Below are 72089 nucleotides of genomic sequence, written 5' to 3'. Positions count from 1 at the left end.
AGGAATTTTCTATAGAAGTTTCTGCTATCTGTCTAGCTTAAGGGAACACTTATTTTAGAAGAAAAAAGGTTAAGCACACAGTCAGCTAATTACTATGCTGTACTCCACACAACTGTGGGCAGAAATATCTACATAATCTTTCCCTGTCGCTGCCAAGAGAAAGAACTGTAGATCTGATATTGTCATCCTTTAATATGCTCCAAACCACTAAATTCCTATTGTAGCAGATCTTTTCTTTTTTTTGCCTACACTTTTGACTTCTCTTCAGTACAACTACTAATAAAAAATAATTTCAGATAAAAGACACTTATTCATAATGTATAATGAAAATATGAAATTATATGGGACAACAAAAAAATCCTTTCTAAAATTGAGAAAAGCCAACTTAATATTTTTTCTCATTTCTAGGAAGTTTTATTAATATTTAAACTAACTGTAAACTGTTTTTTAAAACAAAATATTTGCAAGGATGTTTTATTTCAGTATTTCAATTTGTTTGAGAAAACTAAAACTTATAATTGGATAGGTCTAGAGTACATTCTTTTTGGTTCGGCATTAAGCTGAAAATTCAGTCATTTCCATAACTCTGTCTCAATGGTGTGTGATTATTTTCTTTCGGTTTAATCTTTATTGTTCAAGGTACAGTATTTGCCATGCCTAATGGAATGATTTAAACTACCACGGTCCTCATTCAGTCACCACTACTACGTGGCTCAAGCTCTTTCAATGAAACTTGGGGGAAAAGTATGGATTTTCTTGTTTTACAGGTAATTTACACTGTAGTCGTTTCATTTAGCTGAAACTCTTTAAAACTCTATACATCTTTCCTAATACAAGAAATGATCCAGGAATGTTATGGAAGTACAAGAGCAGCTTTAGTGGAAATATTTTTTTAGCTGCTTCAGCCTGGAACATACAGAAATATTTAGCCTCCAGTATTTCAGTTTGAGAGGAATGTAATGATACTTTTATACATACATGGCATAAAACCAGTTCTACATAGTAGGAAAAAAGCTTGTTCAATGTTACTGCAGAATAATCATGTCTTTGCTAGACCAAAACTGTTTTGCATTACTGTGAGACTGTCATTAGAGATTTGTATGTGTATTCAACATATATTTTTAATTCAGTTCAGTTACCGCACTGTAAATACTGATATAAAAAGAGAGAAAAAAACCCACAAAACCACAAGAGAAATGTGTATCTAGTCACTCATTAATGCCAAGAGGAAGAATAAATGGAAAAAAATAATCATTAAAGACAGAATATTTTGAGACATTTTAGAGGACATAAAAAGACAGTATGAACAGTACTTAATGCAAGAAACAGACTGTGCAATGTTAGTGTTTAAAGCTATTATTTAGTGTATAGACAACTGAAGGTGGATAAGATTTTTCTAAAAATAGCTCCGTTCTATGAGCTTCAAATGAGAACCTTCTCTGTCTCAAACTCTGCCTTCCAGATGCTTTCTGCTTGAGGGCAAGGACCTACTGCATTTTTGTGTCTTGTATGCTGATCCTTAAAATATAGTAGTGAGCAATAGTAAGAAAAACTAAATAAGCTAAGATCACAACATGAATTATCAGATATGTTTTGTGGCATAGGGCTATGAAGTGTTATCTGCTTTTTTAACATATTCTATAATTGTCTATTACCTTGAAGCAGACATGGTCCCCTCACAGAGCAGAAGACCAGATAAGAGCTTGAATTAAGGAATTCTTGCCTTTCTTCATATACTGAATATTGCAATAGAATGTTTTGTGTTAAAGGTGTTCCACACTGTTTCACTTAGCCCTCTTTGCAGAATGAGATATCTGACGAATTTATGGTCTTCTATGTAAAATACAATATCGGACTTAATTAGTTCAGATGTGATACAGCCATCTGGGAAACTCAAAGGTTGTTTTCAATAACAAAAATCCAGCAAAAATACTGAATAGTCAATAAATTTTGTGCTGTGTCATTGCTCTCTGAATCTGTAATCCAAAGTCCATTAAGGAAATAAAAAATGTTCTCAATCAGTAAGCTCTGCTGCAGAGAATAAAGAAGAATAAAAAAATCCTAGCCACTTTCCTATTTTTTGTATATATTTGAAATACTTCTGAAAGAATAATCCTTTTAAACATGCCTTTTTCCTAGTGTTTACACACACATATATTTTTATACAAAAAAGAGAAAAACAAGCCAAAGGAATACATGCAGTCCTGCAAATGTAATAAATAAGAAAAAAACCCCACACTTTGAACATGCTTGAATACCCATATCTGCCCTGGGACTGACACAGAATTACAGTGATATTCCCAGAAAGGCAAAGGACAAATATGGACCAGATCCTCAGCTAGTATATTCACATGTATGACAGTACACTGGCTGAGAATATTTAGAAATGTTTATAGCAAACTGTTGAATCTCAGGTAAGCTATGCAATGATAATGTCTTCATGCTTCAGGACACTGAATTAAACTAAATTAAGATGCTATCATAGTTGCACAGGTATGTATAACAATAAATGATCTGTATTACCCTTTGAATTATTTAATGACTTTGCACCTTATGTTGTAAAGCTTTTTAGATTTTATTGCTGCTTGAAGATCCTCCATTCTGTTTTGTGCATTAGTGGACTACAAAACAATACTCATGAAGGCATGACAGTAATTTATATTTCCTTCAAGTATAATATTCTAAACAATAAAAATCTTTAATTTTTGACTTTCAGAAACTGCTGATCTTATGATTACAGATTATTTTGTGACCACATTGTATGAAATTCCTTTCCCAGATCCATGAAGAAAAGTTTCTTCTAAGAGCTAGCAATTTTACTTCTTGAATATAGATAACAACATTTTAAATCATTTTTCTTCTATTTTTTTGTAAATTACTTTTCAGAGAGCATATTTAAAATCTGTTGTTTGTCATAATTTTTACTCAATGCTGATAACCTCCAGGTATGTAGAAGTAATTTATGATAAGAATTTATTAAAAAATCATTATAAGGCACAATAAACACTTACGTCACTTTTGCATTTTCATAGTTTAACCCTGGTAGGTAGCTAAGCACCACACAGGCACTCACTCCCTCCCCCCCCGGTGGGATAGGGGAGAGAATTGGAAGGGTAAATATGCAAAATCTCATAAGTTGAGATAAAAACAGTTTAGTAGATAAAGCAAAAGCTGTGCACACAAGCAAAAAAAATAAGGAATTCATTCACTACTTCCCATCAGCAGGCAGGTGCTTAGCCATCTCCAGGAAAGCAGGGCTCCATCACGCATAACCCTTGCTTGGGTAGACACACCACATCACTCTGAATGTCCTCCCTTTCATCCTTCTTCCTTCCAGCTTTTATCACTAAGCACATCATATGGTATGGGATATCCCTTTGATCAGTTGGGATCAGCTGTTCCAGCTGTGTCCCCTCCGAATTTCTTGTGCACCCCCAGCCTACTTGCTGGTGGGGGAATGTCAGAAGCTGTCATGGTTTAACCTCAGCCAGCAACTAAGCACCACGCAGCCGCTCACTCACTCTCCCCCCAACCCAGTGGGATGGGGGAGAGAATCAGGAAAAAAAAAAAGTAAAACTCATGGGTTGAGGAAAAAACAGGTTAATAGAACACAAAGGAAGAAACTAATAATGATAATAATGATAATGATAATAATAATAATATGACAATAATAATAATAATAGGATTGGAATATACAAAACAAGTGATGCACAATGCAATTGCTCACCACTCGCTGACCAATGCCCGGTTAGTTCCCGAGCAGTGATCTGCTACCCGCCCAGACCCACTCCCCCCAGCTTATATATTGGGCATGATGTCTCATGGTCTGGAATAACCTGTTGGCCACTTTGGGTGAGCTGTCTTGGCTGTGTCCCCTCCCAGCTTCTTGTGCCCCTCCAGCCTTTTTGCTGGCTGGGCATCAGAAGCTGAAAAACCCTTGACTTAGTCTAAGCACTACTTGGCAACAACTGAAAACATCAGTGTGTTTTCAACATTCTTCTCATAAGGAACCCAAAACATAGTACTATACCAGCTACTAGAAAGAAAATTAACTCTATCCCAGCTGAAACCAGGACAATTGCATATATAGCCTTGTAATTTATCTCCTGCTACAGAATAAATACACACAGAAACTGAAATTGCATAAAATGCAGAAGCCTACTTACTTCCCCTTGGTCAGAATATGCACAGTCTTTGTTAACTAGATTATATGCTTTCTGGGTTGCTTATAGATTTTGAGATGATACTTTATTTTAGATTTTGCTAGATGGATTAAAAATCAACAACTTTAGAAGTTTAAACAAGAATTCAGTTTGTGATATTCCCCATACTTCAGCTAACTTTAGCAATGAGAGTGAAGCTAGATATTCCTTGTTTTAGAAGGCAGATATGGGGCAGGGTCCCATTCAAGACACACCCATAAAACTTTCATAACCTTCCTCACCCAATATTAATTATTTCAAAGTATTCAGAACCCGTTAAAAACCAATGCTTATGACTATTTACGGAGATGATTTTTTGGTTGGAAAATATGTAGTCAGCTCCAATATTTGTAAGTAAATATATTTTTTTCTGAATTTGGCCTTTATATTTATTTCTTTACAGTGAATGCTGATGCAGAAGGACTTGTGGCTTTATCTTGCACGATTATATTCCAAATTAATATTGATTAGAAACTGGAATACAACCTATTTTTATATTTCAGAAATAAATGATGATCAACTTCTAATACAAGCACTTTTACATTGCATAAATAGCAGAAACTATTTATTAGTAAAATATTGCTTTATATTCCTCTCTATATAAATTAATACTAGTGAAGAAGAGACTTACAGTCTTATGGAGAGTTGATCTTAGGTTTAACTGTTTGTTATGAATAATCCTACTGCTTTCTTTATGATTACCCACAGTGTACACCCCTAAGCATCTTAGCAAAGGTGAGAAAGACTCAGAGTCAGAGGGGTATACTATTAGCTTACATGATTCCTAAAATTTTATAGTGAGATGGCAGGGCAAAATTAGCTAGCAACTAAAATATCATTTGTAACACTACTTTGTAATGAATCATACCAAAGATGTGCATAATGAAGTGGTTGCTACCTACACAAATGCAGGAGAGTGTGTGAATTTGTACGCACAAACAGACACAGAAGTGTACCTCTGATTATTACAGTCTTTTTTGGACATCCCTTTTGAACATGTGGGTCATCAGTTCATATTTGATTTTCTTTAGGAGAGAAGAAAGGAAAAAAGCACTAGAAAGTAGATGGAAGAAGCTAGCTATGCTAGCAACAGCATCTCTACAGTACCCTGGCTTTTCTTCACCTTCCATGTCTCATTTAGTTTGATTTTGATTTCCAATATAACTAATTTCATAAGAAGCAGTCTGGGACTGTGTACCTCAACATTTCACTATGAATTAGCTACTGCCCCTGCAAAATATCTATTCCTTTTGTCAAACACATGTAGAGCTTTTTTGTATAGAGACAGCAATTTCGTGTAGAATTCAGATGCATACTCACAGACACACCACAAAAAAGTAATAGTTTTTCCCTTTTGTCCTACTTTTTTCTGGTGTGTGCTTTTGGGTTGGTTTTGTACTTTTATTTCCTTTTTTTTTTTTTTTTTTTTCCTAAGGTACTATAAGATTTTTTGGAACTAATAGTCACACAAAGTATGTAGGATCCTTCTGTTCATACACATCTGTTCTCCACCAAGACAATATTAACATCAGAAATAAAAGGAAATTCCAGTTGGTGATCGTCAGAAAACACAGTTGATTTGCACAGGTTATCTATTATCTCATGGGAGCTGTACAGAAAGTAATGATCTATTCTGAGAAAACTTTAATCTGTCATAACCAAACACATTCTTTTTTTTTTTTTTTTTTCCTCTTTTATAGTGTCCTGGTTTCAGCTGGGATAGAGTTAATTGTCTTCCTAGTAGCTAGTACTATGTTTTGAGTTCAGTATGAGAAGAATGTTGATAACACTGATGTTTTCAGCTGTTGCTCAGTAGTGTTTAGACTAATGTCAAGTATTTTTCAGCTTCTCAAGCCCAGCCAGCAAGAAAGCTGGAGGGGCACAAGAAGTTGGGAGGGGACACAGCCAGGGCACCTGACCCAAACTGGCCAACGGCGTATTCCATACCCTGTGACGTCCCATCTAGTATAGGAACTGGGGGGAGTGGGGGTGGGGAGATTGCCGCTCAGGGACTAACTGGGTGTTCATCGACGGGTGGTGAGCAACTGCACTGTGCATCATTTGTATATTCCAATCCTTTTATTATTACTGCTGTCCTTTTATTAGTGTTATCATTATCACTATTAGTTTCTTCTTTTCTGTTCTATTAAACCATTCTTATCTCAACCCACAAGTTTTACTTCTTTTCCCGATTTTCTCCCCCATCCCACTGGGTGGAGGGGAGTGAATGAGCGACTGTGTGGTGCTTAGTTGCTGGCTGGGGTTAAACCACGACATATAGACATGTCCTTCAATCATTCTGATTCTTCCTTTGTCTGCAATGAATTGATGGGCAACAACATCTATTGCTGGACAATTCAGATTTATTCCGACATTGGGTCATTTTTTCACAATGTCCTGCGGGAAAAAAATGGGGTGTGACTGTGTAATGAAAAACACATAAAGCATATCAACAAAAGGACAAAGTTAAGGTTTCCCCCAACCATGTAACTTTTCAGAGTATGGAATAACAATTTTGTGTGGGTTTTTGGCATTTAGTTTCTAGGTATTGTAAAACAAATGAATTGGATCTATAGCAATTTCAGCAAAAGTGCATCCACTTGAATTATCTACCAATAATACTGAAGGCTTTTAACTCATTGCATAAACCTCTGACATGTAACTTATCTTCTTTTAATGGCTGAGCACTAGGAGACGGGTGATTGGAGGATGTAAAAGTAGATTTCACAGATGTTTCCTGATAGAAAGAAAGAAGATGAGACTCAAAAACACATCTCAAAAGGTCTCATGTTCACTTCTGTCAAACTCATCATCTAAGCTGTTACCAGTTCAATCTTCCCTCTTCCCTTTTGTTGCATCTTGCCCCAAAACTATTCTCACAAATTTATGTCCACCATTGTCCTTATCCAAGGTCTGTTGCCCAGAGAATGCTACTTTCCTTTCTCCCCTTCTCTCACCAGAACTCCATTATTTTTTATCGAATCCTACTCCTCCCACTCAACTATCTGTTTCTCTGTCTCCCGTACCAAGGGACCTCACTCACACTATCAATGGAAACGTGTTTTTGTTAAGCTGAGATCATTATCATAATGAATTATGAAGGTAGTGTAACCATCTCTAAAATATTAATCCACTTTCAATTACTCCTTTTTTATTTGTTTTGTTTTGTTCATGGTCTTTTTGAGGGTTTTCTTTCTTTTTCTTTTTTTTTTTTTTTTTTTGCTTTTCTTTGTTATTACCTCACAGCCTAATAATTAATTTAATAGAATTGGGTTATTTTCAATGATATCATCTCATACTGAAATTCCCATTTCTACAGAAAGCTTCTATATAAAATAAGTAAGTATCATGGTTTAAGCCCAGCCAGCAAAACAACACCACTAGGCTGTTCACTCACTCCTCCCCCCCTGGTGGAATGGGGAGGAGAAAATATAAAGAAATGCTCATGGGTCGAGACAAGGACAGGGAGGATCACTCACCAATTATAGTCACAGACAAAAGACAGACTCAACTTGGGGAAGAAACAAAATTTTACCACCAATCAAATCAAAACAAGGATAATGAGAAGTAAACCCAAATCTTAGAACACCTTCCCCCCACCCTTCCCTCCTTCCCAAGCTTAACTTTAGTCCCCATTTTCTCCACCCCTTCCCACCCAGCAGTGCAGGGGGACGGGGAATGGGGGTCGGGGTCTGTTCATCACACATTGTCTCTGCCGCTCCTTCCTCCTCAGGGGGAGGACTCCTCACTTGTCCCCTGCTCCACCATGGGGTCACTCCCACAGGAGACAGTCCTTCACGAACTGCTCCAGTGTGGGTCCTTTCTGCGGGCTGCAGTCCTTCAGTCACAGACTGCTCCAGCGCAGGTTTTCCCATGGAGTCACGGCCATCTTCAGGGGCATCCAATTCCACAGGCTGCAGGTGGACATCTGCTGCCCCGCTCCCCTCCATGGGCTGGGGCGGGACAGCCTGCCGCCTCACCATGGGCTGCGGGGGCATCAACCTCCTCCGGTGCACCTCCTCCCCTCCTTCCTCACTGACCTTGCTGTCTGCACAGGGGTTTCTCTCACTTTCCAATCCCACTACTCACTGCCCGTTCACTTCTTAAATACATTCTCCCAGAGGCGTGACCACCGTCACTGATGGGCTCAGCTTTTGCCAGCAGTGGATCCGACTGGGAGCCAGGTAAGCTTCTAACGGCTTCTCACAGGAGCCACTCCTGCAGCCCCTCCCTGCCCCTGCTACCAAAACCCCGCCACACAAACCCAAAACAGCAACTTGCATTGACTTATAGTGCTACCTGCAATACTGTTTTCAGGCTGGCTTTGCAACCCTTTTTCACAACTTGCAAGAAAATTGAGATAACTTTCTGTTTTTCACAGAATTGGTAAGGAAGCTCCAAAGATGACATTGTGAAAAAAAGGCAGTTTTGTTTTCCAAGGACTGAAAAGACCTGTACTTCATCTTCATACAACTGTAATTACCTACTGAGTTTGCAGTTCTGTGCATTTTAAAATAGATTGGAATTCTGAGAACTTAGAAAATAAACTACCTTTTCATAGCTTTCACAATACTTAAAAGAACTAAAGACTTTAAACACTGCAGAAAGACTCTTATCTAATCTAAATGGTAGCCAATAGGTGTTTTGCTTTGAAAGCCACTATTTTGAACAATTGGCCAGAATCAGAACTCTGTGAAAGCTAAAACAGACTTAAAAGTACAAAGACTTTGACGTGACATAATTGGCTTTATGTTTCTCTGTGTTGAATAGTTGAATCATTATTTAAATCAAAATTATTAATCAAATAAGAGCTTACAACATCATATTAAAGTGCATCTCTCTCCCCCCTCCCCCCCCCCCAGGATTGAAACTTCTGATTTATGGTCACTGTTACCTATATCATTCCCTCAGAAATAGCTAAGACTGTCTCCCTCACTTCATATATGATGCTCCTTTGAAAAGTTTAGACAGACTAAATTATTTTTTTCAGACTTAAGTGGTTTTCAGATACTTGTGCCCAAACTGATATAGGTTACATCCCAACCATGGTTTTCAGGAAATGTGACTAAAATAGGTTATTTTACACATCAGGATACTTATGACAGAGCTGTCAAATTATAGAAAATATACCAGATCCTGATGTCCTCTCTGTTCTTCAGAAAATTCGTCCTGTGATGCATTTGCATTTTCTGTCACAGCTGTTGGCTGCCACTGCATAAAAACAGCACTTGCAGATCAAATTTCTCTGCACTCACTCACAGTGAATTTCTAACACTTGCACTATGATAGGAAAAGACTGGGAAAAATACAGAGATATCAGTTGAAACAAAAATCAGTGATTCAAGACATAATACAAGGAAAGTGCCTGATCATAATCTTATTCCAAGCACTTGTATCCATGACGCTAACACAATACCTGATCTTTTATCTGTATTTTAATATACTACTATCTTTATTAGATGAATCTTAACTTGTTTCCATAAAGATAAAAGCAATCCTTCTGGTCAGATCAAAGGTCCATTTCCTTACTATCCTGCCTCTGTAGGTGGTCAGAAGGGGCAGAAGACATGAAGCTGCCCACATCTGGGTTCCCCTGTGTGTGCTGGCTGGAGACATCACATTCACTATGATCACCTTCACTCCCTGCTGCCAAACTTCTGCCATCATTCCTGCTGCTGTTGTCTCAGACACGGCTGCACAAGATCGCCCTACTAGTAGCACTAGATTGCTGTCACCTCTTACAGTTTTGTTACTAAAATCAACATGTAATGGATGGACCTTTCTCCACAAGAAAGGCCTGATGCTCCCTCCACCAAAACAAAGGACCCATTTGGAGAGCTAGTCTCTCAGCCTACAGAAGGAGTCTTTTCACACGTGGTGTTAAATGTGGTTCCTTTTTCACCCAGATGCACCAACATAGTTGCTTGGGTCAGACAACCTTGCCTACCCACCAAGTGGGCAGCATCTCCACAGCTCCTAATGGTGGCAAAAGCTATTCCTTGGTGGGACAAAGACCTTGGTGCAAATGTGCACACAGTGATCCAAGCTGCAAAAAATTAGCATAGAATAGAATATTTTCTGTTGCAAGGGACCTACAATGATCATCTAGACCAACTTCCAGAACCTCTCATTGAGGTTCTACTTCTTTTTTCCCTTTCCTTTTTTATTTTTCATGTCCCCATACAAGTCCTCAGCATAAACAGGAACTTCTTATGAGTCTGCTTTCAGCCCTGGCCAGGCATCTGTCTATCGCATCTGTGGCAGGAAGATTGACTAGGAGATATTGGTAATTTGGAGCCTATTTGCTTTCCCTTCTCTTGACTGCTCCAAGGTAATGATGTAAATGAAATTAAAACTTTGGACTGCATGTTAAATGTAATGTAATGATTTCATCTTTGAGTGTTTTGTCTGTGTGAGTGGGACAAATGGCCTTCTCTCAAAATGTGTCAGATAAATCTCGGTAAAAAGCAGTCTTTCTGTTTCTATTGCTAATTTGCTAAAGCAATTTAAAATTGTAAGGCAGCAACTAAAATATGCTTATTTTTCATTTTAATTATAAGGTGATGGATATAAATTTAAAAAGACATCACTGTGGTGAGTGTATGTTCTTGGGACATAGAGGATATCTAGCTACAAAGGGAAGATGCAATGCATCAGATTAGTAATTTCATATATTTAAAAGAACTTTGTACCTGATTTACCTATTCTTAATGTACTGACATAGGGCTCTTCGAAGGAAGCTGAACTTCTGCCAGTCTTCACAGTCTCTTGAAAATCAGATTCTAACAGATTGAGTGTACTCTTCAATATGAAAAAATACATAACTGAAAATTTGATATTGATCTTTTTAGCTTTTACATTTTTGAGGCCAGAGGGAAGTGATCTTGGGAATAGAGGTAGATTTATTTTAGAGCTCAGGTGGCATCCATTTTATTCTGGCATATCAACAAACATTTTCAGTCTGCCCAGCTGCTTCTTTAATCCACTGGATGCTTAAATCAGAAACATGTTAAGAATGACCTTTTCTGCTTAGATTTATAGTTAATTTTAGATGCTTCTCAGTAATGAAAAATGTTGAGCTGTTTTTTAGATTAGATGAAACCAGATCAGATATTTCAAAATCTGCATAGTTACAACACAACAGAAAATTTCAGTGCATCTAGGCTGGAATAAGTCAGATCAGAATCCAACCTGCACTTAGATAAGTGTTGCTTATTATACAGTGAAAACAATGGCATAATTTCTTTTCTAATTCAATGCAGTCTGACATCTGCAATAACACCTTGGGCTCAAGAGTAAGACAGTGGTACAGCAAATAATGATTATCTGGGTCAAACTGATATTTTAGAGGGATGTTTTCATGTTGTTGGGGTTTGGGGTTTGGGGTTTGTTTTGTTGTTTTTTTGTTTGTTTGGTTTTTTACTGGAGTATTGAAGCAAGAATGGCAAATAAGTACAAGTATTTCCCCCCCCTTGGGGGTTGCTTTAATTTTTAAATTGGACATAAAAGACATTTATTTTGTGGAAAAAAACATTCACAATGCTGAGAAGGGAAAAGAGAGACTACAAGCATGTGTAATGAAAGAAAAAAAGACAGAAAACCCATACATTGTGTAAAGTGGCAAACCTCTCTGTGAAATGCACTTTAATGGCCTGGTCCTTCACCCACTAAATTCAGTGAAATTTCACAGCTATCCTCAGTTTAGAAGGCTTTTAAAGTGTTTGGCTTAGGGAATAGTTGGAGTTAGGGCTTGTAAAGGTGCTGGGCTCTGGGTATTCTCTGCTATCATATACTACTTCTGTGGCTCTAAGTAGACAGAGGCACATTGGAATTGCCCAAAGACATGTCGTTCTTCACTTTTTTCTTTTTTTAAACACTCAGTAGATTACAATAGCAGCTGGACAGATGATGGAACAGTATAAAATTTGGCAGAAGTCATAGCAATTGCTGTACAGATGGACAGCTACAGAATGCAAGAAGCATAAGAGTATCAAAAACCTTAGTTTCCTAAGAGTTTTAGGAATTGATGCAATATTTCTGTGATCCTGAAGAAATCTAGTACAAGGTTAACCTCCCATTCTCGAGCTCAGTTGATCACACTGAGTCACTTCTGAAGCTATTCATGCCTAATAACAGAAAGAATCTACAATCAAAACTGGACTAACAGCTATGATTATGATGGGGAGACTGCTTAGATTTCATGTTCTTCATCTTGACAGTATTGATCCTAGAAAAATAGCAATAAATAATTTAGCTACCAAAAAAAAAAAAAAGTCACCACACAGTTCAGACAGGGTTTCTAATAAGAAAATGTATCTTGGGTGAATATCTCTGATGGCTTGAAGGTTACCTCTTCCAGAAAAAGCTGTCATAATGTATTAGATTTTTTTCTGACAACCACTGCATTCTTAGAGGATCTTATCTTTCTAAAATACGTTTCCTAGTAGACAATCTTTACACTGCTGTGAGCTGACTAATCCCAGCTGATGGACTGACAGGAAATTGTAACTTGGAGCATAGTCAACTCTGTTCTTCATTCCAGACAAGTCATGGTGCCTGTACAATTAAAGTACAATCTTGGATGCTTCTTTGAATTTCAGGAATCATATTTTTTTATACTGAGGTGACAATTTGTCATCTGGAAAGGAAGGCTTTTATATATCCTTATATAGTTAGATTTAAGGAATCAAATATAGTATGAATTAAATTATTCATAGTAGAGCATGATAACTCATCAGTAATTCAGATGTTATTCCTTGATCCAAAATCTCAAAGTTATGGACCTATAAAGTAATGTACATACAGAAACAAATATAAAATAAAAAACAAATAGGTCCCCTAAGGAGCATATATTGGTCCTGCCTGGCATGCATATGACTAAATTACATACAGAGACAGATATCTTCACAGATAGAAGGATTCTGAGCAGAAAAAAAAAACCAAAACAAAACCAAAAACAACCCAGAGGGCAGTGAAAAACATCAGTAGATCAGTTACAAGGTTCAGCTTCATACTCTATCAGTGCCCCAAGGTGTTTTCTTTCAGTCCTTGGTATTGGTATTTGATATTTGATAAATGTGGTGGGTTGATCCTGGCTGGACGCCAGATGCCCACCAAAGCCGCTCTGTCACTCCCCCTCCTCAGCTGGACAGGGGGGAGAAAATATAACAAAAGGCTCGTGGGTCAAGATAAGGACAGTTCAATAAAGTGAAAGCAAAGGTCGCGCGCGAAAGCAAAGAAAAACAAATGATATTATATTCTACTTCCCATCAGCAGGCGATGTCTGGCCACTTCCTGGGAAGCAGGGCTTCAGTACACGTAGTGGTTGCTCTGGAAGATGAAAATGTCCCTGCTTCCACCTCCCTTTACTTAGCTTTTATAGCTGAGCTGATGTCATATGGTATGGAATATCTGTTTGGTTAGTTTAGGTCAGCTGTCCTGGTTATGTCCCCTCCCAAGATCTTGCCCTGCCCCAGCCTGCTGTTGAGGGGGGTGGCAAAAATGTTGGAGAGACAGCCTTGATGCTGTGCCAGCTCTGCTCAGCAGCAGCCAAAACACTGGTGTGTTATCAACACCCTTCTAGCTACTGGTGCAGAGCACAGCGCTATGAGGGCTGCTATGGGGAGAATTAACTCCATCTCAGCCAGACCCAATACAATAAAGTATCTTCTCCCTTAATCACAACAAAACTTAAAAATCTCAGGGACAGACTGACAGAAGCATCATGGAGCTCAGCAAAGATGAGTAAATCCTTGCACGTGGGATGCAATATTCCCATGCAGGCTGGTCATCAGCTGGATAGAAAGCAGCTTTGCAGTGCAGGATCAAGGATCCTTGTGGACAGAAAGGTGAACCTGAATAAACAGTGCACCCTTGCAGCAATGGAGGCTAATTGCATGATGTGCTTCAGAAAGATCAGCAGATCAATGGAAATCATTATTCACATCTCTGCAAAGTTTGTGAATTCAAATCAGATTGTACTGTAGCTGTTAAGGAATTGCAGTGGAAGGGAGTAATCAAAAGTCTGTGTATCAGTAAAACAAAGCAAGCACAGTCCTACAGCATTATCATAAATCTGGGATTACAGGTGATAAATCTGTGATATAGTCACAGACAACACAGGTAACAGTTTATTGCTGTTTTTTTCTAATGTCATTCTTAAAAATAAAGGTAGACATTGTGGAATACTTAACCCTAAATATAGTTTCATACATACTTCATTTCATATTAAAGACCATCAAATCTGATTTCCAGAAAAATTTAGGTGCTTATAAAGACATTGGAAATTTCCATTATTTTTTTTTTTCCATTTTAGCTCAGTCTTTGAGAAAAGATTAGGTTTTCATCTCTTAATTTCAGATTTTTTTAAAGAGTATATTTGTAATCTCATTAAATAAAATTCTGATGAAATCTCTTCTGAATGAGAGAAATAGTAACACTGAATATTTGGAAATAATTTCCAAACCATGCAGATGTTTTCTGAAGGAATGTCTAAATAATTTCTAAAAGTCTCTGTTTACCCTTTTCTTACAATAACTAAGAGCTACTGCAAAACCTGAAATGTTTCTCCCCCACCTTACAGTTTTCTCTTTTCTAGATCAAACAAAGCCAAGCCCTTGATGTTCCCCCAGTGTATTGTATAGTCAAATCCTTTAGCGTTGCTATTGTTGTTCTGTGGATTACCTTTAATTTGTATGCATCTTTCTTGTAACGGAGTTTACAAAGGTAAACACTCCATCTCAGATTAATCCACAACTGAGCAGAGGAATAATCCTATGTTCCATATGTAACATTACCTTTCAATATACCAGCATAACATTTATTTTTTATGTCAAAATGTCACATTGTTGACTTTTTAAATGTGATTCAACATCCACTTTAAACTTCAGAAATTTTTCATAGAATCATAGACTAATAGAATCATAGAATGGTTTGGGTTGGAAGGGACCTTAAAGGTCATCTCATTCCAACCCCCCTGCCATGGGCAGGGACACCTTCCACTACACCAGGTTGCTCAAAGCCCCATCCAGCCTGACCTTGAACACTTCCAGGGATGGGGCATCCACAACCTCTCTGGGCAACCTGTTCCAGTGTCTCACCACCCTCACAGTGAAGAACTTCTTCCTTACATCTCATCTAAATCTACCCTCTTTCAGTTTAAAGCCATTACCCCTTGTCCTATCCCTACATGCCCTTGTACAAAGTCCTTCTCTGGCTTCCTTGCAGGCCCCCTTTAAGTACTGAAAGACTGCAACAAGGTCTCCCCAGAGCCTTCTCTTCTCTTCTCCAGGCTGAAAAACCCCAACTCTCTCAGCCTGTCTTCATAAGAGAGGTGGTCTAGCCCTCTGATCATCTTCGTGGCCCTCCTCTGGACTTGCTCCAACAGGTCCATGTCCTTCTTACATTGGGGACCCCAGAGCTGGACGCAGTACTGCAGGTGGGGTCTCACTAGAGTGGAGCAGAGGGGGAGAATCACCTCCCTTAACCTGCTGGTCACACTTCTTGTGATGCAGCCCAGGATACTGTTGTCTTTCTGGGCTGCAAGCATACATTACTGGGTCATGTTGAGCTTCTCATCAGCCAACACCCGCAAGTCTTCTTCTCAGGGCTGCTCTCAATCCATTCTCCACCCAGCCTGTATTTGTGCTTGGGAATGCCCTAACCCAAGTGCAGGACCTTGCACTTGGCCTTGTTGAACTTCATGAGGTTCACACAGGCCCACTCTCAAGCCTCTCAAGGTCCCTCTGGATGGCATCCCTTCCCTCCAGTGTGTTGACTGCACCACACAGCTTGGTGTCATCAGCAAACTTGCTGGGGGTGCACTCAATCCCACCGTCCATGTTGCCGACAAAATTGTTAAAACATTTTCTGCAGAACTGTTAACTTCTCTGTTCCCATTTATTTCTCCTTCCTAGGTGTAGTACTCAGCATATGCCTGTATATAGCAGACCTATACTGTTGACAAGAAAAAAGAAACTGAAGAATCTGAAGTATATGAAAACCCCTTTTTCATTCCAAAAGCTTGAGCAAATTTCTAGATCAATTTGTCAAATAAAAAAAGTGAAATCAACAATGATTAAGCGTAACCACTGATTCACTCTTTTTCCTCTCCTAACTCTGAAAAATCAATGTAAAGAACACATTCTTTTTAATTTTTAAGTACTCGAAGTAGCCTAGAAATATAATAGTTTCTTTCTCAGTCTCTACTTATTAAAATTTCATGTATTGTAATTGAAATGTGAGGTCTCAGTTGATCACAATAAAGGGTATAATGAGACAAATTAATATCTGGGGTAATTTTATGTCCCTTAAAAGAATTACAGCAAGGTTGAATCTGGACAGCTGGTTTCTAATAAACTAGTGACATTACTGATAGAGTTTTGATTTTAAAAGAATGCTCTACATTACTAACTTTACATGAAATTTCTTTCCTTGTTTTTCTGTTATTTATTTTAGATTGTTGGATTGTCTTTATGTATTTTAAATTGTTACTTCTGTGCAGCAACTGCTGAATTTCTCACACAGATATGGCCAGTGTGTTTGCAGTGCACTAACTTCTATTATTGGACAAACGAACTTATTCATGATAATGCATATTGATAATTTTGATGCATCTACCCATACTGAATGAGAGAAGAATGTGTGATAGAATGACAGAAAATTAAAATGTGACATCTATACAAACTTTAAGAATTCAAAGACAGGTTAATAACTACCTCCTTGTAAGGGTCATCAAGAAGTTCATGATAATTCCTGTTGAAGAACTGTTGATAAAGTAAGGGAGTTTTGGAGGTGTGTCTGCAAGAAAAATTAAAAAAGTGTGATTGTTAGAAAGTAGTCTCTTTATATAGAAGCAACTGCCTGAGCTTACTATTTCTCAGTATATGAGAGGTGTCAAAAATTGTGTGATGGCAATGTGAACTAGTAGGTTTGTCAGGAGGTGTGAACAAACGTCCTAAGAATATTTGTTCTGTGTTTCTGTCAAGTTGCTTTATGTGGCCTTCAGAGTAGGCTCTCGCTCAATGGGACTGGTCAGTGTGACGGTCTGACAAATTCAATGTCTCAAACATCTGTTAAAGATCTTTGCTGGAGAAAACGATCTCTGTAAAAATGCTGGAGTTTTGTGAACAGGACAATGTGGCCAGAGGAGAGTGCCCCACGGAGGGTGGGAACGCACTTCTCCAAAGCCCCAATTCCTTATCTTAAGTGACCAGGAGAAGGAACACAATTTATGCCTTCCTGGAGGAAGAAGGCCCCACAGAAACTGGGACTGTGCTTCTATCTTAAGCGGTCATGCCAGCAGGAAAAGGGAGGCAACTCCACAATGAACCCGCCCCCCCAAAGCTCACTGACCGATTCCAGTGAACCCCAGGTGTGGGAACTGCGCATGTTGAGATCATCAACTAACACACCATAAAAGAAGAGAGAACGAGTCCTCAGTGCACGCTCTCCAGAAGTGGATCTCTACGCTGGCTGGACCAACGCTGGACCCAGGACTGGTGAAACCCTTCTCTTCTCTTTCTTTCTTTCTTTCTTTCTTTCTTTCTTTCTTTCTTTCTTTCTTTCTTTCTTTCTCTCTCTCTCTCTCTCTTCTCTCTCTCTCCCTCTTTTCCTTCCCTCTTTTCCACAGTCCCTACACCTCATCCTTTTAAACATAAACCATTGACCAAGTCTGAGACTAGGAGTGGATCTAGCTGCCCCTGAGCTCCTCTTTGAGAAGGAGTCCAGAAAGCAAGGAGCTCTGCTCTGAACCTCATGACTCAATGGGAGGGCTCTCCTGACACAGTTTCATGTTCCTTTTTCCATTTCATTTTTCTATACTTCCCTTCTCTTCTCAAACAGCAGCTTAATGACATGTTGCAAGGTTCATATTGATAAGTTCATGTGTACTTGGACAAAGTTAGCTAGGTTGAATAAATGTTGATTGTTGTTTGAACTCCCCTGGTGTCATTTCACCTTAATTGTGACAAAGGAAATCAACAAACCTGAGTCGCTCCAACTTTGGGACGCAACAGTCAGTCTTTCTAGGGATTAGAGTTTCCCACACCATGTTTTATATGGATAAGAAAGAGTTAATGTCTTCTCAGTGATAAGCAGCTTTGATCCATGTTTTCTAGCTGCAAACTAATTCTTGCACGTAGATCAATAGTATTTTATGGCATAGTTTTCTTCCGTTTTCCAAACTCTGCACATACCATAGTGAGTATACTGTACTTCTGCACATATAAATGACTGCAGCAGTCACACAACATTGAAAAGTCAAGCCTCATTACCTATTCCCAGAGCTAGATAAGACACCAGTTGATCTTGATTTCTTTTCCTTTGCTTACAGAATAGAACAATCGATACTCCAGAATAATGTATGTGCAATTAACAGGTCTCCTCAGGAGCAAATCTGCCATAGGTGATAAAGGCACAGTTTCCATAGCTAGGATACAACCTCAGTCAGTGTATTAGCTCATGATGGAATTATTGGTAGTAACTTTTTTATTGTAGCTTTGGGCCATGATAGACCTGATTTTCTTTTAACACATAATATCTCTGATAAAGGTAAATGGAAGAATAGGTTAAAGGTTGCACACATTTGGAAGTTTTTGTTTTGCTTTGGCTTTTTTTTTTTTTTTACTATAAATATTTCCTCAATTTCTTTCCAATGTGTCGTGTTTTCAGCCCAGCCAGTAACAAAGGACCACACAGCCGCTCGCTCACTCCTCCCACCCCCCTCCAGTGGGATAGGGAGGAGACGGAGGAGAGAAAAGAAAAAAAACCTGGAACGTCGAGGGTTGAGATAAGGGCAGTTTACTGGGAACACACACACAAAAAAAAAGGTTACAACAACAACAACGGTACTAATGAAAGAATATACAAAACGAGTGATGCCCAGTGCAACTTCTCACCACCCGGAACCCGACACTCCGCCACTTCCCCCACCAAAAGTCGAGGGAGCTCCCCCCAGCCTGCTCCCCATTTATATACTGAGCATGATGTCACATGGTATGGAATAGCTCCTTGGCTAGTTCAGGTCAGCTGCCCCGGCTATGGCCCCCCCCCCACCTCCCAGGTTCCTGTAAAAATTAACTCTATCTCAGCTGAACCCAGGACATTATCCACCCCTTATTCTATACCATCTACATCATGCCCAGATCTTACATTTTCCAATCAACCACTACCACTTTCCTTGTATTTTTTATATATATGTATATGGACACCCCCCCACCCACACACACACAAATAGTATTCCCTTAGTCAATGGGCTATCCCTCCAACGTGTCCATCAATTTTATTTAGTCCATGACTTTGGGGCTCCATCTGTTGTAACAGTTCTTCAGGATAAGAGAGATGGTGTGAGGTGTTAGGTTGTTGTATGCTGCCTCTGGAACTTGTGGCTGGTACATTTGGTGCAACCCCCGCCCTTGGTCTGCAGGTCGAAGATGTTGATCTTGAGGAAATTGCTGGGCACCAGTTCAAGTTCTACCACTGTTGTACTTGGCTCAGTTTCAAAGTCCATCCTTCAGTCATTTGGGTAATTCTTACAGTAATACCCTTGATCTGGCATATAGACACTATAGATACAATGACATACATTGGCAGGTTATGTAGCAGTTAAATATCATACAGTCTAATTCACTGGCTATTCTCTCCCAAAACCAAATCTCCCTGAGGTACACATCGAACTTCCCCATCCTTCTGCATCACCCACCAGGTGTACCCAGGTCCCTGAGCAAAAACAACCCCTTGGATGGGTTTGTCTCTGCTTGAGGGGGGACTAACCCAGACTGTCTTTCCTAACATACTCCTCGTGCGCACTACAGGGACTTTATCGCCTTCTACAGTATGTGGAAATCTTGGTTGGGCAGGGACAGTCCGATTGGCGGATCCTCTAGTCTTAACTAACCAGGTGGCTTTTGTTAAATGTGTATCCCAATGTTTGAAAGTTCCACCCCCCATCGCTCTCAATGTAGTTTTCAGCAGTCCATTGTATCGTTCGATTTTTCCGGAGGCCGGTGCGTCATAAGGGATGTGATATACCCACTCAATGCCATGTTCTTTGGCCCAGATGTCTATGAGGTTGTTTCAGAAGTGAGTCCCGTTGTCCGACTCGATTCTTTCTGGGGTGCCGTGTCGCCATAAAACTTTCTCTTCAAGGCCCAGGATAGTGTTCTGGGCAGTGGCGTGGGACACAGGATATGTTTCCAGCCATCCAGTGGTTGCTTCCACCATTGTAAGCACATGGCACTTGCCTTGGCGGGTTCATGGGAGCGTGATATAGTCAATCTGCCAGGCCTCCCACTGTTTGTATTTCAGCCATCGCCCTCCATGCGACAGGGGTTTTAGCCGCTTGGCTTGCTTAATTGCAGCACATGTTTCACATTCATGGATAACCTGTCCATGGTCAAGTCCACCCCTCGATCATGAGCCCATCTATATGTTGCATCTCTTCCCTGATGGCCTGAGGTATCATGGGCCCACTGAGCCATAAATAGCTCACCCCTATGTTGCCAGTCCAGGTCCACCTGAGACACTTCAATCTTGGCGGCCTGATCTGCCTGCTGGTTGTTTTGATGTTCTTCAGTGGCCCGACTCTGGGGTACATGAGCATCTACGTGACGTACTTTTACCACTAGCTTCTCTATCCGAACAGCAATATCTTGCCACAGTGTGGCCACCCAGATGGGTTTACCTCTGTGCTGCCAGTTGCTCTTCTTCCATTGCTGTAGCCACCCCCATAGGGCATTTGCCACCATCCATGAGTCAGTATAGAGATAGAGCACTGGCCACTTCTCTCTTTCAGCAATGTTAAAGCTAGCTGGATGGCCTTCACTTCTGCAAACTGACTCGATTCACCTTCTCCTTCAGCAGTTTCTGCGACTAGTCGTGTAGGACTCCATACAGCAGCCTTCCACCTCCGATGCTTTCCCACAATGCGACAGGACCCATCAGTGAACAGGGCATATTGCCTCTCATTTTCTGGCAGTTTATTATACAGCGGGGCCTCTTCAGCCCGTGTCATCTCCTCCTCTGGCGACATTCCAAAATCTTTGCCTTCTGGCCAGTCCGTGATCACTTCCACAATTCCTGGGCGACTGGGGTTTCCTATGCGAGCCCATTGTGTGATCAGTGCAGCCCACTTACTCCATGTGGCATCAGTTGCATGATGTGTAGAGGAGACCTTCCCTTTGAACATCCAGCCCAGCACTGGCAGTCGGGGTGCTAAGAGGAGCTGTGCTTCAGTACCAACCACTTCTGAGGCAGCTCGAACTCCTTCATATGCTGCCAATATCTCTTTTTCAGTTGGAGTATAGCGAGCCTCGGATCCTCTGTATCCCCGACTCCAAAACCCCAGGGGTCGGCCTCGGGACTCCCCAGGTGCTTTCTGCCAGAGGCTCCAGGTAGGGCCATTCTCCCCAGCTGCAGTGTAGAGCACATTTTTAACATCTTGTCCTGCCCGGACTGGCCCAAGAGCTACTGCATGAACAATCTCCCGCTTAATTTGTTCAAAGGCTTGTCGTTGCTCAGGCCCTCATTTAAAATCATTCTTCTCCCGGGTAACTTGGTAGAGAGGACTTACAATTTGACTGTAATTTGGAATGTGCATTCTCCAAAAGCCCACAACACCTAAGAAAGCCTGTGTTTCCTTTTTTATTAGTCGGTGGGGACATAGCTGCTATTTTGTTGATCACATCCATAGGGATCTGACGACGCCCGTCTTGCCATTTTACTCCTAAGAACTGGATCTCCTGTGCAGGTCCCTTGACCTTACTTTCTTTTATGGCAAAACCAGCCTTCAAAAGGATTTGGATTATTTTCTTCCCTTTCTCAAAAACTTCTTCTGCCGTGTTGCCCCATACAATGATGTCATCAATGTACTGCAGGTGCTCTGGAGCTTCACCTTTTTCCAGTGCAGCCTGGATCAGTCCATGGCAAATAGTGGGGCTGTGTTTCCACCCCTGGGGCAGTCGATTCCAGGTTACTGGACGCCCCTCCAAGTGAAAGCAAACTGTGGCCTGCACTCCGCTGCCAAAGGAATGGAGAAAAATGCATTAGCAATGTCAATTGTGGCATACCACTTAGCTGCCTTTGATTCCAGTTCATATTGAAGCTCTAACATATCTGGCACAGCAGCGCTCAGCGGTGGCGCGACTTCATTCAGCCCACGATAATCTACTGTTAGTCTCCATTCCCCATTAGATTTCTGCACGGGCCATATGGGACTATTAAAGGGTGAGTGACTCTTGCTGATCCCTCCTTGGCTCTCCAATTGGCAAATCAGCTTATGGATGGGGATCAGGGAATTTCGGTTGGTGCAATATTACCACCGGTGCACCGTTGTGGTAGCAATTGGCACCTGTTGCTCTTCAACCTTCAGCAACCCCACAGCCGAAGGGTCTTGAGAGAGACCAGGCAGGGTAGACAGCTGTTCAATCTCCTCCGTCTCCAATGCAGCTATACCAAAGGCCCAACGGTACCCTTTTGGGTCCTTGAAATACCCCCTCCTGAGATAATCTATACCAAGGATGCACGGGGCCTCTGGGCCAGTTGCAATGGGGTGTTTATGCCACTCATTCCCGGTTAGACTCATTTCGGCTTCCAATACAGTTAGCTCTTGGGATCCCCCTGTCACACCAGAGATACAGATGGGTTCTGCCCCTTTATAACTTGACGGCATTAGGGTGCATTGTGCACCAGTGTCTACTAGAGCCTTATATTCCTGTGGGTCTGATGTGCCAGGCCATCGAATCCACACTGTCCAGTAGACTCGGTTGTCCCTCTCCTCCACCTGGCTGGAGGCAGGGCCCCTCTAATCCTGATTAGAATATCCGTTACTCACTTTTCGCACACGTGAATCAGAAGTCCCTTCAAGAGGATCAGAAATGAGATCAGCCCATCTACTGCCTCTGGGGGACTGCTCACGGGAAACTGGAGCAGCAGTTTTCCAAGAAGAATCCTCTTTTCTTGTTGCTTTTTCTCGCAACTCCTGTACCCGTGCATCCAGGACTGAGGTAGGTTCTCCATCCCACTTCCTCATGTCCTCTCCCTGGTCACACAGGTAAAACCACAGGTTAGCCCGTCGTGTGTACTTTCTCTCTCCTCTCTCTTGGGCAGAGGAATGCTGACTCCCAATAGCTGCGATGCGGGCCTGTACAGGTGGGGAGGAGGACATATCCACTTTGAATCGCTGGAACTCTCGGGACAATTCCTCTACAGCTGAGACACAGGCCCGTAGGGAGGAAGAGACACTTCCTTTGTATTGCCGGGGTTGGACAGCCAATTCGTCCACCGTTTGTCCATTGCCTTCTTTCCAGGACATTACTGCCAATGAGTTGGCATAGGTTGGTGGTGCACTTTGTAGAAACTTCTGCCACATGGGTTGTGTGCATTGGACTTCATCTGGATCTGTGGGTGACTGCACATTTTCTGGATCATTATAAATCACCTCCAGCACGGCTAATTCCCTCAGGTACTGGATACCTCTCTCCATGGTGGTCCACTTGCCTTGGTGACATGTAACTTCATCCTTGAAGCGGTATCTTTCCTTTACACCTAACAGAAGTCGCTTCCAGAGGCTGAGGACTTGTGTTTTTCTCCCAATCGCCTTGTCGATGCCCCCTTCCCTAGACAGAGATCCCAACTGCTTGGCTTCCTTACCCTCTAATTCCACACTACTAGCCCCATTATCCCAGCATCGGAGCAGCCAGGTAACAATGTACTCACCTGGGTGGCGGCTAAAATCTTTTCGCATGTCACGCAACTCACTCAGGGATAGAGATCGGGTAATTATTTCAGGTTCTGCCTCTTCCTCCTGTTCTCGTGATGACCCTGGTTCATCTTCATCTCTCACTAAGCGAACTGATTTCTTTGTGTGTTTCTTTTTCTGTACAGGGGCGACTGATACTGGCAGAGGTTGGTTCTCTGGTTTAGCTGCAGTATCTGTCACAGAGCTGGGGTAGCCACGGTGCCTGTTGTCGGGGTTGGGGTAGCCAAGGTGCCGGTTGTCCTGTTTTCCATCTTTTCCCCCTTTTCCCCCTGAGGGTGCTGCTTAATACCAAGCAGTGTTTGGTAGATACTGGCCAGGGCCCAGCACAGTGCAGTGACTTGTACGTCTTTGGAATAGCCACAGCATTTTTCTTTCAAATATTCTACCACTTCATGAGGGTTCTGCAGTTGTTCGGGAGTGAACTTCCAAGCCACTGGAGGTGAGAAGTTCTCTAGATACCTGCCCATATCCTCCCACATGCCGTGCCACCCATGAATATCCAGCTTTGGGGCAGATCTCTGGGTGGTACTCTTAAAGAGCCTTTTTGTAGCCCTAAACAAGACCTGAAACATATTCAGGAGGCAGAGCACTAACAGCACACTGGCTTGCGCATCCCAAGGATATTCAAAATTCTCAAAAGCTGTTGTAATTAGTCGAAAGGAGAGAAGGGAGGCGAACGGACAGGGGGAAGTATCCCCCCCTAACTTCCCCATGGATTGAGTGTAATTACCAATAAAATCTGATAGAAGGTGCCCAAAGTATGGAAATGAAATCACTGCCTCATACAGATACCAGCTTAACCTCATGACCAGTAATGTAATCATTTCACAAGTCGACATTGCCCAGTACAGCAAAATGATAATCCCAATCACTCTCCCAGAGGTGAGAAACGTAACTACAGGCAATACAAAGAGCATATAAGAACTTACAAAATGCCACCATGTAAACAAATGAACCAACATTGTGACTAACATCTATTTATCTAATATAAGAAATGCGTATGACAAATTTGTTTCAACGCACTCTGGCCAGATCTGTCGTTATCTCAACCCTTCGTGCCCCACGTTGGGCGCCAAAAAGCACTGTCGTGGTTTCAGCCCAGCCGGTAACAAAGGACCACGCAGCCGCTCACTCACTCCTCCCGCCCCCCTCCAGTGGGATAGGGAGGAGACGGAGGAGAGAAAAGAAAAAAAAAACGGAACCTCGAGACTTGAGACAAGGGCAGTTTGCTGGGACAACACAAAAAAAGAAAAGAGAAGTTACAACAACAACGGTACTAATGAAAGAATATACAAAACGAGTGATGCCCAGTGCAACTGCTCACCACCCGGAACCCGACACTCCGCCACTTCCCCCACCGAAAGTCAAGGGAGCTCCCCCTGGCCCGCTCCCCATTTATATACTGAGCATGATGTCACATGGTATGGAATAGCTCCTTGGCTAGTTCAGGTCAGCTGCCCCGGCTATGGCCCCCCCCCCACCTCCCAGGTTCCTGTAAAAATTAACTCTATCCCAGCTGAACCCAGGACACAATGTCATTCTTCATTTCCTCTTTATTATTTGTTTTTTCCTCACACAATCTTTTACTGCAGGTCCTCCACTGTAAAATCCATATCTAATGTAATAATGTCTATAGCTATGCTCTCATTTCTTCTTTGTTTCTTTACTCATAGGACAAGGGGTAGACCACTCTTTTAAGGTCGTAAATTTCACCTCTTTTGATTAAGCTACCTCTCTCAAGGAACTTGATTTAGTTCTTGTAAGAATCGGTAGAGATACTCCTATAGACTCAGTGTCTCCCTCATGGAAAAGAACAAGGTTTGTTGCTTCCACCCTTTACAGTTTAGGTTTTTTTCTTCTTTCTTATCTTCACCATGAAACTGCCTATGTTTTTTAATTAAGCATACAGTTTTTTCATCTTTTCTGCCAATGCCTACATCTTTGTATTTCAATTACTGGTTATCATTTCATGTCATGTTCTCTATGACACTCCTTTTTTTTTTTTTTAAATAATCTTCTAAAACTCTTAACCAGTCTAATTTAATTATATTTCTCAGTTTCTGCTCCTACTTTGACACCAGAAAGCATTGCTAGATTTTTTATGAGAAGTTATTAACATGTTTAGCAAGAAGTCTTAAGTCTAGGAAATGATATTTTAATAAGCCAAGTCAGCTGAATAAAGTCTCTTACCTCTCATTATAATGTTCAGCGTTTATGAAATAGAAAATCATTAGATTTTCAATATACTTAGATTCCCAGAGTCCTTTAGAATACACTCTGACACATTCTTTAAGGCTTTACATAACCAGTAATATTATTAAGAAATCAGAATCACTGCAGTCAGTACATTTGATTGCCAAATTATTATCTCAAAGAGAAAAATAACAGTTTAAATGCATCTCTTTCATTTTCTTTCTTCAACAAAACTTTATTCCTCTTCTTTCATAATTCCCAAAATGAAAAGCAGAGCATTAAACTCAAGTAATGCATAAATTGAGGAACTATGTGTGAGGGAAGCTAATGTGATTTAGATGTTGTGTAACTAGAAGATTCAAGATTAAGCTATAGAAGGGAGTCTTGGTTTGAGACACATTTTCACGTTCTGTTGTCAAGTGACATTCTCACTATGTCTTTCCTAAGCATTCTTCATCTCAGAATTGCATCTCACACTCCCTTATTTTCAAAGTGTATGCACCAAAAGCCACGGACTAGAAGTAAAAGGTATGTGTGGGTGAAAATTATATCTTGTTAGATGTGACAGTAAGTTAATTGTAAGGGAGTATAGGCAGTCTTTTCAATTCAATTGTTAATTATTTAACTTTATTAACTTCATGACATTATTTCCCAGCAATATCTTTTTTTGCTTCAAACAAGATTAAAAAATCCCAGCTCATCTTGAAATGATCACTTCAGAGCTTCCTGATCTGATCTGCACCCCTGAAGATTTCTTTTCTCTTAAACAGATTATGACCTTGATAAAGGTAAACAAGTGAAACTGATACAATTTGAACAAAATATAGCTATATCTTAATGGACCATTACAAAACTCTGAAAAGATGATTGCAGGTTCTGGTGCCTTTCTGTTTTTCAGCTAATACAGAGCACACCGCCAGGAACCAGAGGATACAGAAATGTAATTTCATGAGTGTCCTGGAAAACTGCTCCAACCACGGGCAGAGATATCAAGGTTTCCTATTGACTCCTCTCCTACAGATACTCATGACTTCTGCTTACCCAGTGCTCCATATTGCACAGAAAGGAATTGTCTTTTTTTTCTTGACTTGTGCTGGGACTCAAAAGATTTGGGTTCAGAAGTCAAGTCCAAGGCAAATCTGTAAGCAGAACTAACTTCTTTCTAATCAATAGGTTAGTCTATAGGTACTGGGTTCTTTATGAATTTTTAGATTAAGACCTCTTCAGAGATTCAGGTTTAGACTTTTTGGGGTCATATTTATCTTAGCAAATGAAAATGTCTACAGTGTGTACATTGAGATTTAAAACTAGCTCATGCCTTTTGCAATAAAGCTACAGAATATTTATGTTGTCAGTGTTAGCAGCTGTCATTATTAGCAGCCTTTTCTAAGTTTCCAAATTGTATTTTTTCTGGTTGTTGTTTCAATGATGAAAATTTGCTGTCTGTGTTCAGTAGATTTGACTTTCAAGTCGGATGTCAGAGACACTTGTACAGTCACTGGAATGAAATAGATACTTCTAGAGCACTGATCATCTCTTGCTGTAGCAGACAAATGAAACAGACCAGATGATTTACATGCTAAAAAGTCTATTTCTTTCCATTGATTAAAAAGTTTCATATAGGACCAGTTTACCTGTAACATCAAATATTAGATGAAATAAATTTTAACCTTAGCTTCCAGATTTCAAATATTTTTACAAGGGCACTTATACAGTGAATTGAAGATGTGAGAGCTTTTGGGACCTGTCTGCATTAGAAGTTTAGGTGTAAAAGTGAGTTTTTCCCAAAAGAATCAGGTGATTACGGTGCTTTGGTTGTCTACATAAACTATGTAGCATTTTTCACCTTCATCATGTGGATGATGGGACAGAGTGCACCCTCAACAAACTTGATGACACGAAAATTGGAGTGGCTGATATGCCAGAGGGTTGTGCTGCTATCCAGAGAGACCTCAACAGGCTGGAGAAATAGGCTGACAGGAACCTTGTGAAGTTCAAAAAGGAAAAGTGAAAAATCCTGCACGTGGGGAGGAACAATCTCATGCAACACTGCATGCCGGGAATCAAAAGGCTGGAAAGCAGTTTTGCAGAAAAGCCAGGGGTTCTGGTGGATGACAAGTTGAACATGAGCCAGCAATGTGGCCTTACAGCAAAGAAGGCCAACAGCATCCTGGGCTGTATTAGGAGGAGTATTGCCAGCAGGTTGAAGGAGGTGATCCTTCCCCTCTACTCACCACTGGTGAGGCCACACCTGGAGTATTGTGGCCAGCTCTGGGCTTCCCAGTATGAGGGAGATGGACATACTAGAGAGAGTCCAGAGAATGGCCATTGAGATGATTATGGCATTGGGGCACCTCTCCTGTCAGGAAAGTCTGAGAGAGCTGAGATTCTTTAGTTTGGAGAAGACTCATGGGGAAACTTATTAATGTGTACAAATACCCAAAACAAGGGTGCAAAGAGAACAGAGACAGTTCATTCCAGTGGTGCCCAGCAACAGGAGAAGAGGAAATGGGCACAAACCAAAAGACAGAAGGTTTTGTCTGAACATGAGGAAAAACTTTTTGACTGGGGGGGCACACCAAACACTGGAACACGTGGCCCAAAAAGGATGTGGAGTCTCCTACCTTGGAGATATTCAAAAGCTATCCAGACACGTCTTGGGCCACCAGCTCCAGGTAGCCCTGCCTGAACAGGAGGTTGGACCATATGTCCTCCAGAGGTCCCTTCCAGTCTCAACCATTCCGTGATTCTGTGATTCAGATCATTCTCTGATATCTGGCAAAAGCATTTAACTTCTGTAATACTAACACTGTTGTGGATATTGTTAATAACCTAGTTATAAATGTATATAAATATCTATCATCCATTGGGTTTGGACTGTGATTTGTTGTGATGATTAGAGGCAGACTGGAGCACATACTTACATAGTAACCTAGGTCTCCAAGCTTTTCTCTTCTCTGGTTCTTACACAGCTGAGGAACAGCTGTTTTGTTGGTCAAACTACAAGAAATACTCTTTACTTTTTTGTGTAAATGAAGTGATATTTCTTTTTCTTTTGCATTGGTTTGTTTTGTGGTGTGTGCTGTTACCTAAGTTTTGTACTTTTTGACAGATCTACTATAGCTTACTGACAAAAAAGGATGCTTTTTTATTGTTTTGTTGAAACCATAAAGCTATAATTTCTTATAGTCTTAATTTCTCTGTTTCACAGTGCTTGCATGTTTATTCCTTGTCTGTGTATTAGAGCAGTGAAAAGAGTTTTCTCCAGAGAAAGTCCTGTGCTTACAATGTCAAAGAGGAAGTATGGTTGAGATAGAAGATATATATATTTATATACACAAGTGTTTAAAGTAAATGGGTGGGATTTGCAATCCCATTGAAAATGTATTAGAACATGAAAATATTTTATGAAATGTTCTTTCTGGTCCAACTAATTTTACCCGTTTCAGTTTAGATGTAGTTTAGACAGGCAGTGTGATATCTGGAGGTGGAATCAGGAAAAAAGGAAAGAATATAAAGAATACTTGCTGTTTTCAGATTTCTTGCATACAGTCAGAGGACTAAAATCCACAAATAATAACAGCTACTTTTCTCATTTCAACTTTGATTTGGTTCTACTTTGTCCCAAAATAACATGGAAAACAAGAAAGGGGCACACAGGTATGTATATCAGTCTTTTGGCATGATCTGGGTGGTTTGTTTGTTTGGTTTTGCATTAAGAAGTTCCACTTATTAGACTGCACATCCCCTGTTTCCATCTTCCTAATGCGCCCTGTTTTCCACAGGGAAAAGTCCAGACACAGGAGTTGTAAAAGCCTTGTGCCAATCTAGAAGACTGGTTTCCCAGTGGCACTGGGGCTCCCCAGAAAGCAAATCAGGATGCAGAGATCAATATTCTCACAAACTGGAAAAATCCTGCCAACTGACTTCACTTTGTCTCCTGGATAGTTTAGGAGTAAGAGCACTTGACTTTCTGCTGTGCTGAGAAATCACTGGATCCAGTGAGGTTCATTCAGTTTTATACAAAAATGTTGAAATGAGGGTTCAACTTAGACATTAGCATAACTGAGAGTGGTCTTTAGTGTAGTGTTTATTCTAAGCTACAACCCTCACAGATGCAGTTTTATCAGCTCTATATGAATATATACACATATACCATTACAGTTAAATCACTTAATATAGGATTTAAATGTGTTCAGTTTTAATTTGAAATTGGCTGAAAAATTCTATGGCTTTTTAGCTGTGATTTTGTCTACTCTTCTTGACATTAAGAAGAAATAAATTAGTTCCCACATTTACTGGATTATTTCACCCAGCACTCTGAAACTGCCAGTTCTGGGAAAAGTGCTATGGTTCTTTAACACTTCACAGGCACCACACACAATGATTTCATAAATTGTTGTAGAAAATTACCCTCAACTAAAATTACAAATTTTCATTCCAATGTGACATCTACTCTGATATTTTTGTTGGGTCTTTTGGATTTACCAAAGTAAACTATCTGTACCTGTACATACTTTAAGAGATAAGGCTTTCATGCTCTCAGCCAATCAGTGACTGATTGCATGACACATTTGCTCAATATCCCTCCTGAAGAAAGGTAATACAACAAAAATCCAGGCATTTTATGATGAGTCAAGAAAAATCTTACTGCTAGAGAAAAGAAATGCAGTGTCCATTCTTACACAATACTTTTCTGAAAGAAGGAAAAAAATTTCTTACAGTGTATAGAGCAAGGTCAGAATGTGGCTTTTCATTCTCATTGTTGTCCTTTACCTTTTCATTTTTTTAAAAGAATTTTCACTACCTGCAATAAAAAGAAATTCTGTGCGTCCTGACAAGACAAATGAAAAATCCTGGTAAATGAAGTCACATTTTTTTTTTTTCATAACTTTCTGTAAGTGAGATTTGAAATGAGGGAAAAGTTCTGCTTAGACAGTGGTAGTTTAGATAATAGTCTTTTTCCTTGACATTACTTATTAGACTTTAATTTATAATTGTCATATTAAAGGTTCTATTGATCATGAAGGAGGGTGGTTTAGGATCTGTTTTATGGCCATGACCTTAGAAATAGTCAGATGGAATGGTCAGATCCTTAGAAAAAGCCAGGTACTGAAAAAATTCCTTGCACATGCAAGCATCTTTCTGAGCATTTGTTTTTAATCAGTACTACATTTCTCTTTCTCAGATTATGATGCTTTTTATTTGTGGACATTTATCAAAGTTAACTTCTGGCAGAACAAGTGCTGAGCAGGCAATATATATTTTTAGTGTAATGTTCTGAAAGGAGAACTTGATCCTAGAGGAGTATGTCCGTGTACAGCATTTATTCTTATTTCTCTGAGAAATATATTATTCATTTAATATTACAGTTCCACTGAATGAAATATCTTCATTCTAGCCCCTTTGAAGTGAAACAAATTCAAATATTCTTAATTTATTTTGGACCTCTGCACGTAGAAAACCTAAAATGTTTTTGAAACAGCCTTGAAATGAAACCATAAGCCAATATAAAGCCCATAATACTCTATGCAAGAGTTACTTCTTCATTTAACTTAGACGTTATAAGGATGATACCACTTGCTGTTGTAGTTTCTTATTTTCTTTAAAAAATACTATTTCATTTCTTCAGAATCTTGCTAAACTTTAATTATTTGAACATGAATTGTTCATGTTACTGTATTGGGTTTGGATGGCAAGGTTTTAGTAGCAGGGGGATTACAGGGGTGGCTTCTGTGAGAAGCTGCTAGAAGATTCCCCCATGTCCGACAGAGCCAATGCCAGCCAGCTCCAAAACGGACCCACCGCTGGCCAAGGCCAAGCCCATCAGCGATGGTAGCAGCACCTCTGGGAGAACAGATTTAAGAAGGGTGAAAAAAAGTTGCTGCAAAACAGAAAACTGGAGCTATAAAGAGGGGTGAGAATGTATGAGAGCAACAACCCTGCAGACCCCCAGGTCAGTGCAGAAGGAGGGGGAGGAGGTGCTCCAGGTACCAGAGCAGAGATTCCCCTGCAGCCCGTGGGGAAGACCATGGTGAGGCAAGCTGTCCCCCTGCAGCCCGGGGAGGTCCACGGGGGAGCAGATCTCCACCTGCAGCCGGGGAGGACCCCACGCCGGAGCAGGGGGATGCCTGAAGGAGGCTGTGATGCCATGGGAAGCCCGTGCTGGAGCAGGCTCCTGGCAGGACTTGTGGCGCCATGGAGAGAGGAGCCCACGCTGGAGCAAGTTTGCTGGCAGGACTTGTGACCCCGTGGGGGACCCACGCTGGAGCAGTCTGTGCCTGAAGGACTGCAGCCCGTGGGAGGGACCCACATGGGAGAAGTTCATGGAGGACTGTCTCCCGTGGGAGGGACGCCATGCTGGAGCAGGGGAAGAGCGAGGAGTCCTGCCCCTGAAGAGGAAGGAGTGGCAGAGACCACGTGTGATGAACTGACCGCAACCCCCATTCCCCATACCCCTGCGCTGCTGGGGGGGCGGAGGTGGAGAAAAGCGGGAGTGAAGCTGTGCCGTTGAAGGAGGGAGGGGTGGGGGGAAGGTGTTTTAAGATTTGGTTTTATTTCTCATTATCCTATACTGATTTGATTGGTAATAAATGAAACTAATTTCCCCAAGTCGAGTCTGTTTTGCCCATGAGGGTAATTGGTTGAGTGATCTCTCTCTGTCCTTATCTCGACCCACAAGCCCTTCATTATATTTTTTCCTCCCCTGTCCAGCTGAGGAAGGGAGTGATAGAGCAGCTTTGGTGGGCACCTGGCATCCAGCCAGGGTGAACCCACCACAGTTACGTACATACTTAATAATTATGAACACACTTAATTAGCAACAGTTAAGTATCTTCGGAATGTCATCCTAAACAGTTCAGCTAAAAGTGCGGTAAAGAAAGGTTGGGACAGCTGACTTATCATTCCAAACGATCGTCTTGCATTTGTTTTTGAAACACTCCAGAGTTTCACAGGAGGAACTGGACATTTTCCTATGTGTTGCCTTTGTGCTGGGAAGCAGCCTTTTATCTCTGTGAACAATATGCTCTAATTTGGTCAATTATAAGTTATCTCAGTTCTTGTACACTCTGGTCTTTTACAGGCGCATTTCCTAACTGTTGTTTCTTGATCATAATCTGTATGGATCTAATAACCTGTGTGTGTAATCAGGGACCACATAAGCAGTCATCAAGGTAAGATGAAGATCATCTTACCTCAGTTGTGTTATCTCCAAATTTCTTAGTTTTACTGCTAATGATTTTTTAATATGATGAATTCTCTTGTAGTAGCAAACTGTTTCCCAGATTTGATAGCTAAGAAAAAAAGTTTGTTGCCTTGAAATTTAAACTGGATATATCTATTTTAGCTAGTACATTTAGGCTTCATCACTTCTTCCAGTGATCTTACTGCACATAGTAAGTCACAGGGACTGTGAGTAATGTGTCACAATCTGAGTTACAGAAAACTAGTAAGTAAAATGTGAAAGGATACCACGAATCAAAAGTTTCTGGTGTTGCTGATTATCTCCTAGTATTCGTATATATCAGGGTGTATCTATTTATATACTGAACTATGCTATACTTTTTAACTGTGTTCATATTCCTATCAGTGAAAAGAATCAATCCAAAACCATACCTGAACCTTTACATGTCTGTTCCTGTCAGGTGTTTTTATGTACTTCTCTCCCTCTTTAATGCACAGTTATGTATGTCCACAATACCAATATAGGCCCCATATCGTGGAACCATAAGAACTTCACTGTGACTGAGGGGGTTGGATAGACATTTTGAGAAATATTTATGCCGCTCCTGAAATTTATTAAGCCCCAAAGACTAAAGTATGAACATTAGTGTGATCCACAATAGGATTCAAAATTTTACATGGAAAATATGTATCATTCCAATACAGTCTCAAAGTTTTCCTAATGTGTCATCTAATAGTACCGTGATATGCAGTTCTAGGGTGAAAACGAATGTGCCTCACAGGACTACATGTCAGTTAGTAAGTCACCGTTTTCCATTCCATCATCATGTTCTTGTTCTAAATATACTAGCTCAGTATATTTGGAAGCTGTTTTTGTGAGACTCAACTGTTTTTTAATTCCCCAAAAGAATGTGGAAGATTTCACCTACAACATTATCAGTGATGTTTGGAATATATTTTCTGTAAGTGTTCATATTACCTACCTTTTATTTCCCTCTTGCATCCATATGACAATGACAACTTAGATTTCAGTCATCTCTGAAAGATACAGGGTGTTGTGGCTGAGTTCAGTCCTTTTATAACTGAGTGTGACTGTTCTTAGCCTTCCTTGTCACTGAAGATTATGTCCCTAGCAGGTTTTTTGATATTTCTCATTACTTCTTTGTGATTTCTGTTTTCATATCCTGTGTTTTAAAAACTGTCCAAGCCATTAAATTCAAACAAAAGCCTTAGGTTGAGGTGCAAGCTGAACACATCAAAAGATTTGCAATACTTCAATTAAATATATACTAGACTATTTGAGCTTGAGAATAATTGTATTGAACTAAACTTCTATTGAAGTAGACCAAAAGTTTCTCAACTTTTTTGTTTGCTGTTTTTGATGGAAGACCTCAGATATTACAGATATTTTTTAAAGTACTGCATGAATTAAAATTAATATGGTCTTAATGTGAGTTTCTCTACTATACTATGAGAAGAATAGGTCTTTGCAGAATAGTTATATAAGTTCACATCTGACTGGTGTTTCTCTCTTCACCAATAAGCCTCAACTGGACTTCTGATTCACTTTGTTTTATTTTAGTAGTTCTTTATGCTATAAAATCAGAGCTGTTTCCAATGTTATATTTCTTGTGTCATACATCCACCTATAATCTATAATGGAAGTAGAACAACTTTTTTATATTTCCCCCAAATTACAGTAGATTTATTTTGTGTGCTGCCTCACTGCTGTAAAACATTATTTTCAATCATATAATGTACTAAGACTTGTATTTGATCTATGACTTGCTGTTTATTATCTGTACCATTCCAACTATGAAAGTGCTTGTCAGTTCCGTACTTAGATTTTTTTTATGTTCTCCAGTCTTCATCAGTAATAGTCTATTTAAACAAGAACCTTGAAGTAAAATTGCCATAATCTAACAGATCACGACTTGAGAGTTTTTAAAGCCATACTGTATGGAAGGTGAACAGCATCTGTGATAAATGGACTCGTTTGAAACTTCATTAGTTTAAATAATAATAATAATAATGAACAAACAAACCAACCAAAACAGGAAAGGCTGACAAAGCAAACTGTGATGGTATATGTGGTAGGCTGACCCTGGCTGGATGCCAGGTGCCCACCAAAGCTGCTCTATCACTCCCTTCCTCAGCTGGACAGGGGAGGAGAAAATATAATGAAGGGCTCGTGGGTCGAGAAAAGGGCAGGGAGAGATCACTCACCAATTACCCTCATGGGCAAAACAGACTCGACTTGGGGAAATTAGTTTCATTTATTACCAATCCAATCACAGTAGGATTATAAGAAATAAAATCAAACCTTAAAAAAACCTTTCCCCCACCCCTCCGTCCTTCCCAGCCCTAACTTTACTCCCGCTTTTCTCCACCTCCTCCCCCCCAGCAGTGCAGGGGAACAGGGACAGGGGTTGGAGTCGTTCATCACACGTGGTCTCTGCCACTCCTTCCTCTTCAGGGGCAGGACTCCTCGCTCTTCCCCTGCTCCAGCATGGCGTCCCTCCCACGGGAGACAGTCCTCCATGAACTTCTCCCATGTGGGTCCCTCCCACGGGCTGCAGTCCTTCAGGCACAGACTGCTCCAGCGTGGGTCCCCCACGGGGTCACAAGTCCTGCCAGCAAACTTGCTCCAGCGTGGGCTCCTCTCTCCATGGCGCCACAAGTCCTGCCAGGAGCCTGCTCCAGCACGGGCTTCCCATGGCATCACAGCCTCCTTCAGGCATCCCCCTGCTCCGGCGTGGGGTCCTCCCCGGCTGCAGGTGGAGATCTGCTCCCCCATGGACCTCCCCGGGCTGCAGGGGGACAGCTTGCCTCACCATGGTCTTCCCCACGGGCTGCAGGGGAATCTCTGCTCTGGTACCTGGAGCACCTCCTCCCCCTCCTTCTGCACTGACCTGGGGGTCTGCAGGGTTGTTGCTCTCACACATTCTCAATCCTCTCTCCATCTGCAGTTTCTCTTGTGCTTTTTTCTCCCCCCTCCTCAAATATGTTATCTCAGAGGTGCTACCACTGTTGCTGATGGGCTCAGCCTTGCCCAGCAACGGGTCCATCTTGGACCCAGCTGACATTTGCTCTGTCGGACATGGGGGAATCTTCTAGCAGCTTCTCACAGAAGCCATCCCCATAGACCCCCTGCTATTGAAACTTTGCCATGCAAACCCAATACATTATAATACGTAATGCATTTGATTAGAACCAAAGCTGTATAGGTAAGTCTAGGTAACTCTCAATGACAATCTTTTCTTTCAGTTGCATACCCAAATATACAGAAAAAGTAGTAGAGAATGGGTTATAGACAAAAACTTAGTTGAAAAGTTAAAATGTTCTCATCTTTCTTGAAATTTGGCAGGGCTATGTCCCCCTCCTCCTGCATGATTCTTTTGCTATTCCTGTGGTTACTTGTTAGGCTTATAGAATTTGTCTGTTAAGAGTCCACAAATGCTCACAGCACTGCTCAGGCGCTACACAGCTGTAGCTGTCAGCTGAGTTGCAGCCGTGCTGCTGCCATTGAATGGCACACGTCCCCTGGCAGAGGACGGCTGTCCCCTACCCTTGACTCACAGTCCCAAGGGCTGCACTGAAGATGCCAAGATGGCTGCCGCACATAGCCCATGGACAGAAGACTTAGTCCTAACCTTACTGTTAATTCGTGCTAAACATATACATGCAAGTATCCACGCTCCAGTGTAAATGCCCTTGGCTTCTTACCAAGATGATAGGAGCAGGCATCAGGCACACCCACTAGCCGTAGCCCAAGACACCTTGCTTAGCCACACCCCCACGGGTACTCAGCAGTAATTAACATTAAGCAATAAGTGTAAACTTGACTTAGTTATAGCACACTCTTAGGGTTGGTAAATCTTGTGCCAGCCACCGCGGTCATACAAGAGACCCAAATTAACAGTATTCGGCGTAAAGAGCGGGTGTCTACTATCTAAGCGACTAGGATTAAACCGCAGCTGAGCTGTCATAAGCCCAAGATGCGCCTAAAGCCACCCCCAAGGCGATCCTGATGCCTACGACCAACTAAATCCCGCGAAAGCCAGGACACAAACTGGGATTAGATACTCCACTATGCCTGGCCCTAAATCTTGATACTTACCCTACCAAAGTATTTGCCTGAGAACTATGAGCACAAACTCTTAAAACTCTAAGGATTTGGCGGTGCCCCAAACCCACCTAGAGGAGCCTGTTCTATAATCGATAACCCACGCTACACCCTGCCACTCCTTGCCCAAACAGCCTACATACCGCCGTCGCCAGCTCACCTCTTCTGAGAGCCCAACAGTGAGCCCAATAGCTCCACCCGCTAAAAAGACAGGTCAAGGTATAGCTCACAGAGTGGAAGAAATGGGCTGAATGATTCTCCTGTGTGCTCAGCACATCCATGCTCTACCAAACACCTGTCTATGTAACGAGGATGACATTCCACTGCCATATTTTATATTTATTCATATTAATTTTCAAACTTGCATAAATCCACTTACATAAGAAACACAGCATATCTGGTCCAGACTTAATCATTTAATCTCCAAATACTTCAGTTTCTGAAGCTTCCAGAAAGTCTGTGAGTAGTTTTGGAGCTCTAATCAGTTAAGAATCCTGTTGTTAGTGAACACCGTTGATTTAAACGTACCATTTTCATCTTGGTAGCACAGAAACTATAAACTATGGGAAGTAAGAATGACTGCAGACTGTGAATTTTGGGGGAATCTCTGGTATGACTAAGTTAGCCTGGTAGTTACAGAAAAAAATAAACATTAATGTTCAGTTACATGACTTTAGGTTCAGTGTGCAGTTAGCTGAGGGACAGCACTATTTATGTTGACGGAAATGTTCTTCAAAGTATTAGCTGTAGCCTAGAAGCTTGTGTAGCTGTTCAGCCAGTTCAGGTTTACTCCTGAATCAGCTGAAGAAGATCATCCCTGAAAATGTAATCTTTGCCCAAAAACCTGTTTGTTTTGTTTGTTTGTTTGTTTGTTTTTCTTAAAGAAAGGTCAAAGCACAGGAATGTACAGAAAATAGTGAACTGATAGAAAAAATAGAAGATTGCCAAGATTACTTCAGAAACCTGTTGCCCTTCCTACATATACACAAGGGTGACTTCTTAAAACCATGCAGAGACAGTAGAGACAAAGTTTGGGGTGACATTGTCATGGCGCCAGTGATGGGGCCAGGCCAAGGCCGGGGGGATGTCAGGCCACATGTGGGGGTCAGGATCAGGCCAGGTGAGGAGAATCAAGGTCCGGCACAGTTTTATTTTCTAGAGATAAGCTACATATATGTATATGTATATCTTGTTCACATAATGCGAAGTAACTGCCAGTGGGGCCTTCCTCAGTACCTTTAATGGGATGTGAAAAGCGAAAGTGACCTCCCTTCTTTGCATTCCTCTCTAACAGGGTCTGGTCTTCTCATAAGTGAGGATCACCAAGTTATTGCAATGTCAGTAATTCACTACTTATTTTACAAAAATTTAAATTGAATCAGAAAGGTCACCCTGACTGGCTCATTCCACTGAACAGAGGAGACGTGCAGTAAAGATATGTCAGTTATCTGTTTGAAAAACTCTGGGAAACTGTCATTTAATGCTAGGGAGGGTCTGAAAGGCAAAGGGGTCCAGGAGGGATGGACATTCTTTAAGAAGGAAATCTTAATGGCTCAGGACCAGGCTATTCCCATATGCCACAAGTCGAACTGCCAAGGAAAACGACCGGCCTGGCTGAACAGGGAGCTTTTGCTAGGAGTCAAGAAAAAAAGCAGAGTTTATCATCTCTGGAAGAAAGGGCGGGCAACTTGGGAAGAGTACAGGGATCTTGTTAGATCATACAGAGAGAAAATTAGAAAGGCAAAAGCTCAGCTAGAACTAAAACTGGCCACTATGGTAAGGGACAACAAAAAATGTTTTTACAAATATGTTAACAGTAAAAAGAACCCCAAGGAGAATATCTATCCTTTAATGGATACAGTAGGGAATGTAGCCACCAGAGATGAGGAAAAGGCCGAGGTACTTAACGCCTTCTTTGCCTCAGTCTTTAATAGGGAGACCAGTTATCCTCAGGGTACTCCACCCCCTGAGCTGGAAGGTAAGGATGAAGAGCAGAACATACCCCCCTTAACCCAGGAGGAAATAGTTAGTGACCTACTATGCCATCTGGACACTCACAAATCTATGGGACCCGAGGGGATCCATCCAAGAGTACTGAGGGAACTGGCGGAGGTCCTTGCCAAGCCACTCTCCATCATCTATCAGCGATCCTGATCAACAGGGGAGGTCCCAGAGGACTGGAGGCTTGCCAATGTGACTGCCATTTACAAGAAGGGTCAGAGGGAGGATCTGGGGAACTACAAGCCTATCAGCCTGACCTTGGTACCGGGGAAGGTTATGGAACGGTTTGTCTTGAGAGCACTCACATGGCAAGTCCAGGACAAGCAGGGGATCGGGCCCAGTCAGCATCGGTTTACAGAAAGCAGGTCCTGCTTGACCAACCTGATCTCCTTCTATGACCAGGTGACCCGCCTAGTGGATGAGGGGAAGGCTGTGGATGTTATCTACCTGGACTTCAGCAAGGCCTTTGACACTCTCTCATGGCATACTCCTTGAGAAGCTGGTGGCTCATGGCTTGGACAAGTGTACTCTTCACTGGGTGAAAAACTGGCTGGATGGACGAGCCCAGAGAGTTGTGGTGAATGGGGTGAAATCCAACTGGCGGCGGGTCACAAGTGGTGTTCCCCAGGGCTCGATGTTGGGGCCAGTTCTCTTTAATATCTGTATCAACGATTTGGATGAGAGGATCGAGTGCACCCTCAGCAAGTTTGCAGACGACACCAAGTTGGGAGGCAGGGTTGATCTGCTTGAGGGTAGGGAGGCTCTACAGAGAGATCTGGACAGGCTGGATCGATGGGTTGAGGCCAATCGTATGAAGTTCAACAAGGCCAAGTGCCGGGTCATGCACTTGGGTCACAGCGACCCCATGCAACGTTACAGGCTTGGGGAAGAGTGGCTGGAAAGCTGCCTGGCAGAAAAACACTTGAGGGTGCTGACAGCCGGCTGAATATGAGCCAGCAGTGTGCCCAGGTGGCCAAGAAGGCCAACGGCATCCTGGCCTGTATCAGAAATAGTGTGGCCAGCAGGAGCAGGGAAGAGATAGCCCCCCTGTACTCAACAATGTTGAGGCCACACCTTGAATACTGTGTTCAGTTTTGGGCCCCTAACTTCAAGAAAGACATTGAGGTGCTGGAGCGTGTCCAGAGAAGGGCAACCAAGTTGGTGAGGGGCCTGGAGCACAAGTCTTATGAGGAGCGGCTGAGGGAACTGGGGTTGTTTAGCCTGGAGAAAAGGAGGCTGAGGGGAGACCTTATCGCTCTCTACAACTACCTGAAAGGGGGTTGTAGTGAGGTGGGTGCTGGTCTCTTCTGTCAGGTGGCTGGAGATAGGACGAGAGGAAATGGCCTCAAGTTGCGGCAAGGGAGATTTAGGTTAGATATTAGGAAAAATTTATTTACTGAAAGGGTTGTCAGACATTGGAATAGGCTGCCCAGGGAAGTGGTTGAGTCACCATCCCTGCATGTATTCAAAAAGCGAGTAGACGGGGTACTCCAGAACATGGTTTAGTGGGCATGGATTATGGTTGGACTCGATGATCTTGAAGGTCTTTTCCAACCGAAATGATTCTATGATTCTATGATTCTATGATTCTATACATTGCTGTTGGGAAGGAAGAATCAAAGAACATATGTGTTTGATTCTTCCAATATCGATGAAATGCCCCTTTATGATTTATGCCCCAATGATTCCTTATCTCACAATAGATGTTTTTATAATATCTCAGTGCTATATGGATTTAATTTCCTATTTTATCCCCACCCCCTTTGAACAGTACAGTGTCTTAAGCTGTACACTTCACTTTACCAATCTTTATCACTTATTTCATTAGATATAGGCCTCACTTTCCTAAAAGCCTTATTCCATCATGCCAGCTTACACCAAGAGTTAGATCAGTTAAAGCAGATAGGAGAAGTTGGAAGTTTCCTACAATGAACAAATTTCTGGCACCACTGCTAAAACAGGCAAGGCAGGCTGTCATGAGTCTTTGCTTGGTTAGTTGCCCTTGGCTAACCTGATGCTCTCAATGATGCTTCATTCCATAATAACAGTTCTAATATTTCAAATACTCATGGTTCTTGCAGTGTTTTGGTTGGCTTGTTGAACAAATTAGAACTTGTACAGCTTGAGACATTCACCACCTGGAAGGTGCTTGACCAGCATGGTGGGGATTGTAACGTAGAGTTCCCAGTTTATCCTTGGGCAATCCACTGACTCACAGCCAGGCTGACTGAAGCAGAAGGTCAGATCTGAAGCTGCAAGGGTTAAACAGTTAGGTTTGCCCAGCCATACCTAAGTGTGAGTTGGGCAGGAATCATTGGTAATAAAGAGGAGTAGATGGGCTTGATCGGCAGTCAATCATCTCAAATGCTTCTGAATCAAATGGACACTCTCCTGTGCCAGTTCAGGGATTGCAATACCTATGGTGAGCATGGGATGGGAATGTCCTTCCAGACACAGACTTCTGCGGGTATCTCCCAGCACCTAGAGAGAGCTAGAAAGAGCTTGACAATCCTGCCCTGGGAGGGATTTCCAAGATAATGGCCCTCTGGAACCTCCCTTTTGTTCCCAGCAGAAGCAGCCACCTACCAACATGGAATTAACAGCAATATTTTGGTCTCTGCCAACGGTGTCAGAGTCTTATCTTTAGTCAGTCATCCTTGCTCTCGTTTTCTTCAACCTGTAGATGGGTAACCCTCCAGATTCTGGGAGACCTTGTCACCAGAGGAAGTCCTGGGGATACAGGTCCTATCTGATGAAATTGGGAGTTGCTAAATCCTTAACAAAGGACTGACTAAAGGTATGATTATTTGTTCATAGTAGAAATCCTTTTTTACCACAAACTATTTTTAAGGAATCCTATAAGAAAATATGCATGTTTGTACATTCATGTCCCTGTATTTTATTTTCTGTCAAATTAGACCCTGAATTTATGAACATCATGATCTCTGTGTACGTCTCCTTAAGAACTCATATCTTACTTAGCCCATGCGCTCACCCCTCAACCTTACAGATCCCAAAGGCATAGGTAGCACTTGAATGAATTCTACAAATTAGTTTCATTTTTGTACCTTCTTGAAGTATACTTGTGGCTCTTAGCCACATACAAAAGCCCTAAACGTAATAACCCCCCAGGCACCAGGAATGCCCCCACAAGCACCCCACCATGGCTGAAGATGGAGGCAGCCGCTGGAGGCTGCTCAGGCATTGCCATGGAGACACAGCAGAAGGGGCATTCACAGCCATGGGCTGTGTGGTCAAGGGTGGTGCTGTCCTGAGTGACAACACTGACAGCCAGTGAGAGAGGGCAGGCTGACTGGGGGGGCCAATGGGGACCAGGAGGTGGGATGTTATTAGTGGGAGCCACTCCCTCTCAGTGCAACTGAAGCCATTGCAGGTCTCAGTGGCATGGAGAAGCTTTGTGGTGCATGAAGGAGAACGATGGTGTGAAATTAACCCCCCTACGGCTGTTGGGCAGTGGGAGTGCAGGTGGGCATCTCCAGTGGTGGCCTCATGGCTGAAGGGGACTGAGCGGACCAGGATTTGGCTGTTTCTCGCCAGGGAGCAGCAACCGCAGAGAAAGAGGAGGCTGATGTATTACACAGTTACTTTCAGAAAAGAAGATAGAAAGGGGAGGCTGCTTTTACTATTGAAGTAATTTCCGAAACATCCCCAGATGAAGCCATGTAATAGAGTCCAAGGAAGAAACTTCCTGTATTGGGTTTGTGTGGCAAGGTTTTGGTAGCAGGCAGGGTTACAGGGGTGGCTTCTGTGAGAAGCTGGTAGAAACTTCCCCTATGTCCCATGGAGCTAATGCCAGCCAGCTCCAAGATGGACCCGCTGCTGGCCAAGGCCGAGCCCATCAGCGATAGTGGTAGCACCTCTGGGATAACATATTTAAGCAGGGAAAAAAGTTGCAGCAGGCACAGAAACTGCAGCCGGAGAGAGGAGTGAGAATGTGTGAGAGCAACAACCCTGCAGACCCCCAGGTCAGTGAAGAAGGAGGGGGAGGAGGTGCTCCAGGTACCAGAGCAGAGATTCCCCTGCAGCCCGTGGGGAAGACCATGGTGAGGCAAGCTGTCCCCCTGCAGCCCGGGGAGGTCCATGGGGGAGCAGATCTCCACCTGCAGCCGGGGAGGACCCCACACCGGAGCAGGGGGATGCCCAAAGGAGGCTGTGACCCTGTGGGAAGCCTGCGCTGGAGCAGGCTCCTGGCAGGACCTGTGCCCCGTGGAGAGAGGAGCCCACGCTGGAGCAGGTTTTCTGGCAGGACTTGTGACCCTGTGGGGGACCCACGCTGAAGCAGTCTGTGCCTGAAGGACTGCAGCCCATGGGAGGGAGCCACACTGGAGCAGTTCGTGGAGGACTGTCTCCCGTGGGAGGAACCCCAGGCTGGAGCATGGGAGGATTAAGGAGTCCTGCCCCTGAAGAGGAAGGAGTGGCAGAGACCACATGTGATGAATGACCCCAATCCCTGTTCCCTGTTCCCCTGTGCCACTGGGGGCATGTAAGTAGAGAATCTGGGAGTGAAGTTATGCCCATGAAGAAAGGAGGGGTGAGGGGAAGTTGTTTTAAGATTTGGTTATATTTCTCATTACCCTCCTCTGTTTGATTGGCAAGAAATTAAGTTAATTTTCCCAAGTCGAGTCTGTTTTGCCTGTGACAATAATTGGTTGAGTGATCTCTCTCTGTCCTTACCTTGACCCAGAAGCCCTTTGCTGTATTTTCTCTCCCATGTGCAGCTGAGAAGGGGGAGTGATAGAGCAGCTTTGGTAGGCACCTGGCATCCAGCCAGGGTCAACCTACCACACTTACCTTGAATATGGGCAGTCTCCTAGTGTACTATTAGCATTATTCTTGGGGTGAATACCAACTTTAGGACCAATTAAGTAAAGCATGACTCATGTAATTCACTAACGATGAAGCCAGGTAATTAGACTTTCATTCAAATGTCTATTTATGCTTATTTCCAGGAGCCCACATAACATGTCTCAACTATAGTTGGATAACAGCACTCATTGGTACCTTTTCTGAGAAAACTGTCTTAATTTTTTTGCAGTACCAAGATGAATGTATTGTAATCTGTTTAGCCCTTAGAAGGCCAGGCATGAAACAGTTCAGTAATAAACAGCCAAATAAAACTGAGATTCACAAATGCTGTTTTATTTTCTTCTAAATATAGTGTTGAGGGAATTACGCCACCTGCAGGAATTATGCCACCATCAACAGGGCTTGTCCTTAGGCTCCTGCTCGAAAAATATGAGTTGCCAATCCATTGAGTAAATAAGTGGTTTATTTATCTGATATGCAGCACAGCTCAAGCTGGGTGCCTCCAAAGAGGGACCCCAAACAAAGAAATCCCTGGGCAATTACACCTTTACAATCTAAATTCCCCACCCTTCATGCGACAGTTCTGGCCAGTAGTAATATTAGGGTCTGGGGTCTTCCCGTTCTCCATTGGGTCCCTTCATTGTCTGTAGGCGGGCTGTTTCTCCTCCTATGTCTAAGGTTGCTGCGTCAGCTGATGACTGTAGTGGCCTCCCTTACCTTATTCCAGCTTGAACCAACTCTGGGGCCTTCTTTTACTTACCTAGGTAAAAGTTCAGCATGTCTGGGTGAAAGTTCACAGCGTGCAGCCTAAGGCTTCAGCAAATTTAGCTACCAATGCTAAACAAGTTATGCTAAGAAAGTTATATATAAGTAGTATACCTAATTGCACAACAGGCTTGCAGTGATGGTAGAAGATCAGGGCAGTCAGCACCAGCAGTAGAAGACAGACAGCTGTGAGGGCCATGTTTTGCAGCTGGGCACAGTGGGACCTGTGGCCCAGTCTTCATCTGTGGGGTTCCCTGGAAAGCCTGTAAAATCAGATTAGGATGAGAAGATAATGAACTAGGTTGGGGTTCTAGAAAAGTCCTGGGGTGCCTGACTGCATTCAACACCAAGAGATGTACCCACTAGGCTGGAGGACGCTTTTGACCATCATTTGCCCTAGCCCTGGTATCCAGGGTCTGCAGTATCCTACTGTGGCTAAAAATCCTCACAATTGCTTCTTTGTTACCAGTCAAGGTATTTTTACAATAGCCTGGACCCATTCTGCGTCTACTATCTTTGTCCTTTTTTTAATATGAATCCTAAATATTTTACTTCCTGCTGACACAGCTGAAGCTTAGAAAGAGATGCACAGTGACCTTTTTCTGCTAAAGCGGTACACAGACAAATAGTATCTTTCAAGCAATCTTTGTATGTCTTGCCGGCAAGTAACAAATCATCTACATATTGTAGAAGTATAGAACCTCCAGGTAATACAGTATCTTTCAGATTTTCTCCTTGCCACCCCAGCATGTGATCCTTAAAATAGTTAGAATCATAGAGTCATTTAGGTTGGAAGAGACCTTTAAGATCATCAAGTCCAACCATAAACCTAACACTGCCAAGTCCACCACTAAACCATGTCCCTAAGCACCACATCTACATGTCTTTTAAATACCTCCAGGGGTGGTGACTCAACCACTTCCCTGGGCAGCCCATTCCAGTGCTTCATAACCTTTTTGATGAAGAAGTTTTTTCTAATATCTAATCTAAACCTCCCCTGGCGCAACCTGAGGCCATTTACTCTCATGCTATCACTTGCTACTTGGGAGAAGAGACCAACCCCCGCCTCGCTACAACCTCCTTTCAGGTAGTTGTAAAGAGTGATAAGGTCTCCCCTCAGCCTCCTTTTCCCCAGGCTAAACAACCCCTCATGCGACAGTTCTGGCCATTAGTAATATTAGGGTCTGGGGTCTACCTGTTTTCCATTGGGTCCCTTCATTGTCTGTGTGTGGGCTGTTTCTTTTCTTATCTCTAAAGGTTGCTGTGTCAGCTGACAACCGTAGCAACCTTCCTTGCTTCATCTTCCAGCTTGAACCAGCTCTGGGGCCTTTTAGTTACCTAGGTAAAAGTTTAGCATCTCTGGGAGAAAGTTCACAGCTTGCAGCCTAAAGCTTCAGCAAATTTAGCTACTAATGCTAAACAAGTTATGCTGAGGAAGTTCTATATAGGTAGTATACCAAATTGCACAACATATAGAAAATACAGGTTTTCTGGGTGAGATTATTTATTCTTTTGCCATATTATACATAAATCTAGGAGATGTAATTTCAGTAGCATGGGTGTGTTATTTCTCCTAAAAGTGTGTGGAGATTTCTTGTTAAGAGGGGAGTAGAGATGGGAAGCAGTGATGATTCTGGGTTTTGGTTCAAGATTTATATTTGTTTCTTTATATTTGTTTCTTTCTTTGTTATATTGTGTTTCTTTAAATCTATACACCTTTAGATTTCCCTCTGCTGCTCTAATTCTTTTGGAGAGTCATAAAAAACAGAGTGCAATGCATATTTCAGTTAACCTCAAAAAAATTGGCCATCAAGGTCAACAAGGGGCTTTCATGCTAGACATTTTAGGAGTCTCAGAGCTAGAACATCTTTTTGCCTTCTAAACTCCCTCTGAAAAGGGACTAAAATAGAAAACATCTTTTCTGTTAAAGTGGTTGAGAGTTATAAGAAGCAACTAATTAAGGTGCATTAATGTAAGCCTGGCAAGCTTTTGGTTTTTTATTCAACAGGTTGCTTGTCTGGTGGAATTTTCCAGCTTGTGAAATCAGTGACCTTTCCTCATATTAATCCTCCTGGTAACATTTTGATTATGAGGTCATTCAAAGCAGAATCTTGCAAAATGAGAGTTATACATCTACATTAACCAGAAGGATCTATACTCAGTATTCAGATTGGGATACAAACCTAAAGAAAAGAAAGTTAAGAATTCAGTCTGTTCTAGAGTTACTTATTGAAGGCTAAAAGCAACAAAAGGCTTTAGGCATCAAAGTATGGTCTAACTGTTGTTGTAGGTTTCTGAGTAAAACATGTAAGTCTTTATGTCTGCTATCAGCTGCCAGTTAACCAAGGTAGTTCTTAGAATCAGAAATCACATGATTTTCCACTGCTGAAATTCCTGAGCTCCCTAAATCTAAGCTCTGGCTATGCTCAGAAGCACCTGGGGTTTAAGAGCCATTAGAGTACCTGTAAATATCCCCAGTCTGCAAACTTTTCTTACCTCAGTTGTGGGGTCTTAGTACGGACTTTCTCGTAATACAATTTCCATAGGGTTTCTCATATTAAGAGGAGGAGTTCCTCATTCTCCTTTTCATTATACAGCTGTAATGGGAAAAATTAATGCTGTTTTTGACTATGTTATGTGGAGTAAAGTCATGTGGAGCCATCACCTGTGTGCAGTTCTAATTAGTCATGTACGAGAAGTGTTTGGATTTGCCTCCAAATAGGTACAGAGATGTTTGAAGAAATGAAGTCCAGTTGTACAATACAAGGTGAGAATGGGTTGTCTGTGTATTCTAGGAAAGCAAAGGTGGTCTTAATTGTCTAAAATATTTACCTCAAACTAGTCCATATCAACTATCAGTGTCTACATTGCATAATACTTGACCTAGGTCTTGCTGATTATTATTTTTCCTTTTTAATTCAAAGAGCCTGAAAGAATGAATGCTGTATGAGTGACTTACGGTATGATGGTGACAGTATTTGCTGCATGCCCAGAGGTGAGCAAAAAGGGAAGTTTGGGTACTTGACAGTACAAGTGCATTTTCTAGGATAATGTCAGAAGACAATGTAATGTGCAGAAGGCCAAACCTTGGGTGGTCACCTCCTTGAAGCAGACAGCTGCCCCTGAAGCCAGATTTCACAGGAGTTCATTTTTTTAAAAGGCTGTCCGAGAATACATACATGTTAGAATAAAAAATGTGAATTATTTGCACTCTAGAAGCATTCAAAGGCTGAGTAGAGACAGGAGCAGTGTTTACAGAAACAAAAGACAGGTAAATACTTGATAATACCTTTTAAGTCAAAGTGCAAAATTAACACAGAAAAAAATTTATAGAAATGCACTGAATACACTGAGGTAGAAAATGAGAGGGTTGTCTTTAACCCTCAGAGTGGTGAAGCCAAGAACCAGACCTTACAATAGTTAAAGTCCTTGACTCAGGTTTTCCAGTTTTATATTCCTACAGCCTAAATGGCAGTAACACATATCCAAGATTTAAAAGGTGGGTATCTTGAGTCCACTTGTTAGATCTGTACTACTTGGTATGGGATAAAAGAATTGTTAACAACTCCCCCACCCTATTTTAACATTTATTGGAACAGAGTCTGGAATGCAAGAATATTTTCTGAGCTGAATGCTTTAATCATTAGTTCATGAAGACTTACTCACAATTTGGTTCCTATTTTAATGTCAGTGGAACTAGTGGATTTTGGAAGGAAACAGTTCAGCTAAAAAAAAAATAAAATAGATTCAGTACTGCATAATAATCACATTCTTAAGTTTCTTTCTAAATGTAAGTTTAAGTGGTGGTGTCTGTCCGCGTAGTAAGCGTTTTGATAAAATTTTGTGTTAGTAGATGTTTGTGTACACTAGCATTTCACTCATAAATTAAAAAGGATCTTGAAATTAGAAAGAATAAAAAACTTGTTTATCATTTACCTCCGATATTGTGGTCATGTCTGAATCCCAGTAAGCATGAAATATCCTGGAGAGCTCTGTGTAAGTTATATAACTCTTGTTCCTTGTTCTGTAAAGTTTATGTGATAGAATATCTGCTATACCTTATCCAGGGTGATCTAGAAAAAAAAAAATGCTATTCAGAGCCTTCACACACATGCACAAAGAGGAAAATTGATAGAGAATGAGGAATGAGAGAGAAAAATATTTAAACTCTACTTCCTGCCTAAAATTTAATCTCTGATATGGAAGCATAAGTATTGTCACCTCTGGACTATGCTGAATAGTACAGGGGTTTTTTGATGATCTAAGCATTACCTTCCTTTCACAAAGAAACCTCATCAGGACTATGGTTTTGCTTGTCTTTCACATCTGTTACCTGATGAAGTTGTGGAACAGAATACATGTATGTGCAGTTGTTTTGAAGCTGCATAAAACTTTGACTCTCCAATGTCCAGTAGTTTGCTTTGATTTTTATACCACATTACATTGAAGACTTTGTTAGGTGAAAAAAATCTGAAAATACACAGAATTTGCAGTGAAAGATATATAACTATAAAAAGAATGACATAGATATACATAATATTACTGAGCATGAAATACACTGCTTTTCTTAGTGTGTCAGAATTCAGGTACTGAGAAAATTTGTCCATTCCATATATTTATTGTTAAAAAAAAGTATTCTGATCATAAAAATACTATGGGTCTTTGGTGACACTAAAGCTTAATGTTGCAAAATATGGCTCTTTGAAATGCATTGAAACTGTTGTCTGGTTTTATTTGTCCATTCTTTTACTTCCTCTCCCAGTAGGAACTAATTTTCTTTAGTAGGATCAAGTTGGAATGCAAATGCTTATTAAATGCATATTCAAACCCTGCAGTCACAGGCGAACTGCTGCAGTGTTCACATATTGCAGCTCGGCTACTGTAGGTGCCTTTGTATTAGAAACTACTTTTCCCAAGGGCTGCCTATAATGAAGAAGTCAATGACCTGTAAATTACAACTAAAATGCTCAAGCTGGTCTTGCAGATGAATGCTTTTGATTATGGTCTACAGTATGCAGAGTTCAATTTCTATTTAAAGCAAAGAGCTTTGGGTTTATTTGTATGTATGTGGGGTTTTTTATGTGAAGGTTTGATATTAAAGTGCATTAAACAAAACCTTTTGATTTAAAATTTTATTGAGAACTTAAATACAAGGAATTACACATGTGCTATCACTATTTGCTATTTCAAAAACTAACCATATGAAAAACAGAAGCAAAATCAAGCACAGATCCAAAGCTATAGCTTAGTTATTGCTTACTATTACATATAAACAATAAAAATAATTTACTACTTATCATAATGGAAAAAGTTTAGGCAGATATGAAGAAAAAAAAAACTTTCTCAGGAAATTAAGATTAGACTGGTTCTGAACCTATTAAAATCAAAATGCTTCCAACAGTAATTTTTAGGTTTTTTTGGCAGGGGGAGGGGAAGGGAATTTGAGAAAGTGGAAAGAAAGTTATTTGAGTGGCAGACTCCCTTTTTCTAGTCTAGGGATGATGAGAGCAAAAATCTTGGTCTTTAGAAATCTGAGTGTATGTGATTTCCAAATGTGTAATCTGATCATCTTGTTCTTTTAGCTCAACAAGGATCTACCTCCCAAAATGAAGAAGATGCTATTTTTTAAATGTCACACAAAAAGAAATACATGGGAAGAACTTCAAAACCCATTTCAAATAGTTTAGTTTCCAGGGCAGAACAAACTAAGGTCTTGAAATCTTAAAGTGAAGTGGAATTGCTTCTTTCTGTCACCTCTTGCTGTATGTTTACCTTTTTATATTAGTTTAATTTTTTAGAAGCTGAATTTTTCTTTTTGATAGTAATTGCTCATGTCACGTGCATGAAATTCAGGAAGTGCCTCAGACTGATTCATAAAAATGCATGTCCTTGACTGATATAAATGTGAAAACAATCTTTCAAAATGCATGGCAAAAGAAATACAGTTCCCAAAGAAAGATTCATGTGTAAAAATACCTCAATTTTATACCTAACAAAGTTTTCTATTGTCTGGTAAATTCTGGATTAATTTTTTTTTTGTTTAGTTTTCATGTTACTGGCAAAAACAGAAGGCAAAATAAGGTGAAAGTTTGGCTGGGCTTGTTAGCCTTATTAGACAGAAAACAAATGTTTGGAATTGTATGGTAGATATTACGTTTATGCTTTCTCTATTTTGATAAGAGTATGAACTAGTGAAGCTGCAGAGCACATCTCAAAACATTTGAAGACCATTGTACAATTTACATCATGTCTATATTAAATCATTGTTTTTACAGGTGACTCCTAAGCTTTAGAAAGTAAGTGCAAAGTAGTAACAACTTGTGCTTTTGATCTGGTTTCTAATTTAATTAAGAATTCACGACCATCAGAACATCTTCTGAGAAGAGCACAAGCAGCTACATGCAAGTCGGTACCATTTTTTCTCCAGCTTATATAAAGAAAATCATGTATATATGCAGTTGAGTATCCGGAAGGTAAAATGGGATTAAAAACCAGTCCATTACAGAAAAGGGAGAAACAAAGGAAGATTCATGGAGGAAAGGAGTATAAGAGGCAGTATCTAGAAGATGACAAGACTAGAGAAACTTACAGAACCAGAGAAAATTGCCTTTGATCTCAGAGAGGGTTAGTGGTTTACAGATGTTCTGAATGTGGCTGAACAGCACGGAAGGAGAAATCAGATGCACTAGCAAATACAAGTATTTTTACATGTTGCCTCTGTTTAAAATGTTTTTAAAATTAGTTCAGAAGGAAATATTTGAATAATGTTACATCATAATGGTGGGATAATGATGGATGGGAGAAGCTGCAGGAGAGGCTTTTAAAATGTTTTGTAGCTTCTTTTTACAATGACAAGTATGGGTGCCAAATAATGGTGAGCAAAATATCAGTCTACCATATCAGTGTCCATTAGGTAAAATGTTTATAATCTTCATCAAGTATTCTCTTTGTATTTTCATGTTATTAATATCTTACTAAGATGTTTTCTGTCACTGACATTTTCTCTCAATTAGTTTTAAAAATTTTGAAAGGGAAGTAAAGGACAAACAAAAGTTGACAGATTGAGAGTTCCCAGGAAACAGATACCCTTTTGGCACAGAACAGGGGTAGGCTGACGTAGAAAAATTCAGCAAGTGTTTAGTGAAATAGGATGTGATACTGTGGTAAACATAATTTATTAGTGGTCTGGAGGGAGAAGAGGTAACAGCAAAGGATTGATAGAGGAGTGACAAAAGGGTGAATAATAGGAGCAGAAAAGCAGAGATGATAGGCTGTCACCAGGATCTGGAGGATAAGGAACTCAAATAGGAGCCTGGACAGAGATCTGGCAGATACTCGTCTATGTAGTGAAGTACTTTGTAAATCTGTTAATCCTTTGCCGGGATCCTCTGTTCCTTTCCTGTGTCATGTTTCCTAGAAAATATTTTAGGAGAGAGCTTTCACTTGGTACTTATGTGAAAGAATATGATTAAAACACTAGGAAAGATAAGGGGACTTTTAAAGTTAAAGGCAGAAGCTGTTAACACTTTGCCTAAAACCATGAAGGTGACTACTATAATAGCTCCTATCCTATTTGTTCAGGCAAGGAAAAAAAGACTTAATTTACATTCATACATACATTTAAGAGTACATACCTGGTCTGCTCAAAAAGAAATTGTTGACCATCTGAGGCACCTGATTCTGATTGCTAGTAAAGTTTCCTTTTGTATGAAAAGGGTTTTTTGTTAATGTTAAAAAGAGATGTTTTTCTGCAACAGTTATACATACTTTAAAAATTATTTTTCCTAATAGAATTCGAGGGGAAATTATGTTTTTAATAGTAGTAGCTTGTCTTATTGTTCTGTTTTGTGTGTGTTTAATTAAGAACAAAAAGTACAATTCAGTAATGATGAGAGAAATTTGAGATGTTCCTCTAACACTGACAAGTCTCTATAAAACAAATCTTACATAGTTTTGTATTGTACAGTTGGGCCAAAATGCGTAACAAAACAGTCTGACTGTATTTGAAAAGATGACTAGCTGGACATTCTGTTACACTATAGAGCAGTCTCAACTTATGAAGTGATACAAGCAGGTCAACATGTGGAATTTATAAAGCAAGCTTAAAAAAACTGAAGGAAATTTGTATTCTCAGGATTTTGGACAAAAGGAATCCATAGTTTCTGTGACTTTATAATTCTGTCCTTTGTACTGCATACCCACAGATTTCCTAAGGTCAGACAGGGTGAAACTAAACCATTAGCCTTTCATAAACTTCACAAAGAGAACTGAATCCATAGCTGTTCCCCAAAGATCATGAATCTGGAAAGAATTAGAATGCATTCTCTTTGCTGCGTGTTGTGCTTCAAGACACTCCCTCATCCCTTTGTGGTGGGAAGCTTTTCTAACATTAGGCATATCTAGAAGCTGCAGAGTAGAGCGCTGAATAGTATTCTCTTTTCTCTTCATCCAAGCTGATTTAGCCACAGTTTTGTTCCTTCATTCTTTACTTGTTTTCCTTTAGTCTATTGTAGTGTGGCACAAATTACATTCTGTATCGTCCTTGTCTTTCAACAGACATATTTCATTTTTTTTTTACTGTATTCCATGTGGTGGAATATATTTTTAGATATACTGTCAAAGTAATACAGTTTTTCTCTTCATGCTATTTTTGAACAGCTGAGGTAAAGAGCAACTGAATTTACCCAGCCTGGTACAAAATATGTATAATCTAGCAGGGGGGGAATCTTTTTTTAGTCACTTAATTTCCCTGCACTCCATTATTGAACACTTAGAGGTCAGAATTTTAGATAAAAAGAGGCTTGATTTGGTAAAGAAAGTGTTTTCTCTTGCTAACAGTGAAGACAGCAAATACATCACTGACTTGCATTAACTCAGCATGATGAAACGGGTCCATGTGTGGTCCAAACAGCAGCCAGCAGGATGAAAGTAGCCTCAGAAGCATTTCTTTTTCCTGATGGTGACAGAGAATAGCTCTTTGAACACTGAAGTCTGTATTTCCTCTGGCTTGTGGCTCAGTACAGATGACATTGGCAGTGCTAGTAAAAGCCTCTTTATTAACCTGACCCTGCAGGTCTCAGGAGTTGTCCAGGCTTGTGTTGGCCTAAGCTGACTTCACTTTATTTTAGTTGTGACTAAAAGGGGCTAGGAGGCAGCTTACTATTATTTAAGTTGTTTTAGCTTAGCTCTGTGTGGGCCATATACAGTAAAATTCTAGCAAACCTACATGGTCACTAGTTAACAGACATTAACTTTATGTCAATTCTGGGAGATCATTGTGTAATTTCAATAATAGTCAACAAGTGAAGAAAGTCAAACAGTAGCTATGAACCAAAGATGGAGGAATTAAGAAGACTGACTCTATTAGAATATACTTCAAAATAACCCCAAACTGGCCCAGGACTGAGGTGGCGGAAATCTGTACCACAAACAGCACGCATCTGGTGATGTGCTTATGATGCTGATGAGTTGTCCTAGTAGCCACCACCACCCCCCCTCCCAGGGCATCCTCTGGAGGAAGGTGGGAGCTGGGCAGAACTGCGAGGATAAGCATAGCTTTATAGAAACAGGAGTAGATATTAGAAAGTTTGCATGTATTTGTCTGAACCATCTGCATAACTGTATAACTCGTAAGCGTACATCTTTGTAACTGGGCTAATAATAGGTGATGTATTTTGATTTGGCTGTTGAAATGTTGGTTGGACTGGGACTACTCTGGACTATCCAACATGCTGAGCTGTGTTCTGAGGTTATGCCATCTGACTGTAACACACCATTATTATAGCTGTTCCATTATAGCTGTTATCTGAGACCAAACCATCCTTTCTCCAGTGATGGCAATGAGGCACACTGTGGTGGGTTGACACCAGCCAGCATCTCGGCACCTCACCCACTGCTCCCTTTCCTAGCAGGACAGGGGTGAGAATAAGAAGAGCAAAAGTGAGAAGATTCCTGCATTGAGGCAGTTATGAAACAAGGCAATTTAACAAATAAGGAAAGAGGGGAAAAAAAAACCCCAGATAAGTAATGCAAAGGCACTCACTCACCACCTCCTACAAGCGGACAGGTGCCCAGCCAGTCTCTGAGTGGCAGCCTTGGAAGACCAAACCTCCCCAGGTTTTATTGCTGAACGTGAAACTATATGGCATGTAATATCCCTTCGGCTGGCTCAGGTCAGCTGTCCTAGCTGTGTCCCCTCCCAGCTTCATACATGCCTCTAGGCTACTTGCTGGGGTGACAAAGTGGGAAAACCAGAAAGCCTCAACACTGTGCAAGCACTGATCAGCAACAGCCAAAACATTGGTGTGTTATCAACAGCCTTTAAGTCACAAATTGAAAACATAGCACCATATGGGCTGCTGTGAAGGAAATTAACTCTGTCCAAGCCAGACCCAGTACAAAAACCTACAGGAGAATGTAAAAGACAGACACAGACATGTACACCCCCATAATACTGTCACTTCTAAACATGTTCAGTTCATGGACTTCCTGAATAACTGTGAATTAATCGCCTTCTTTTGCAGACTACAAATTGAATTCTTCTCCTGCACTGATGTAAATATGTTCTAGAATTTAAATTGATATGTTATTTTAAGGTAAATCAACATAATTTAATGGTGTCACTCAACTTTGAAGGCTAAAAGTAATTTTAATTTGGTTTTTATATATGACCATGTTTATTTCTGAAGTAATATGACACATGGTATAATCAGATTATGTTTGTCATCACTAAAAATTTGGGATCTAGATCCACAGTTGATATGACTGATACATATTATATAAATCTATTATTTGGTATAATACCACTGAAATAAAAATTTTTTTTTTGAGGATCAATTCATGGGTAATAAAAAATAAAAATTAATGATGTTCCAGTTCACATGAATTTCTACTGAAATAAAATTATCTTCTATCTTAACAATTACTTTTGGCTAATGTCACTAGGGGAGCCATTAGAATTCATTTCATGCTGCATCAGGTATGAAATTCCACTTTATAAGACATGAGTTTACCAAAGTTAGATCATATTAGACTAATGTGATATTCTTTTTCTAGACAAAGTAAATGATGTAGATCTAATCTATGTGAACTTTTATAAAAATATAATATTTAAGGTACAGGAAGTCTACTGAAGATAGCATTAATATAAATATTCAGGAACATCAACATCGCCTGAAATGGAGATTACAGTATCCTGAATAAAAAACAAACTCTCAAGCTGCAGAAATTTAATAAAATTAAGGATAGGTGTTGGTACCAATGCTGTGGCAGAAAGAGAGAGAGGTCCATCCTCATGAAATTTGCTGATAAAGTAGATATGGAAATCTTAAATATATGGGGAAGGACTGGAAAATCTGCACCAGCTTGGTGAAGTGATAATCGTACTGAGGCAAAAAGTAGTGACCAGAAGGCATCATCATACTTTTAAGGACAGAGTGGAGATCATTAGTGGACCAAGCTAATGAGAAAAAAAATACTAGTTGTTGGTCACAGAAGACTGAAGCACCTGTGGAAAGGCTAACCTATCTCTATCATTTATCGGGCACAGTACAATTCTATTAACCAGTCTCTGAAATAGAGGAACCTTTTCCCATGTGAACATATAGAAAAGCTACCTGTATTTTTATTCCATTTATTCTTTCTTATAAGTAGATTAAAATGCTTCTTTCTCAAAGTAAGCTAAATCAAAGAAGGAAATGTTAGTATAAAAGTAAATTAATACAAAATGACTCTGAATAAATTTGGGTCGAAAAAACATCGGTGAGGATGGGTCTGGAATAGTTTCCAAAGGAAGAAGAACAGCAAAAGACTACTGCATTTTAAGATGCAATTTAATTACTTTCTGACAAAAAAAAAAGAGATACAATTGCCTGTAATATAAGACTAGACTTGGGGAGAGGGATTCTTCCCAGTCTTAGGTTTCTAATTTTAATAACTACCAAACCTGAAAATGTTTACATACAAAATCAAGCTAGGATTGGCTCCTAATGGAGTGTGGATGACACCTGATGACTTTCTTGAAAAGAAGCAGCAGTGTATTCATGCCTTTTCATTAGGTTGGAGTAAGGCAAGTGTAGTTACTATCTTCATTTAAGCACAATATTCTTATGAGATTGTTTATCCTTCCCATCTTCTGACAACCATAGTAAGAGTTCACACACCTTACACGTATCTATATCTGTATGTATATGTGTGTGCCAGTGTGTATTACATATGCAGGCAAAGAGCTTTCTCCACTATGACATATTAATGAAGAAGCCAATAAGTGACTGTTGCCTAAGTCACACAAGACCTCACGACATGAGATTTCTCTTTTATTGACAGTGAGAAAAGGAGTATATATTGAACCAATATTTCTTTCAAATAACTGTTGACAAAGGGTGCCAGTGAACTTTACTGAACATACCCAGTTAAGTAGACACTCTTCTGCACTGAACAAATCCATGTATTTCAGATGTTTGGTTTTTTTTTTTTCTCCTTCTGGAACTTTCCAGTAGATCAAGGAGATATTTTCACCCCAGAAAACTACAGTAAATGAACAGAGAAAGTGTTTTTCCAGGTAAATTGTTCAAACTTATGTGGATTTCAAATATCTTACATGATCCACATTTCCTTGGCTATAACTGGCAGCCGAACAGAGAGTGAGATGAAGAACATGTAAAAAGAGCACTTCGTGCCCTCTGAGTATAAACAGAATGGGGTGACATACATTATTTGAATGTAGCAGTGGATTTCATAATGAGCTATAGCCAAGAGTGGATGGTGAAGTAATTCACCTGCATCAGACTTTTCTGAAGCTGATCACAGTGTGATGTGACAAGCAGCAGCTCTTTCTTCTGCTGCCCTTATATAGAATATGCTGCAGGGATTAAATCTATCCCCTCTCCTCATTAACACATCTAAGACCCCTATGAGAGGACATTTGACACTCTGGACTGTAATACTTCCAGTAGTTTCATAACCCTCAATTTTACATTTGAAAGGTGACACAGCTGACAGCCTGGCAGATAATACCATGCTTGATTGACAAGAGTTAATCACCTAGACAACTGGTGGTTTAATATTAACCATTCCAAGATGTAGGGAATGCTTTAAGGACTTTTCCCTCCAACAAAGGAAACTTTTCCTGTGTTACCAACAAGAAAACTCAAAGGCTTGTGACAATATATTTTCCATTGTATTCCTTAAAGCAAGAATATTGATAATAACACAAAATTTTCTACTGCTCATCTGTGACAAGGAACTTGTAGCCTGTGATCTTTGGTATCAGGACTGCTGTTATTTATTTCTACTGTTTATTCAAGTAGAAGGCTTTGGTTTCTTCAGTTTCCTAAGAAATTGTCTGGGTTTTAGGGAGAAATCTATGCCTTTTATGAATACAACACACCTACTTATTGTCTGAAGATTTGAGGGTAACAGTATTTCAGAGAAAAAAAACTTCAATAAAACCAGATCTTAAGAAACCTACCTTATTAAGCATGTTTATTTGACATATGTATTATGGACATGCTAATGCTATAGTATGTAGACTGTTACTCATAACTAATAAGAAGCTTACAGAAAAAAAAAAGGTATTGCTATGTCAGAATCATTTAGGTTATTTATTGGAATAAAATCTTTTGCTAGTAATCTAGGCCAAGGTTAATTTATAATAATTCTATCAGTATGGCAGCAGAATAATAGAGTAATGCTTATGATGATTTGATGTAAATTTAGATGAGTAATTTGGGCAGTCTGTAAGAATTATATGCATGACATTTTAACCAGATATAGTTCAGGTGATACTTACAAATGAATAGGTAAAGAACCTGTATTAATTTATAAGCTGTTTGCCAACAAATTATCAACCTGTTCCTAGTTCAAACTGAAGTCTCTAAAGCAAATACGATTAACAAATTTTGGATAACTTTGTTACATTCCTCTGTGTTTTATAATGTGATGAGAGCCAACAGCTTTAACTATATAGTTTTCAAGGTGGGAAAGTAAGTTCATTTCCTTTATTTTCCAGGGTTGTTTCCTCCTACTGTTTCCAGGAGCTATCTCCTTTGCTGATGGACCATTGTCATTTAGGTGGTGGTTTGTAATGTCCAGACAGCTACATAGGGAAGTTGTCAAAAGAAATAGAAGGTACCAAAACATCTGATGGTTAACCTTAATCACTTTGAGCCTTTCATTTAAGAACTTTAACAATAAAACCAAAGCATCTTCCTTTGAAGGAAAAATACCCTTTTTATGGGGAAGGATTAAATTTTTGTGTGTGTGTGTGTGTGATATTCTGAGAAACAAACACCAAAAGCTCATCAAACACCAAAACACAGAGGTACATAAAGTAATGAAAGATTATGAAAAACTGTTATCATTAGACTGATCTTTTCAATGTCTCTATCAGTAGGCGATTGCAGCAGTGGAAACTGTTATCTGATATATTGGATCTCAGCCTTTCAAATTGTAAGGTGAGTGAACATTTTGCATGTGAACAGTTTTGTGGAATTAGAAAGATTCAGTGCACCAACTTTAAAACAAAGAGAATTTCAGTTTTCTTGGCCTTCCTTATGTTAACAATCTCTTCACTGATTATAGAAAATCTTTAAACCTCATACTGTAAATTATCATGAGTTTTGACACAGAGCAGTGTTACAATTGCCATAGCTTATTCTTCTGAGAAATTTATTCTCAGTGATATTCTGGGATGGAGCTTACACCAACACTAGGTGATGATCCTGAAGCAATTCAAACATAATTTATTTTTCCTCCTTAATTCCTTTCTCCTCCTGAGAAATGAATTGAAATAAAATATGGCCTCTGAGGTGAACAAATCCTGGTTCCAGAGGTACTGTTTGTGCTTGGGAATTGCCTTTTTTTTCAAGTCCGATTGAAAATAAAACAATCCCTCTTGCACACATTTGGTGATCCAAGTCCAACCATAAGCTACCTTATTTGACCTAATCATTGTATGCTGCTGTTTTCCTGAGACAGTGGATCTGTGACTGCCATAACATGGCAGGTTTTGTTCAGTAATGCAGAATATTTTTGCAGACCACTGTTATTCCACTCAGTTTGATGTGGTGCTAAGTACTTGAGTTTCATCTTGTCTTCAGCTTATTTTACTTTTTACGTGAGAAGAGCTGAAGCCAATAAAAGAGGTTCATAATGCATTTTTTAGAGAATAGCCCGTATGAGTCATTCTACTATGCTGTCATTAAAAAATAAATTCTGGAATGGTACAGGTATCCTCAATATTACTTGAATTTTTCTTTTGATCATATGATAGTATAAAGATGTGATAAAAACAAGAATGTGGTTTCCTCTATTTTCAGACAGCTGAAAATAACTGTGAAGAGTCCAACTGAAATAGCAAGAGTACTAGATAGACAACTTAGCAATCAGCTGATTGTATTTATGATGTACGTAACTCACTATCAGCAAAGGGGCCAAAATGGGACTCTATTTTTGGCATAAATTGAAAATAAACATCCAGCTTTCCTATTCCTGATGCTTCATATCCCATATTGCCAGAAAGTGTTAACTCAACAGAGAAGAAATAAAGTGTTGTCAAACAGTTCTTAAAAAGAACATAATGTTCCAGAACATACTGCACAGATTAAACTTCAATACTATGATTTCCACTCTCTGCAGTGAGATATCTCAGTTAGAGATGCTGAACATTGTGGAATAATTGAATCAGGAAGAGATAAAGGGATGATTTCAATCAAAAGAAGTGATATTTAGTTGGACTTCTGTTCTGATTTGGGACACAATTAATAAAGAATATAAGGCACATTATAGAAAAAATTGCAATCAAAGTAAGTGTTTGGTGACAAGATTTTAGCAAACTAATTGCTAAAATGAACTTGAAGCTTTCTAATGAAGTTGAAGCTTTGTCTGGTGATGTAATGGGATATGTGAAAGACATTTGACTTAGAAATGTCAAAATTTATATTGCCCCAAATCCTAAAATATTTTTTAAAAATTCTGTATCACATACCATTTATGTTAAAATTTGTCTAGCCATAGGTCTCAAAATTCAACATAAGACCATGATGCACTTTCTAAGTTTAAAAATGGCAAAATGTTGAAGCCACATGAACATAGATTAGAAAAAAAATTATGCATAAATTATGCATTTTAACACCAGTAACTATGATTTTAACAGTCCACCAAAACTTTAGTGCATTGTGGATTGCTGAATATTTTTGAACCTATATTGAATTTATATTTTGTTTCTAAAACTAATACTGTATTTCAGTTCAGGAAATACCAAAGGCTGATTTTATACAAGAGTCAGTGTTGATCTCCTGTAGTCATAATGATCTATGAAACACAATAAAATGTTTCAGTTGAAGAACTTCTCAGTTGCTAGAAGTGTATTTAGTTTGCTTTGTTTCATTAAACTTTCTTTAATGTCATGTTTCAGTTCAGTAATTTCTTAGGGATTTGAGATATACATGTGGAAAGAAATTACATATGTTTTGATGAACTTCTTTTCTTACATCAGAACCATAGTAATACCGTTTTCCAGAAAGGATAAGAAAAATGAAAATAATTGATTGCTTGTTACAATTACAGCTAGCTACTCTAATTGCAATATTAAAAATTCCCTTATAAGTATCTTGATATTAAAAGTACCTTCATCATAGCTTTCATTATTATGCCTTAGAGGAATCGATATTCAATAAACTTTAACCAGATTATTAACCAGAACTTTAACAAAACAATTTATTAACACAACCAGATAAATCAATTGAATGTCAAGCAAAAGAAGTGAGGCAAACACTGTACGCTGAAGATCAACAGGTCTCGGGAGGACTGTTACAGAAAGTTTTCGCTTAGTTACCAAAGATAATTTTCTATTTCAGAGTTTTATCCCAGTGATTTGAAACAATATCAACTCACTGTCTGTATTTTGTTGGAGTTGCCAAATGCTTCTAACAGAATGATTTGAAACTACGGTTTGATTCTAGAATAATTTCACTGAAAGAAAAATTGAAAATATTAACTAAAATGCACATAAATTGTCATAATGCTAAAAAACCTTCTATAGCATTGACAATGAGCCAGACGAAACTGCATTATGATATCCTAGGAATGTGAGTTTACTGTATATGCTGGAATTTGTTTTACTTATAATTCTGCAAAAAATTATGATGCTAAGAATAGTTGAAACTAGATTAAAATTACAAAAATGTACTTCAGAGCACAGCTAAGTCCCCAGTCTGGGGTATATAATACTTCAAAGCATGCTCTGTGGTAGGGAATTATGTTTGTTATGGTGAAGACCATAAGAAATTCTTCGTTGTGCTAGTGTTTTTTTCCTCTCCTTCCCATTTTATTTGTTGCCAAAACTAGAATAAAGAGTTTTGTTTTGAAGTCAAATCAGACTGCTCTGTTTCTGATCCAATTTCCTCTTCTGATTTTTTTATTAAATAACAACAAATTATTTCCTTAGTAAAATAGTTTTCAATCTCAAAGAAAGAAACAAAGGCTGTCTTGTCTTCTGAGAAGAAACGGGATAGACTGTAAATTCTTTAAAGAAATTAATTTCTGGGATAATAGATTTAGTATTACATGGTAAATAAATGTAGATGTGAAGTGGTGAAGAGAAAGGGAAATAAGACTGTGATAAACTTTTCCAGAGTAGAGTGTGATGTTGTTTGCAGAAATTAATATATGGCATTTGTTTGCATAAAGTTAAACTGTAAGTATTAAAAAATGCCATTATCAGTAGTAAAAAGGCTGTATTGTTTTTCTTCACAGTAACGTAGCAGATTAGACTTTACTGCCATTTTTTCACTAACTGTACAATCAGTTTATAGTATTTTGCACTACGGTCATCACTGCTACGATTCTTGTCCCTGAAAGTGGCAGCAAAATTGAGCAGATTCTGAACACTCAAGATGTCATGGAACTGATATGAGAAGTTACAGGATTTATTTTCAGAAACTGGAGAGTAAAAATCTCAGTCCATACAAGAAGTAGATCATATATGCTGCTGCAAGCTTTTCCACCATACTCCAGTAACATGCTAAGTACTTTTGTAATGGATTTTTTTTATTATATAGCAGACATCCTGATCTATCATAAAGACTGAAACGTGGCAAAATCCGCACTTACTTTAAAGTCATTCAATAATAGCTTTACTGTAATAGGCTATTGGTTCTACACTATAAGCTCTGAGATCCAAATTCCTCTAAACCACATTAATTTTACTTCATTGATACTCTTTTGTCTTCAGAAGATTTTTTTTTTTTATTTATACTAATATATAACAAGTCAATTCCGGAATGAGCCTTCTGTGTAAGTCATTGACTAAAAGATTAATCATCTTTCTTCCTCAGATTCTTCCACTGATCAAAAATAAAAATAAAAAGGTTATGAACAACAGAATGGTCAATAAAAACTTGAAGATTACGGCTAATAGTACAGGAACAGCAATAAGCTATCAGTATTATCCTAAGGTATTGGATTTCCAAATATCTAAAAAGAAATGTCAGAGACATACAAAAAGCAAGATACGTTTTTTAAAAGATCAGCCCTTCAGAATCAAAACTTGGAAAAAGCAAAGGGGTTTGACGCATGTACTACTTAGGAAGAAGTTATCAGAGGATTATCAACATATGTACAAGCTTCTACATTTTGTTCTATAGATACTTCTCTTCAAAATAATAACATTTTAATTTTCTTGGATTTGTTTGCTTGAAATGATAAATTTATGAGATACTGGTTTTAGAGGATGTTTGTACTGTGAGTTATGTTTCAAAAAGTAAAATGTCAAAAATTCAATTTTCGAACATAAGAAATACTTATTTTTTAAAAAGAGGTGAAACAAAAGGAACAAGGCTGATGGTGATTTTGGATCCTGGTTACCAACATACCTGTTTTAAAGATGCATTCAGCTATAATGAGATTATATTTTAGCAGGATAATTTCACGAAATTACTAGTTACTTTTCTTAAGTTAACAGGGAAACCATTAGAAAGAATGCTACAATTAAAAGATTAGCATGTTCTTCACTTCCCTCTTTTTGCCATTGAAAAGTAAATATTTTCTTATGTGTACCTCCAGCTGTATTCATGATCTTGGTATTTTTTTTTTAATATATTTTATGTAACAGAAAATATGACCACTAGGTAGGGCTCCAAAATACTTGAAAGTCTAGTATTATTACAAAGCTTTGAGAAAGAAGCTATGCACATAAAATACTACTAATACTCTTTGCTATCATTCTAGTTTTGATTTCAGTTAAAACAATTCAGAAAGCTTTACTCTTTCTCTATAAAACATTCTCATAGTTACGTGCTATAGGTCCAAAATCAGGCTAACACACTTACAAAAAGAGGTGGTGAACACATACCTCTTACTTAGAGTTCAGCATAGAATTAAGAAGCTGTTGCTTTTTTAAGAATGTAGACAACAGAGGTGCAAAGAAAGGGAAGAGTTACAGATCCTCTATGGTGTAGTGTGCATTTGAATATTAATGATAAATACTATTTAATTTAGCAGTGATTGCCAGACTATCTCTGGTCATTTTCTCAGTTCAGCTGAGCTTCCACATGGCCCCAAAGCCACAAGGAGTGCCAAGAGTGAGATGGCAGTTGTTTTACAGTGAATCCAGAAGCAAACAAGAGGAGATTAAGCTCTTTTCTCTAACGGTTCCAACTCTTATTCCCTACAACATGGTCCATGCTACCCAATTTTCATAATGTTAATGATGAAAAGACTTTACTTTAATAGATCTTTTATAAAGAATTGGAAGATGCTTCCCAGAATGTGCTAGGTGTTTGTTTGTATACTAAAGATTTAGTAAATTTACTGCTGAATTGATTTTTTTCACTCACGTGAAGACTAAACTTCATGCTTATGTGCATACAGACACCTACCTTCTTGCACAGATAACTTTTCTAAAATTTCATATTGTATGTAAATAATATTCTATTTAATGTCATCCACCTTTGCCAACTCACATCAAGAGCTTAGAGAATGACTAATTCTTGTGCAAGGTTAGAAAATAAAAGATTTCTTTTCACAGCTCCGTTGACAGCTTGGCAGCCCTGGTCACAGTTCAGGTTTATCACAAAGATATCTCTTACAATACACAGACTACCAAATAGTGGTAAATATACTGCTTGTCTTCATTATGTTTCATTCATGTGGTACATGCAAATAAGAGGTACCATCAACAGTAACATTATAGACCTTAAATCCCCATATTAATCCTATAGGTCTTGATCTACACATTTCCGTTTAAAGAGTTGCAGTCTGTATCCAAAGTCCTCTATGTTTCTGGAATGAGAAACAAGCAGAGAAGTAGTATAGGCCCTACAAAGATCCCATCTCATACAAAGAATACAGGAAGCATTACATGTATTAAATTGTGATTGACTCTGAAGATGTAAGTCTAATCCATTTTCTTCTAGGGGCAAGAAAGAGGCTTAATGAGTCTGTCTCTTCCTCTTCCAGAACAAGTAAGAAAGAAGTTATGTTTTTATGTTTGCAGCAATCATGACAGGGAGAAAAAATACGGAACTATTTGTCACTAAATGCAGCCATTTGACCGCAGTATCAGCCTGTGTAATGAAGCCTGCTCATTTTAATAGTTCTTCCTCCTGTAGTCTTGCCATAGTATTTTGCAGCCTTATGGAGAAATACAGGTACATTTTACACCAAAGCTGGTTTTTTGCAGCATCTCTGAGAGAAAATGTAACAATTCAGCTCTTAAAACAAGAGCTAGATTTTCTGTAACTGTAAGTTTAGTTTATTAGTAAAATGTTGCGTTATCAAATATGGACATTCCTTGTTTTTTAAATGAAAATGTTTTTCTGTCTCATTGTTTATTTAATTCTGTGAAAAGGCACTTGAGCAAATATTAATCTTCTTCTAAAGCTATCAATGTGATGGTATCAGAGTGGAGATTAAAAACAAACTATGTGTTATCCCAAATACACTCTTCGCCCTGTGGTTAACCTAACCTGCGATGGTAGCTCTTCCATTTAATTCTTTGTTACATTAGAGTTCATGCAAGCACACAGGACCCCACGAGCTGAGAGCATTATTGAGCACATCCATGGAAGATACTTTGATAGTGATTAAAAAATCCTGTCTCATGGACAGGATTTTTAAAACTGAAGGCCTGAAAGACCACCTGCAAGAAAAAAATCTATAAGGCTGGTTCTGAAGTTCCACATTTTTTCATGCCATTAACGTGCCTGTGTGAACAAATAAAATCTATCAATGCACAAATATTTGATTATATTCACCCTACTTGCGCCTACCTTCACAATCATTCAGCCTGCAGAAGTAAGTACTTAAATGAATATGGACCATATGGACCATATGACCTGCTTAATAAAATGGAAAGAAAAAATATCATAGTTTCCTGGCAAAGAATGTAATAATATGCTATTCTAAAAGTCCTGGCTAATAATACATAAAATACTGGCATAACTGTTATATATCACATGAAAAAGATTAAGAAAATTATATACTTGGAGTCTTTTTGTCCTTTCTGCAAACTCAGAAGGGCACATTCTCATATATATGTAAACCAAATGTAAGTCCACTGAAGTCAAGTCCTCAAATCCTCCAGACTAACTGGCATAACTGACTGAAAAGTGGCCTGAAAGGTACCTAAAATATCCTTATACAAAGGATGGTTAGTTGGCATTTAAATAAATTCATACAGATGGAATTTAACTGGAGTGTTGATCTCCACTGTTGTTTTTAAATGATCCTTGTGGTTATTTTTCAGAAATATTCAGGAAAGACTATATTGCTGTTGAAATGACTTAAGAATCTGAAAATGAGATTGGAAGTATTTGGAAACTATAATAACTTCCAAACATTACCGGCTATTGTGAAGTAAGTTTATCAACATGAATTTCAGAGAGGTGACAAGCAGACATCGTCTTGTTATTATATTGTCAAAGGAATGATATATACTATATTCTGCCCTATTTTCATATTTCTGCTTTTTATATTTGGGTCGGTTTCTTAGTAATTATTAACCACTGTCTATTCATCCATATCTCCTCTTCAATAATAAGTTTTGATTCTCCACAGTTTTACAGATAGATAGAGGTCTCACATGTTATTCTATTTTTTAAGTTTTACAGAAATAGGAAAGAGCTAAGAGAAGATGGACTGCAAATGCCTTAGCTGTGAAGAAAGCTGAGCTCATGTACTGCTGGAAATGAGAGAAGAGCAGACCTTATAATTGCATGACACAAGAGTAAAACTTCAGTAGCATTTTGCAACTGCTTAGACATGAAAATCAATCAGCTACAGTACTTCTGTCCTTAGGAAAGCAGGGTTCATTATATCTAGCTCTTAGAGAACATTAATTCTCTGTAAGTGGGATTTACTGGCTGCACCTGTACTAGCAAATAAAATAGGTCAAGACTTTTTCTCTGTCCATGAGGGACAAGTGGCACAGGGCTCATCCATACAATTCAAATTTATTTCCTCCCAAAACATGCCCATGTTCATACCATCTAATGGGACTACCCTGTGCTGTGCCTTCAACTGTGCCCAGGAAATGCTTGGGAGAGTGCTGGCTGGCGTGGAGCAAAGCTGCATCAGAAACCACGTCACCAATTTAAAAAATTATACAAGTGCATGGTGGCAACTGAGCTGTGTCCTTGACCTTTTCTGTATACTGGTATATAGATTATACATACCCCTGTGTCATCCCAACTTTAGTTATCTAAACAAATCTTACCTATATAAGTTCTATCCCTTCTATATTAGAAGAAAATTAATTACTTGATGTAAACTTGTTGCCTTTAACTGTCTAGTGTTACAAGGAACCTAAGGTTTTGAACTTTACCCTGCTAACACTTTTAAGCTTCCTTAAATCAAAGTTGGTAGCATCGTCCATCCTTGCTGTTTTCTGAGCACAGACAAAGCACTTCTGTTGTTCCCTCTTCAGCTTTCCAGAAAGTGCTTGGAGTTTAGAGGCAGATCCTTCCCTCCCATACTTTTTTTCCCCATGAATTATAGAATTGCTCTGATTTCCTTCTTTCAGCTGAGATCCACCTGCCTGTATCTGATTAAAAGTAAATTTGCTTTTTTCATCCTTTCCCACTTGTGGCTATAAAGCCCCTTTGACAATCCTCCTTACTTCAAACCCACCAGAAGGCTGTGATCAGTAGCGGTAATTTTCCCTGTTTTGATAGGGTGGCATTAACATTTTAATTTTTTTGGCTTGCATTTGGAAAAGTTTTGTTTTGCAATTCCACACCCAACAAGAAGCTGAACTCAAGTGTTTCCACCAGTCTTTAGGTACCATGTTGTCCTATGGTGTTTCCATGTCCGCGCTCAGTCATTCAGGTTTAAACGCTTGCAGTTCTGGCTCGTCAGGTAAGCCCACAAAAGAGACTCTCTAAGCTCATTGTAAGTCATGCCTCACTGCATAATATGGCATCCAACAGCTTCATAATTGCACACTGATGAACTGTACGCTGATGAGTTCCCCCAATTGCAGCAATTACTGTTGTGTCAGTGGGAGTCCTGAAGTTTCCAGAGGTGAACTTGGCTTGCACAAACTCTCTGTCCAAGTCCAATCTTAGATTGTTCCAGGTGTGGAAACACAGTCAGTCTGTCAGACTTCCCCTTCCACTGAAAGCAAAGAGACTACTCCTGTGTTATAAAGCTGTGATTTGAGTTAAATTTGATTTAAAATATGTTGTCAATTGCTTACATATGATCTCCAGTATATGCACAGTAATTCTTCGACTAAAATCAATGAGATGTTTGAAAGCAAGTATTTGTGGTTTTATTCACTTGCGTACCTTAGAACTTGAGAAACTGGTATCCCGATTCATGCAGGTAAGAATGGTATTAGTTTCTGATACATATAGTCTATTTTAAATAGTAGATGTATTTTAAAATAGGTCACAATGTACATGTAACTTATATATGGTCATACTTGTTATAATGGGATTATATACATTAGTTGTGCATCTGAATCATTCTGCAGTGCCATGCACAGATGATAAAGTAAGAGGGATTCAGATTACTCAATTTTTCTTTTAAAGAGCACCTTTTCTGATCCATAAATACATGGTTTAGGAGTAATTGATTTTCTCTGGTAGGGTGCATGGCTTACATCCTAGCAGTAGAAAATCAGTGTTAAACTGTCAGTTATGCTAAATATCAGTTTTCATTGTCATAGTTGTTTTGGTCTTCTTGCTAAAATGATTTTCATCAATAAATCAGTAATTTTGTGTTGATCTACATTTAATAACCTTCTTTTACTTCGTCTTTATTTAACTTCCCATACACTAGCAATCTGAATTCAACTGTGTTTATTTTTATTTTTACCGCACCTTATATAATGTTTTATTGGAGACTTTTTTATACAGCAGATGCTTTTTTTGCTGTGTGTTGATTAATCATATTTCATATTATCAGCTCCCCCACAGCATTTCACACTTTGTGCTCAATAGAAACAGTATATCATAAACTACATTATTGATGCTCAGATAAACATGTATATCTTTTACTAGCTATATTATTTACACTTCCATTTGCATTTCTGCACTTACAGCTGCCATTATGAATATGTTTGCTGTTTTCATAGTAGTTCTTTCTTTGTTGATTTGGTAGTAGTTTATTTCAACAAGTTCAGATTACCCCAGAAGTTAATAGTTTAATGGTTTTTATCTAATTGTTGTAAATTGTAATATAGCATGTCATTTGTAAGCCCACAGCTTCAGTAATCCCTAAACATGGGAATTTGGTATGTTCTTTTTTATGCTTTAATTTTTGTGTCATTTAATAATTTTCCTGTTACCTCAGTTTTTAATATTATCAGATTTAGCAGTTTAGTTTTACTGGGTTTTCTTTCAAAATGCCTGGATATGCGAAAGAATCATCTAATTCCCAAGGCAACATCAGATAGTTAAGGGGTCTTAATAGGTTTAATTTGTCTAGTAAATAAATAGAAATACTTTCTTTCTTTAAATCCTGACAGAAATTCTTGTGAGCTTGAGATACCCAATGCAAAATACCCTGGGGGATTTGTATTTCTGGTATTGCTTATCCTGTCTGCTCTTTTTAGTCAGAAAAAGTTAAAAGATTGCTTATTGTACAAAGTTAATTTTTAACATTTGTTTATGATTTATCCATGAGTGAGTCACCTTCACTTTCATATCTGCAGAGTCTCACTTACGTTCTCCAGGTTCTGATCTAAAGCCATTATATCAATGACAATATTTTCATGGCTTTCAGTAGAGTTTGGCTTGGAGACTAACCATAGACTTCTCTTTATCGTTCACATTGTTCTCAGGAAAAGCATGAGAAGCTTCATTTCTGTATTCAAAAATCCAGAAAAGGGGGGAAGGTACTTGTTCCTCTTTCTTTCCTGGCTTTTCTAAAATAGCATCAGATCACATGGATTTTGCTGGAATAGTAACATATCATTTTTCATTGAGGTACATGTTGTTTGTTGAGCTTTTGCTATCTCATTTGACATGATCTTGTGAAACACAATCTCATGGCTGTCAAGGAAAAGCAGTCTTTGGAATGCAAAGGTCTCAAATTCAGATCTCTAAGTGTATGTATCATTTACTAAATTGGCTATACATTTCTTCCCTCAGATATTCCACATACACAAAGCTTCCTCACTCCACTGGTATTTCAAATGCCACTTTTCCACAATTGCTTAAAAAGCTAAAGATCTATCCCAATGTTCATTTTCAGGAGTTATTTTCTAGATTTTACATTGTGAAACCTCTTGTCTTCTACTTCCTTCTTAAAGAAACTTTTTATGTTTAAAGTCTTCTTGCATGTTTGAAGTTTATGTCTCTGGGCCATCAGATCATCTTGTCCTTGGATTTCTTTCCACCTAGATTGGAAGTTTTAACTACTACATTAAGGTTTCTGGGCTGACTTAGCCATTGTGATATCATCCTCTAGCTTCTGAGAGAGTTACTTGGTTTCTGCTTGGAGATAAAGGTTATTCTTAAATGCAGGAATATCTGTCTTATGCTGTAGTCAGGTTAGTTAAGAGTCACATCAAAAGACAGCAATCACCTTCTTTATTCCTAATCAGGTCCTAGGAGTGTTTGAGCCTTTAAAAGACAGAATTTTAAGCCTATTTTAAAATTACTTATTTAGATGTAGGTAATATTTTTTTATTCTAGTTTTCAGTATCTGTTTGATAAAGCATCAGTATATATGATGGTAAAATTATAAACAATTAGCATTTCCTGCAAGATAGGAGACTTACACTTTAATGGTGATATTCATGCTGCTGAACAGGCAGAGATAGCAAGGCTGGGCTACAAATTCTGTCTGTTAAAAAACATCCAGGAAGCATGCCTCCCTCCTGTGGCAAAACCTACCTTTTCTCTGAGGACTTGTATTGCTTATGCCTGTCTAGCTGGCAGCTTTGTTTCCTTTCTACTCTCCTGTGCTGGGTTGACCCTGGCTGGACGCCAGGTGCCCACCAATGCTGCTCTATCAATCCCCTCCTCAGCTGGACAGGGAAAAGAAAAAATTAATGAAAGGCTCATGGGTCGAGATAAGGGCAGGGAGAGATCACTCAGCAATTACACCCACAGGCAAAACAGACTTGACTTGGAGAAGTAACCTTTATTCATTACCAAGCCAATTAGAGTAGGGTAATGAGAAATAAAACCAAATCTTAAAACAATTTCCCCGCACCCCTCCTTTCTCCACAGGCACAGCTTCACTCCCAGATTCTCTACTTACAACCCCCCCAGCAGTGCAGGGGGACAGGGAATGGGGGTTGGGGTCAGTTCATCACACATTGTCTCTGTCGCTCCTTCCTCCTCAGGGGCAGGACTCCTCACTCCTCCCCTGCTCCAGTGAGGGGTCCCTCCCACGGGAGACAGTCCTCCATGAACTTCTCCAACATGAGTCCTTCCCATGGGCTGCAGTTCTTCACGAACTGCTCCAGTGTGGGTCCCTCCCACGGGCTGCAGTCCTTCAGGCACAGACTGCTCCAGCGTGGGTCCCCCGGAGCATCAGAAGTCCTGCCAGCAAACCTGCTCCAGCGTGGGCTCCTCTCTGC

Source organism: Harpia harpyja, chromosome Z, assembly GCF_026419915.1.
Source record: "Harpia harpyja isolate bHarHar1 chromosome Z, bHarHar1 primary haplotype, whole genome shotgun sequence".
In the NCBI taxonomy this organism is placed as follows: domain Eukaryota; kingdom Metazoa; phylum Chordata; class Aves; order Accipitriformes; family Accipitridae; genus Harpia; species Harpia harpyja.
The sequence above is the reverse complement of the archived record's forward strand: the minus strand, read 5'-3'. Positions refer to the sequence as shown.